The sequence below is a fragment of the Brassica napus genome, unplaced genomic scaffold (genome assembly GCF_020379485.1).
Source record: "Brassica napus cultivar Da-Ae unplaced genomic scaffold, Da-Ae ScsIHWf_2746;HRSCAF=3513, whole genome shotgun sequence".
NCBI classification, from domain to species: Eukaryota; Viridiplantae; Streptophyta; class Magnoliopsida; order Brassicales; family Brassicaceae; genus Brassica; species Brassica napus.
In genome coordinates this window covers 7,092-63,978 of record NW_026016023.1, presented here as the reverse complement: position 1 = coordinate 63,978, position 56,887 = coordinate 7,092, and the positions used below count along the sequence as shown (strand labels likewise).

General features: G+C 33.0%; 5 protein-coding genes across 7 annotated transcripts; 1 reads left to right on the top strand and 4 right to left on the bottom strand.

The window, feature by feature from the left end:
* Window positions 1-16,068: 16,068 nt before the first annotated feature.
* Window positions 16,069-18,270, bottom strand: LOC106366401 (cytochrome P450 71B34-like). Its single transcript, XM_013806005.3, has 3 exons — window positions 17,932-18,270; window positions 17,253-17,833; window positions 16,069-16,759 (listed from the first exon to the last, which is right to left on the bottom strand). The coding sequence occupies exons 1-3, from the start codon at window positions 18,236-18,238 to the stop codon at window positions 16,139-16,141; spliced, it is 1,509 nt and encodes a 502-aa protein (XP_013661459.1). The 5' UTR covers window positions 18,239-18,270; the 3' UTR covers window positions 16,069-16,138.
* Window positions 18,271-18,294: 24 nt separating this feature from the next.
* On the top strand, window positions 18,295-23,172 carry LOC125602119. 3 transcript variants are annotated; one of them, XR_007334628.1, is made up of 7 exons: window positions 18,295-19,219; window positions 19,614-19,706; window positions 20,125-20,349; window positions 20,454-20,546; window positions 20,644-20,744; window positions 20,847-21,008; window positions 21,090-23,172. XR_007334628.1 is itself a non-coding variant. In XM_048773962.1 (6 exons), the coding sequence occupies exons 1-6, from the start codon at window positions 19,190-19,192 to the stop codon at window positions 20,947-20,949; spliced, it is 645 nt and encodes a 214-aa protein (XP_048629919.1). In that variant the 5' UTR covers window positions 18,295-19,189; the 3' UTR covers window positions 20,950-23,172. The 3 variants fall into 3 exon arrangements, 2 of the variants coding, with proteins under 2 accessions (XP_048629919.1, XP_048629920.1); XM_048773962.1 differs by having other exon boundaries at window positions 20,847-23,172; XM_048773963.1 differs by having other exon boundaries at window positions 18,296-19,219; window positions 20,828-23,172.
* A 7,880-nt stretch (window positions 23,173-31,052) lies between these two features.
* On the bottom strand, window positions 31,053-32,900 carry LOC125602117 (cytochrome P450 71B37-like). Its single transcript, XM_048773959.1, has 3 exons — window positions 32,509-32,900; window positions 31,860-32,440; window positions 31,053-31,746 (listed from the first exon to the last, which is right to left on the bottom strand). The coding sequence occupies exons 1-3, from the start codon at window positions 32,804-32,806 to the stop codon at window positions 31,132-31,134; spliced, it is 1,494 nt and encodes a 497-aa protein (XP_048629916.1). The 5' UTR covers window positions 32,807-32,900; the 3' UTR covers window positions 31,053-31,131.
* Window positions 32,901-45,168: 12,268 nt separating this feature from the next.
* Window positions 45,169-47,564, bottom strand: LOC125602115. The gene is made up of 4 exons (XM_048773956.1): window positions 47,439-47,564; window positions 47,194-47,365; window positions 46,195-46,329; window positions 45,169-46,076 (listed from the first exon to the last, which is right to left on the bottom strand). Exons 1-4 carry the CDS (start codon window positions 47,562-47,564, stop codon window positions 45,613-45,615), a joined length of 897 nt encoding a protein of 298 aa, XP_048629913.1. The 3' UTR covers window positions 45,169-45,612.
* Window positions 47,565-49,662: 2,098 nt separating this feature from the next.
* On the bottom strand, window positions 49,663-50,646 carry LOC125602114 (cytochrome P450 71B37-like). The gene is made up of 2 exons (XM_048773954.1): window positions 50,255-50,646; window positions 49,663-50,186 (listed from the first exon to the last, which is right to left on the bottom strand). Exons 1-2 carry the CDS (start codon window positions 50,550-50,552, stop codon window positions 49,663-49,665), a joined length of 822 nt encoding a protein of 273 aa, XP_048629911.1. The 5' UTR covers window positions 50,553-50,646.
* Window positions 50,647-56,887: the final 6,241 nt, after the last annotated feature.

Genomic DNA, 56,887 nt, shown 5'->3' with positions numbered 1-56,887 from the left:
CCTGAGTGCCAAATATGATAATGTCTCGAGCCATATGAGGCAGATGGATATTCAGATTGCTCAGACTGCTGAGAGTGTGAAGAGACAGCAAGGCACTCTTCCTGGAAAAACAGATAAAAATCCCAAGGAGTGTAATGCAGTCGCGCTTAGGAGTGGGAAGCAGTTAACTGATCTGGCACCCAAGAGATTCACAACAGCTGAAAAGGGGAAGCAGAAAGAATCAGAACAGCCACCTGTAACCGCACCAGCAGACGAGGAAGAAGCAGAGCTTCCTGTTAAACATACTCCGACCACTACAGAGCAGCCTACTGTGGTTGTTCGCCCAGCGGCAGAACCTGTTCCCACCCGTGACTATGTGCCAAAGGTTCCGTACCCTGTTCCTGCTAAGGCCACACGCAAGGACAAGGAGGAGATGAAATGTAGGAAGATGCTGGAAGACTTAACAGTCAGACTCCCTCTCATGAGTGCAATCCAGATGATGCCATCCATGAGTAGCTTTGTGAAAGGACTAATTTCTGGAAAGATAACCGATGACAGTGAGTTCATGGTAGTCTCTAAAGAGTGCAGCGCTGTTCTCCAGAACAAAAGGATCAAGAAGCTAGGTGATCCTGGAAAATTTGTCCTTTCCATCCAAATAGGGAGAACAGTCTTCTCGTGTTCGCTAGTCGATCTGGGATCAAGCATCAACCTCATGCCGTACTCTGTGGCTAAGCGCCTAGGATTCACAGATTTCAAACCTACCAGGATGTCCCTAGTGTTTGCTGATCGATCAGTGAAATCTCCAGTCGGAATTATCGAGGATATCCAGGTTCTGGTTGGGAACACACTTGTCCCTGCCGATTTCGTTGTTCTGGAACTTGAGGAAGAATCAAAGGATCCTCTGATCCTAGGCAGACCATTCCTATGCACTGTCGGAGCTATCATAGATGTGCGACAGGGAAAAATCGATCTCCACCTAGGAGACATTGTGATGAGGTTCGAGATGAATCAGATGCTCAAGAAACCTATGCTAGATGGACAAACCTTCACTGTCCAAGAGGAGGGTGATCCGCTGGAACCGAGTGATCAGATGATTGAGGAGATCCTAATAGATGATCCGCTGGAACTAGCTCTGACTAGAGCTGAAGCAGAACAGAATGTCCAGAACATCGACGCTGATGGGTACGCCAAGATGTTGGACTCCGCCAGAACCATGGAAAGATTAGTGGCATATCTTAGTCTGGGGGAGAACAATGCCTCAGACTCATCGAGCTCGCCTGTTCCACCAAGTAGGAACAATGACCCGTGGAGTGAATCCAAAGCTCCAAAAGTCGAGCTCAAAACACTCCCTAAGGGGCTCAGGTACGCATTTCTTGGACCAAATTCTACATACCCAGTAATCGTAAATGCTGACCTGAACAATGCTGAAACTGCTCTTCTCTTATGCGAACTTAGGAAATATCGAAAAGCATTAGGATATTCCCTAGCTGATATACCTGGCATTTCACCTGATCTGTGCATGCATAGAATACACCTAGAAGATGAATCAATGACTTCTGTAGAACATCAGAGGAGGTTAAACCCAAATCTGAAAGATGTTGTAAAGAAGGAGATAATGAAACTTCTAGAAGCTGGTGTAATTTATGCGATTTCTGATAGTAAGTGGGTTAGTCCTGTTCATGTAGTGCCTAAGAAAGGAGGGATCACTGTTATAACAAATGAAAAGAATGAATTAATCCCTACTAGAACAGTAACTGGTCATCGCATGTGCATTGATTTCCGTAAATTGAATGCTGCGACTCGCAAGGATCACTTTCCACTTCCCTTCATTGATCAAATGCTTGAAAGATTGGCTAACCACCCTTACTATTGCTTTTTAGATGGTTATTCAGGTTTCTTTCAGATTCCCATCCACCCAGACGATCAAGAAAAGACGACGTTCACATGTCCTTATGGAACATACGCCTACAGGAGAATGCCTTTCGGGCTGTGCAATGCTCCAGCGACCTTTCAACGCTGCATGATGTCAATTTTCACTGATCTAATTGAAGACGTAATGGAAGTTTTCATGGACGATTTCAGTGTCTATGGGAGCTCCTTTAGTGTCTGTTTGTCAAACTTGTGCAGGGTTCTGAAGCGATGCGAGGAGAAGCATCTCGTGCTGAATTGGGAAAAATGCCATTTCATGGTCAGAGATGGGATTGTTCTAGGACATAAGATTTCAGAAAAAGGCATCGAAGTGGACAAGGCAAAGATCGATATCATGATGAGTCTGCAACCCCCAACTTCAGTGAGGGGAATAAAAAGCTTTTTGGGACATGCTGGTTTTTACAGAAGATTCATCCAGGACTTCTCGAGAATCGCAAGACCACTCACTAGACTGCTCTGCAAGGAAACAAAGTTCGATTTCGACAACGAGTGCTTAGCTTCATTTCACACGATCAAAGGAGCTCTTGTCAGTGCACCGGTTGTCCAACCCCCAGACTGGGACCTCCCTTTCGAGATCATGACGGACGCGAGTGACTTTGCAGTGGGAGCAGTGCTTGGACAGCGGAAGGATAAGAAGCTCCATGTGATCTACTACGCGAGCAAGACACTGGATGAAGCTCAATGTAGGTATGCCACCACAGAGAAGGAACTCCTGGCCATCGTCTATGCTTTTGAGAAGTTCCGATCATATCTGGTTGGGTCTAAAGTGATAGTCCACACGGATCATGCAGCTCTCAAGTACCTGCTCACGAAAAAAGATGCCAAACCGCGGCTCCTGAGATGGATCCTCCTCCTTCAGGAATTTGACCTGGAAATAAGAGACAAGAAAGGGGTAGAAAATGGAGTAGCGGACCACCTTTCCAGAATGAAAATAAACGATGATACAGTGATTGACGAAGAACAACCAGTGGAACACGTCAGTGCGATTGGTCTTTGCTACACGGAACCACCAATGCGCATAGAAACAGCTTGTTCTACGCAACTAGAGCAGTTTGTGGCAACGATCCAGAAGCAATATCCTGACCTACCGTGGTTTGCTGAGATTGCAAATTTCTTAGCTGCTGAAAAGGAGCCTCAGAAGTTCACGGGGAACGAGAAGAGGAAATTCTTAAGAGAGGCAAGGCACTACTTCTGGGATGAGCCTTATCTATACCGACAATGCAAGGATGGGATCTTCAGACGATGTGTTCCGGAGGCTGAAATTCCAGGGATCCTACACCACTGCCACGGATCTTCCTACGCTGGACATTTCGCCACATTCAAAACAGTCTCCAAAATTCTCCAAGCGGGATTCTGGTGGCCAACAATGTTCAGAGATGCTCACGCTTTCATATCCAGATGCAATGCATGCCAGCGAATGGGCAGTATCAGCAAAAGGAATGAGATGCCCCAGAACTACATATTGGAAGTTGAGGTGTTCGATTGCTGGGGGATAGATTTTATGGGACCTTTCCCACCTTCTCACAAAAACGAGTACATCCTGGTTGCAGTCGACTATGTCTCCAAGTGGGTAGAAGCAATTGCTAGTCCGACCAACGACGCACGAGTTGTAACCAAGATGTTCACCTCCATCATCTTTCCAAGATTTGGAGTACCTAGAGTGGTTATCAGCGATGGTGGAACTCACTTCATCAACAGAGTGTTCCAAGGATTACTGATCAAGAACGGCGTGAAACACAAGGTTGCAACCGCCTATCATCCTCAAACGAGTGGCCAAGTGGAAATTTCCAACAGAGAGATCAAGAACATTCTGCAGAAAACAGTCAATACCACGCGTAAGGACTGGTCCATCAAGCTTGACGACGCTCTCTGGGCCTACAGAACAGCCTATAAGACCCCATTAGGGACCACTCCCTATCATCTGGTCTATGACAAGGCATGTCACCTACCTGTGGAGCTAGAGTATAAGGCAGCTTGGGCTGTTAAGCTGCTTAACTTCGATATCAAACCTGCTAAGGAGAGGCGAACAATTCAGATCCATGAGTTGGAAGAGATTAGGCATCTGGCCTATGAGAGCTCCAAAATCTACAAAGAAAAAACCAAGGCATTCCATGACAAACGGATCATCAGCAGAAGCTTTGCTCCGAATGATCAGGTCTTACTATTCAACTCAAGGATTAAGCTGTTCCCTGGAAAGCTAAAATCCAGATGGTCAGGACCTTTCACCATCAAGGAGGTTCGCCCCTATGGAGCTGTCGTGTTGCTGGACACAAGAGGAGGAGAATTTGTTGTTAATGAGCAGCGCCTCAAGCCTTACCTTGCTGATACAACAATCGCTGAAGGTGTAGAAATACCCTTAAGTGATCCCCTTCAAGCCTAATCGGCTCACAAAAGTCAAGCTAGTGACTGAAAAGAAGCGTTTGGTGGGAGGCAACCCACTGGTGAGTGTAAATATTTCTTTTATTTCTAAAAAAAAAAAAAAACTAACTTGCAGGAAGAAAATCGAGCACTTCTCAGCAGAACACTCCGGCGTTTGTTCCACTGATTGTTCCCAGGTAAGTGCTCGAACAAAAAAAAAGAGGAAAAGGGAAATGGCCTATTTAAGGCCCACTAACTTTACCACCCCCCTTATATCTAGAGCCGCAAACCAACCTCACCGAACCCTAAATCGAAAACTCTCATTTCATATTCTTCTTCATCGATTTTGCTCTAATCTCTTGGATCCTCTAGAGATCGGTTTGGTTTTGCAGGAACAACAATCCAATCAAGGTAACCGCTCAGATCCCCTTCCCCTTCGTGCATCCAAAACGCGGTTTGGAAGTGTCTCCTTGAATCCTCCTTACCTATTGCTTAGCGATTGGTTCTTAGATTGTAGCTATATCTTTTGCGTTCTTGAGTAATTGCGATTGTGTTGGGAATTGATGGAAGTTGTAGGTTGTTAGAAATTGATGGACTTGGGCAAAATTGAGAGATTGGAATGTCCCATCGTTTCTGAACAACCGTTGAGCATGGCTAATTTGGAAATTGACTTTGTTTTGCAGATGCCTCCAAGAACAAGGAACCCTAAAGCACTCAAGGCCTCTCGCGGAGCAGCCACGCCTTCTCACTCCGCGAACGTCCCTTCCTCCTACCCATGGCCGAACAAGGCTGAGGGTCAACCGATCAACATCAATGACCCACTACTCCTTGACTACAATTGTGAGGGGTGGGACAAGGAGTCCGCAGCAAGATACAACAGGCTTCTCGCAGCAGAGATCCTGCCCACACGATTTGCTCACGCGGAGACCTTAGCTGCTCTTGGTCTCGAGTCTGATGTGTTCGAGACGCTCGATGTCATGGGCCTCGCTCCTCTCTGCTACCAAGCCCAAGTTCTCTATCCAGATTTGGTTCGGCAATTGCTCGCAACAGCTCAGATTACTTACCAGAACCCAACTGCGCCAACATACGAGAACTGCTACTTCTCCTTCATGGCTGACGGCAAGTTCTGCTCCATCTCTCTCCACGATCTAAACGAACTACTCGAGATCGCAGACACGCCAAGAGAGGTCTCAGTTGACAAAAAGTTCGCGCCAGCAAACGCCTTTTGGGATCTCATTGCGACAGGGAAGTTCACTTCTCGCAAGGCTTATCAGTCACAAATCCGAAACCCCACTCTGCGTATCATTGCCAAGATCGTCTCGAACATCCTATTCGCAAAGGAACACACCTCCAAGGTCACAAACGGAGAGCTGCAGGTTCTATACACCGGCCTCGAGGATGAGATCCGTAGAGACAGAGTCATACCGATACAGACTGTGAAAACAAACCCTGGATTCCTTCTCATCACGATGCTCTCTGACCGCAAGGATTCCATGGTCCGAACGGAAGACAAGAAAGATCGTTGCGGCAGTGTTCTCACACCCTTGTTCAAACGCTTCAACATCGACCTGGATTCCTACACGGTTGTTCCTGAGCTTGAGTACATTGACACCGCCTATTTGATCACGTGCCACATCCTGCGCGACGAAAGCACATACAAGTTCACAGACAAGGACGGGATCACTCTCTACTGCAAGCTCCCTCTTCCAGGGTTAACAGATTTCACAACCTTGGATAACATAGTGTTCTTGCCAAACGCAGAACACTTGTGCGTCGACCCCCGAGCGCCAATTCCAGATGACAATGCGGCAGGGGATGATGCGGAGGACATAACTCCCCCTGCTGATGGTGCTTACGACCTAGAGGACCTCACGGATGTTACAGATGACCACGCCTACAGACGTTGGATGGTGGACTCCCAGAAGAAAAACAACAGCCTCATGAAGAGGATCCTCAGAGCACTCACTGGAGGCTGCATCAGAAGTCAGGATGAGCAGACGACGCAAGGAACAAGGCGCCCAGGCAAAGAACCAGCGGGCACTTCAGCTAGAGAAGAGAGACTTCCGAGGAACCGGAGAACAGCCGGCCACTCCAGCAGCGGCGATTCAGACTGAGTCCGAACGGACTATTCCTATTCCCTTGTTTTATCCATCTGAACTATTTATTTCCCTGCTATTTGTTTTTGGTTTGGTGTGTTTTAGCCTCCTCCGATTTATTTTCACAACCAGGGATGGTGTGAAGTAAGTCTGGGGGAGAAACTCTGTACGATTTCCATGTTCTTATTGAGTCAGTCCCTAGGATCGAGTCAGTCCAGTCAAACTTATTGTGGTAATCAGGACCTTATTTTGTGATGATTTCTTAACCACCTCGTGCTTTAACCTTCTTATTCAGTGACCTTAGCAGTGATGAAAGACCCACACATGGACCTGGAACACCCTGACTTATCTCATTTGACACTCCAGAAGTTCTCCACCGATCAGGTTACACTGGGTAGACTCAACTCCACTATATCTGAACCTAATCTGGACTTTAATTCTTCTTGTTATGGGTACTAGATCAGGGAAACGAGACCTATACTCAGGACTTCTTATCCTTTTTATCCATCTTGCTGTTCCTGAGTAGCTAGCTCATCTTTAGCTAGTTCCCACCTTGTACCTTAGCCTTCGTTCCAACTTCAGGCATTTGTTTCTCAGTGTTATATGTGCAGATATGTGCAAAAAGGTTGGAGAGGAAAGGATCAACGCAGCCTTTACTCGTTACTGCTGCAGAAATTCAATCAGAAAGGAGAACAAGCAGATCAAGGGACCAACTGCTCCATGACCAATGGATCGTGCAAGTATAGCAGAATGATGCGAATCAGATCCACCAGTGGCCTTCTCAAAATCACATGCTACCTCCTTCTTCGTCACCTCATCTCTACTTTCATGCCATTTGAAAAAAAAAAAAAAAAAAAAAAAAAAAAAATTAATTACCTTTCGTTTTTGGCATTTGACGATGGAGAAGGAGATGAGTTCGAGGGAACATGAGCCACTGGGAAAGCCAAGAAGGAGTTCAGGCTAATTTTCGGAGAACATAGAAGGGGGCAAGCAGAGCAGTCTGATGACTGTTCCAGAACAGAGAGCAACCGTTCGAAAGAGAGCAAAAACGAGTAGAGGCTGTGGACATCAATGGATCCGTTCTCTCTTGCCATTTTGTGCGATATCCTGCATCCTCTAAGAAATCGGTAACCCCTAAACACTCTCAACTCCACCATTAAAAAGCTTGTTCCATACCTAGACCGTCCACCCTGAGTAGCGCCCATGACAAGAAGCTCACGAAAATTCTAATTGAACAAATGGAGTTTGGTCTCGAAAGTGTCGCTTTTTCAGGTCAAGATGTAGAGTAAGGAGCCGATCTGTGAACAGCGATCAGGGGTTTCCAGTAAGTGTGTGTGGTTCTAATCTACTGCTTGTATGGTTCAGAGATTTGTGGTAAGAGTATGGTTGCTGAGAATAAGCGAGTTCCCACACTTTCAAACTTTTCTCCTGTTCTTGATACTTGCCTTGTTCGAGGACAAACAAGGATCTAAGTCTGGGGGAATTGATATATGGTGTTTTTCACATCATTGTATAGGTGTTTTTGTATTGATTCGAGTCCATAATCCGAGTCAGTCTAGTCCTTTTTGATCTTTTACAGGTCTGGAGTTGGTAGAAGAATGAAGAGAGCATGTTTGAAGAGAAGCTGTCCTTTTGGAGCATTTTGCGGAGAACACTCAAGACGAACAGTCCCGAGACTGTTCTCAAGCAGAACAAGCAGACGGAGTGATCCCGAGGTTGTTCCCGACAAATAAGGAAGCTTCTATTTTCGGGAATTAAGGCCTTGTTGCCCTAATTTCTTTTCTACCTATTGGCGCCTCCATATAAAGACGCCATCTATCCTATTTTATGATTTACGCTAGTTTTTACAAGAGAACTATTAGCTTTTGCGATCTGCAACTTGTAAGGGAGAAGAATCCATTCTCTCATAGAGAAGACCTTCTGAACCCTTGTTTACTACTCTATTTATTATGCAATTTCATTCAGTAGCTATGTGTTTGATTGCTTGCATCATGATTGAGTAGTGATCCAGCTCGCCTAGGGTTTTTAGGGTGTTGAAATATGAGCTAAACATAGATAAGCTATTCTTGATTATTCTTCATCCATACTATTCTTAAGGCTTCCATTAATCTGATCATTTGATGTTAGATCCTAAGTTTATCACCTAGCTAGCCGCTTAGGAGATAGCTTGACATGTATTGAATGAGCTTAGTATCCCTAATCAGCGAAAGTAGATATTAGGGTAGTAAGTGAACTGATCGGACCTGACCTCTAAGGCTTGCAGTCGTTTCTCATCTCAACGACAGTTAGATGATGGGATCGACCAGCAAAGAGATCACCACCACGACAGTGGGGTGTTCCAGCTGAGTGATCCGAGTTCTAGAAAGCACTGCACCGCGCTTGAATAATTGTTTGGCTCTCGCTCAGCACCCAATGAAATACCCTAGGCTAGCCGCTTGTTAAATTGAATCAATCTCTAGTTTACTTGTTTTCCGCGTCACCAATTGAATTAAAAACCATTTTCTTCTTAGCTTGATATTGAAATTTATAAGAGTAAAGTGTAGACTGGTCCTCTGGATTGAATCTAAAGTACTATAATCACAACTGTTAACTTGGCAGTAGCAAGGATTCATATTTAGTGTATCAACTCGTAAGAGTTAATTTATATGTTTGTAATCTGATTTGTACTATGTATAATGATGTTTGATCTTAATTTGTATATTTTATTATTTTTATTATTTTTATTATAGATTATGTTTATTTTAATATTAAAAATGAATGGATTCTAATTTCGTGGTTATACGTTTTTTTCAATGAATTTATTTTCCAATGAGCGAATATTATACATACAACTATTTTGGTCTAAATACTTCAAATTAAAATTATAATACAAAGTTTATAATTATATATGTAATTCAGAACATAAAGTTACAATTAAATACATTGCTAATATTTATTTGTTGTTTATTTTGTAAGTTGTAAAATTACGACCACTTCCGCTTTTACTTTTTTTTTTTTAAGAAGCTTGTTTCCTATATGCTATGTAATTCACTTATGACTACTTTTTTAAAAAAAAATATTTGATATGGTTTTATTTAAATTATGAGAAATTTGTATCTTAAACATGTGTTGATTTTGTCCAATTTTTTTAAAATGTGAATATATTTGATATGCTTTTGTAAGTTTACTCTTAGTTATTTCTGACTGTGTGTGATGTTTATCTGTGGATTTTTTGCTATGTTTATTGGTGGATTTTCATTTTGTGTTTGTATTTATGTGTAACGTGATGTTTATACGTTGTTAGTTCATTATGATATATATATATATATATATATAGCTTTATTATGGGTTCGAAGATTCATATTTCATTGAACGCCTGCCTGTTTATAACAATTGGTTGTTAAAATGTTAGGTTGTCATATGTATCCTAACTTCGAAGATGATATAAATAGTGAAAGTGGTTGCTTAAACTATTATTTTGGAGCTGGAATGGATATTAAGGTACACATCTCTTTTAATTTCCATTTGGGTTTTATGCAATTTCAATTGTATTGTTGATTCTTATATATAGTCTTCTGAATTTATGCTCAGACTTCAAAATTTTTTCTTTCTTGTAACAAAGATTTATGGAATTTATTTTTTCCATGAAAAAATAAAACAATCTTCGGCGAGGAATTACTTAACATAATTAATTAAAGCTCATTAGATCCCCAAACTTACAACTTCACAAAATACTAAAAATCACAACAATACAGAATTATCATAACATGATTAAAACAATTCTGACAACAAAACGGAAGAAAAAAAAGCAGATAATGTAAAGAAAAAAAACGCATGGTTTGATAGATATCCTCTTTTACGTCTGTCTCCATGTTCCTTCCCCTTAACCCTAGTACCCATTGGCTTGCATTCCAAGCAAAGCTTATCCACCATTTTATCGTCTTGCTCCTCACCATCTCCTCCAACACCTCAACCTCTGTCTTCATCACCACATATTCCTCCTCTTTTACATTCTCTTTCAGCCACTCCTTCATCCCCATATTTTTAGGTTCGAGGCTCATCTCATTGTTACCGTTTCAATCTTGTACATCTCAAACTTCAGATTCCTTGTTGCGTAATTGTTAAGAAACCATCCTGTTACAATACTTCCTTTTCCAGTACCCACATCGATGAATACTTTCTTTTAGTAGCTCGCAATGTTCAAGAAAACCAAAAATCAGAAAAGTAGACTGGGATTTCAAAAGTGATACCGGTTAGGGATTATGCACTCTCTCTCTTGAGCTCTCTTCAGCTGCGAACTGCTTTGTCGTCCTCTGATAATTATAAGGGTAATAACAAACATTTTAAAGATATAACATTCCAATCTTAAGACTTAGGAGATGTAAAGAAGGATGTACCGGGGTTGATAAAAGAGTTGATCGGAGCCGCTGCTGCAGTGTAAACCGAAGAAAAGTCAACTGATGCAGTATTAATATTACTCGCGGTCACGGCGTTTGTTGTGGCGACTGAAGAGGCTGAGGCCAAGAGGTTAAGATGGTGTTGAGAGGATTCAGCGGCTATGGCGGCAGGGTTGAGCTGTAGCGGTGATCATCTGATGGACCTTGGTCGTAGAGAATGCCATTGACACGTGACCTCCAATGTTCTTCATCTTCATCGTTGATTGAGCTGACTATCATACACCGGAAAACCGTGGGTAAACTTAATATCCATCCACACTTACACTTGACAAAAAACTATAAACCTGTAGCCCACAAAAATTATGACCTAAGCAGCAAAGGAGATGGAAACTCAGTTTTGGTAATAGATAAGAACATCAATTTAACATGAGTAAAATTTTAAAAAATATCCCAATTTACTCTAGATTTTATGTCACGTCTTAAATTATTAAACCGAGAATTAAAAATCAAAGAATCCCATGATTATCTGCAAAATAGACAAAAACCTTCTATCGATTGAAAAATCTGACGAACCGTAGAACATCTAAATCTGTAAGAGCTATCACCCTCAACTCAACTCCATCTCCTCACATAGCCACGTAATGCTCCTCTATTTAAGCAATAAACTGCAGAAAATTATCTTTTTTGGCATCAAAAACACATATGGATATATAAACACTAAATCTCTCTCAAACAGAGCTACAAAACAATATTGATTTTGTGGTTAAACGCAAACAATCCAAGACCTAAATTTTCTATGTTAAAATAGACAAAACAATAAGACTTACAGACCAATAAGCAATATTCAGAACGTCAAGGATACAATTTCATTTCGTAGACGAACTAAAACTCCACAATACGTAATCCAATATCAAAGTTCAATTTCAAAGCTGATTCAAATCATAAGATGGAGAAGAGAGAGTGACCATGATGAGTGTGATCTCGGGAGGAGGAATGAGAGGCACATAATCGGAGATCTCTGTGACTCCTTCGTCCGTAAGGCTGGTTCGAACCGATGAGGACTCCATTCATCGCAGCTTCTTGTGTCGCAGCTCGAGAAGCCATTAAAGAAGAGGAATTAGTGAGTTAGCCGTTCATAGAATAAATGAACTTTGGTGCTATCACAGATTGAGAGGATGGTGTTTAAGGAAAGAGGGCTTACAGAGAGACCGACTTGCAGAGGGATAAGATGCATCAATCTCAGATCGTGCTTGATGTGGGTTGATGGTATTAAGAGGTTTGTTAAAGCAATGAATTAATAACCTCTAACGTTTCGAAGGATTAGAAAGAAAGGCGTAAAGACGCAATCGAAGCTTCTTATAGAATTCTTCAAGACCATTTAACTCATGCATCCTCCTGAAACTCCATTGTTGGTGAAGATCATCAAAGAATAAGATGAACCCTAGATTTCGTTGTCGACTGTGGCGTAGAAATCAACGCTTTCAGAACTCAAATTGTGCGTCGACCTCGAATAGCGGAGATGAAAAGGTGGCCAACTCTATCATCAGAACGGTGCGTTGCCGTAATGGGCTGGTAAAGTGTGAAAAAATAAGGCCCGAAAAAATACGAAGCCCACATGGATGCAGAATAATTTAAATGAAACGCAGCGTTTGCTTTAGGTGGACAGGTGTCGACTCCAGGAAACTCGAATTTGTGACATGGCATCCTAGCTGGACACTCTAGGAGGGATACAAAGCCTTCTTTATATATAAAGATATGATTTTTACAAGAATTGATTATAAAATAAGCTTGATCATTTGTAACTATATATCCTATTAATTTAGAGTCAATATTTAAAAATATCATTAACTTGGCATATGTGATTATTTTAATTAACCTTATAATTAGGATAAATAATATAAATACTATTAAAATTCTTTGTATTAGTCGGTTATATACTTATATTATAAACTCATAAATTATTATATTACTAGCTCATATAACAGGGTGATTGATGGGAATGTAACAAGTGTCTTTAACTTTAATTTTTATGAGATAATTACAATATAAAACATTTTAAGAACATTTTCATAACACAAAAATGCAGTTTCCAACTCAAAGGCACTTTCTTCCGCTTTATGTCTATAGAAAATTCGATTGTATTCTTATGTTATTATTTTTAGTTGTAAACTAATTATTGTCTAACTATAGAACAACTTTAAAATATTTTAGTTATATACAAAATTAAATTTATTTTATAAATTAAAACACTAGAATCATAACTATACATCATGCTTTTTAGTTTTTAAAGCTAAATCCAAAAAAATAAAGAAATGATAGTAGGAGTTATGTTTTTTAAAGCATAAAATATTGTTATAGGAATATCTTTATTTTTATTTTTTTTCTCATTTAATTTTTACAGCTATATTAGATAAAGATATATCAAAAAAATACACAGACTAAATTTTACATTTAATTTCTACAGTTACAATTTTAGCTATTGTGTACATTTTGATCCATCAAATTTACAAGATATTTAGATTCATGGTCTATTTACCAATTCTCTAGACATTTCTTTGACACTTGTATAATTTCCAATGTATTTCGTTGTTTTTTTATTAACAGGAAGAACTTAATAATAATAGATGTGAAAACTATTTCAGTGTCTTTTTGTTAAAAAGAATTTCCTTAAATATATATTTTTAAATTTTTTTTTATTTTTAGATAAAAAAAATAATTTTTAGAAATTTAAATGAATTGAAATAAATATTTTAGAATATTATAATTGTTTTGACAGATTTTTAAATATTAGTATAATAAAAGTAAATATAAAGATGAGTTGGAGATCTCTTAATCCCCTATATATTATTTGAGAAGCATTGCAACATTTTTTTGTAGCCACGTGTCATCACTAGAATGATTCTTAGAATCCTTAGAGAAATATGTTGGTCCATCTAAAAATATAATAAGCTTTTTATTAAATCATAATAAATACATTATTAATGTGTTTTATTATTTCTTTAAATAAGATTACGGAATTTCCTAATGTGACTAAAGTATATATGACAATTAATGATTTTGAATAATAAAGATTTGATAAAAATAAGTGTGTATTATAATTATACTCCCTATGTTTCAATATAGATGATGTTTTAGAAAGACTAATTTGTTTCAATTTACATGAAGTTTTGAGATTTTAAGGTTGCTTTTAACTTTATTGGAAATTGTTCAACCAATTAAATTTTACTGTCTCTTTTATAATTGGTTGACTGATTTTATAATTATATTTTTAAAATACTTTTTTAGAGAACTGTAATTTTCTTAATCTTTGTGCACTACTACAAAACATCAAGTATTATGAAACATATGGAGTATTTGTTTAATTTTAAGCTATTAAAATAAATTAAACAATCATAGTAACCATATAATAAAAATTAAAAAAATTATTTATATACTATATTTTGAATTTTTAAAAACGAGTATAAATTACTAAAACTATTAAAAGTTTCACAATAAAATTTTGTGATCTATGATTTAAAACTTTTGCTATGACATGATACAAATAATTAAAAAATAATATAAGTTGAAAGTCTCATTTAATAAGTATCAAAAATAAAAGATATATAAATATATGTATCATTTTAAATTAAACTATATGCCATATAAAAATATAAAAATATCTTAATTTTGAAATTTACTTTGAACATTTTTTTGATAAAAAATTTGAAAAAATATTGACAACTTAATTTTTTAAAATATTATAAATTACTTAAACTATTAATTCCACAGTGAAAATTTTGTTATCACTAATTTAGACTTTTTGCTATAACAGATACAAATGATAAAAAAATATGAGCAAGAAGCATCATCTAATAAATATTAATATTAAAATATACTATATATATGTTACTATCATTTAAATTTAATTATATATCATATCAAATAGAAAAAATATTTTTTCGATTTATAAAATTTATTTATATGTTCGCACCAATTTAATTATATAAATAGTAGATAATGACTTTTTAATTATTCAATATCTATTTATTATTTCATAATATGTTAAAAACATATAATCCCCTATATATTATTTGAGAAGCATTGCAACATTTTTTTGTAGCCACGTGTCATCACTAGAATGATTCTTAGAATCCTTAGAGAAATATGTTGGTCCATCTAAAAATATAATAAGCTTTTTATTATATCATAATAAATACATTATTAATGTGTTTTATTATTTCTTTAAATAAGATTACGAAATTTCCTAATGTGACTAAAGTATATATGACAATTAATGATTTTGAATAATAAAGATTTGATAAAAATAAGTGTGTATTATAATTATATTCCCTATGTTTCAATATAGATGATGTTTTAGAAAGACTAATTTGTTTCAATTTACATGAAGTTTTGAGATTTTAAGGTTGCTTTTAACTTTATTGGAAATTGTTCAACCAATTAAATTTTACTGTCTCTTTTATAATTGGTTGACTGATTTTATAATTATATTTTAAAAATACTTTTTTAGAGAACTGTAATTTTCTTAATCTTTGTGCACTACTACAAAACATCAAGTATTATGAAACATATGGAGTATTTGTTTAATTTTAAGCTATTAAAATAAATTAAACAATCATAGTAACCATATAATAAAAATTAAAAAAATTATTTATATACTATATTTTGAATTTTTAAAAACGAGTATAAATTACTAAAACTATTAAAAGTTTCACAATAAAATTTTGTGATCTATGATTTAAAACTTTTGCTATGACATGATACAAATAATTAAAAAATAGTATAAGTTGAAAGTTTCATTTAATAAGTATCAAAAATAAAAGATATATAAATATATGTATCATTTTAAATTAAACTATATGCCATATAAAAATATAAAAATATCTTAATTTTCAAATTTACTTTGAATATTTTTTTGATAAAAAATTTGAAAAAATATAGACAACTTAATTTTTTTAAATATTATAAATTACTTAAACTATTAATTCTACAGTGAAAATTTTGTTATCACTAATTTAGATTTTTTGCTATAACAGATACAAATGATAAAAAAAATATGAGCAAGAAGCATCATCTAATAAATATTAATATTAAAATATACTATATATATGTTACTTTCATTTAAATTTAATTATATATCATATCAAATAGAAAAATATTTTTTTCGATTTATAAAATTTATTTATATGTTCGCACCAATTTAATTATATAAATAGTAGATAATGACTTTTTAATTATTCAATATCTATTTATTATTTCATAATATGTTAAAAACATATAATATATAAAAGAATTTATATATATAATGTTCATCCTTAACCTAGTTTCCCAAGTAAAGTAACATCAGTTTTATTTTATTTTTAAGCAAAACAAGCATAAACAGAGGAGCTTAGATTAACGAGACTAGTGATCTATATATTTCACAGCCACAGGCACAAGTAGAAGCTCGTTTTTCTTGTTGACAGTGAGACCCGGAGCTTCTTCGATGTCGATATCTTCGACCTTCATGCCTTCTGGTAACTCCCAGTCAAAACGATGCAACATATTAGCAAGACCAAACTCCACCATCGTTGTCCCCATGTAAATTGCAGGACAAATTCTCCTTCCACCCCCAAACGGTAATAGCTCAAAGTGCTGTCCTTTTGCATCGATGTCACTATCAACAAACCTCTCCGGGAGAAACACTTCAGGTTCTTTCCAAGTATCAGGATCACGCCCTATAGCCCAGACATTCACATGAAGCCTTGTCTTGACTGGAATAGTGTAACCGTTGATCTCAAACTCAGACATTACTTCTCTTGGGAGTAGTATTGGTGTTGTAGGATGTAGCCTCCAAGTTTCTTTGATAACCATTTTCAGGTACTTGAAGTGATCTGTGTCGTCTAAGGTGATCGTTGACCTGCTCCCCATGTGGTTTCTGATTTCAGATTGGACTTTCTTCATCACACGTGGGTTCCTAGCGAGCTCTGTCATTGCCCATGTCATGGTTATTGCAGAAGTATCTATCCCCGCTAGAAGAACGTTCTGTGACAAAGATTATAAAATCAGGTCAGATTCTCATGATATTACAAGACGTATCAAGTATGCAAAATACCAGAGAACCAAACCTGAATTGAACCAAAAAAACGAAAACTTAGAGAAACACTAACGGTCTCAATTTCTCTAAACCTAAAAAAAACATAACCGAACGAGAACCAATAACCAAATTGGTACCAGAATATTAAAATATAATTTATTTACCTGAAAATATTAATTATTTTTAGTTTTAAAATAACTATATATTTAAAATATAATTTATAAATCGAAAATTATTCAAGAAACTGAATTACTTAACATTTTTTGGATTTTTCGGGTTTAATAGGAAGTTTTAATTTTTTTGTGGGTTTTTTTGTTCAACCCCGAACCTATCCAAAAAGTTACCGGTTTCTAAATGGATCGAAAACACCCCAACCAAAATAAACCGATCCGACTCAAAAACCCGAATGTACAGGAGTAGTGCCAAGTGTTTTGTAATTACCATCAAGATTGCTTTGATATGGTTTCTTGTGAGCTTGTCATTTCCAAGAACAGCTTCTTCCTTCTCTAACTTCAGTAACAGATCCACGAAGTCTTCACTCCCTTGTTTCTTTTCCTGTTTGTGCAGATCAATCATTTGTTCATAGAAGGCATCGAGATCTCTCACGCTCTTCTCTCTACGCCCTTGCAGACCTGTGAACCAGTCGATGATCCGTCCGAAACACGGTATGAAGTCTGAGGCTGAAAAGCTTCCCAACATCTCAAGTGCCTCACGGACTAACTTATTGAAACTATCACTGTTGAGTACAGTTCCTTCAAAGCTCACACTAAATGCTGCCTTGCATATTACGCTCACAGTCAAAGCAAGACACGTCTTGTTCAAGTTGATAGGAGTTTTCAGAGAAGCTGATTCAGTGATTGAATCGATCAGCTTCTTGACCTCCTCTTCCTTTATGGGCTGGATCGAGTGAACTTGTTTAGTACTGAAAAGTTCCTGAGCAGCGAGCTTTCTTAGTTCTTTCCAGTAATCATCATAGGGAGAGAAAGCAATGTCCAGATAGTTGTAAGAGAGGTCTCTTGGCCCTAAAGAAAGATCAAGATTCAAGATTCAAGGGGTTTTGAGTAAATATTCAAGATTCAAGATTCATGGGTTTTGTTAAGAAAAGTCAACACTTGTGTACCTGCCAAGCCTGGGCGGCTACAACAGTGGAGGTCATGGATTTTCAGAGCTTGTCTTGCTGTTTCAGAGGTGGAAACTATGACTGTTGGGACTTTTCCAAGCTTCAGAAGCATGACAGGACCATACTTCTTTGAGAGCCTCCATAGAGACTGATGTGGTAACTCTCCAATCTGGTGCAAGTTACCTATGATAGGAAAGCCAGGAGGAGACGGTGGTCTCCGTTGATGTAGCCGCCGGTTCTTGTATTTGATGGCGGCGAGAAGAAGAAAGATGAGGAACAGAAGTGAGAGAAGCGAAATGTCAACCATTTTTCTGATTTGATGCGAGTTGAAACGTAACTCTCACCTCCTAGGTAAGGTAAACTATATACTAGCACGTTGCTGTCTTGTTTTCCTTTTTTTTTTATTTGAACAACCGCACGTTGCTGTCTATTGTCACTGGGGCTGGGCAAAAAACCTGAATCCGAAGAATCCAACCGAATCCGATCTGTATCGAACCCGAACCGAAATGATTAGATATCCGAACGGATTCAAAATTTTGGTATCCAGAGAACCGAAACCAAACTTGGTCCGAACCGAAGTATTTCGGGTACCCGAATGTATCCAAAATATAGATTTATATATCTAAATATATTAATTACTTTTAGATTTAATGTATATTAAAAACATTCAAAATATATAAGATACTTTTAAGTTATTTAAAAGACTTGAAAATATATATAAATAGCCAAAAGTAAAATTTTAAAATAGCTAAAATATATTCAAAACACCAAAAATAGTTGAAATATCTACTGATTTTCTATCAAAAAGTATTCAAACCAAACCAATTTATATCTTATATATTAAAACAGAAGTCTCAACCTTGATTCATGTGTGATTTTTTTTAAAAATGGACCTAATGGAGAAAGTCATCTTACATTTAATCTATAATCTTATCATTGGGGAAATTTTACTTTTACACTTTGTTGGATACTATTTTTCAATTTTACCATTAGTCTAAGGACATTTTCAGAAATACCACTTTCATTAATGAGCAAAAGGCAATAATACCCTTACCTTATCTTCTTCTCCACCATCGGTTTCTCTCCTTCTCCCCGAGTCACAATCGTCTCTCTCTCACCGTCGTCTCTCTCTCTCTCTCACCATCGATTTCCGGCGTCTCTCTCACCATCTAGTTTCGGCGTCTCTCTCACCGTCTAGTTCCGTCGACTTTCTCTCACCGTCGACTTCTGGCGACGAAATCGATTCAAAATCTCCAAGATGTCAACTCCTATATGTGATTCACAACTTGTATGTCTCTAATTTTTGTATTTTTACTTAATTCGATTTAGTGCTTTCTCTTATCGAACAATCAAACAAGGTTCTCTTAGATATCACATTTAAAGATGTCGATCTAAGAGAAACATATTTGATAGTGAAACATTGAGAGTGAAAACATTGAGTATTTGAAAACTTAAATCTGGTTTTGAAGTCATATTAAGATTGATCTGAATGGTTCCGGCTAAGAAAGAGATTTTTCGATAGTGAAAACTGCATATTAAGGAAGAGATAATTTCCGTTAGTGAAAACTGAATATTAAGGAATTATAACCCCCTTTAAATCTGGGTTTCATGAGATTGTTGATAAATACAAGTCAATGATTTATAAGGAATTATAACCCCTTATAAATCTGGGTTTCTGCCAGGAAACCTCTTCTGCAGATCCGTTATGTCTACGTAGGGACTCAACAAGGGCTCCGACAATTACTGAAGTGTTGGAGGTAGAGAAGAAAAATAATGTGAGTTTTTACTAAAGTTTATAAATTTATTCGTACTGTATTGTTTAGAAAGAGGTTTATAAACATAATCCTTGAAAAAGGGTTACAAGCAGGCGCCTTGGTAAAAAATATGAAGTGTTTAAACATTTTAGAATACTTTTCATTTTGTACTTTTTCTGTAACACGTTGCTTGCATCATTCACACACTAGCCCTTAACATTCACATTAGATTATTGAGAATGGTTGATATGTTTCTTCTTGGCTTGTGTTTTGTGTGTGAACTTGCATGTTTCACTTGTCTTAACACCTTGCTTGTGTCATGCCCTCATTAGCTCCTGCCATTCACATGAGATTACTAAGTTAACTATATTGTTTCATAATGGTTTATAAATAAGAGATTTACAGAGACTTATAAAATATTGTTTTATCCTTGTTAAAGGGTGTGGTTACTACAATGTTTGGATTCTCTGAGGAATTCAAACATTTGGTGAACCCAACACATCCTGATGATAAGGACTTTGACAGTGTTGTACAACTAGTTCAACAAGGATACAAAGTGAAGAAAAGCGATTGGGAACAAGGATTTGTGGATGTTTTCTTACAACAGAAGACATTGGTCGACAAAGCAGGACAGAAGACAAAGATGTACAGCAAAACCTCTAAGGTCATTGTGTTTTTGATGTTTTATAAGACTTTATCAAATTTGAAATTGCTAAGTTATTTTAATATTATAAGCATTTATAAATCTCTTATTTTTGTTTGAAATAGGAGCAAACACAAGATGAAGAAGAACAACAAGTGGAAGTTGGTGTTGAATTCGGCGACGGTGATAAAGAAAGAGAAACATCAAAAACCAATGAAGTAAGCTAATATATAAACCCTTATAAATTCGGACTATCATTTAAAAAAAATTATAAGCCATCCTAAATTTGTTATTTTTTTTTTCTCTTGGAAATAGGGGCAGACATTTGAGGAAGGAGAAAAAGAACAAATGGAAGCTGATACAGAAGTTGAGGAGCCCGTGCAAGTTGAAAGGCAGAATGAAGAAGAGGAAATAAGGTAAATAACTCTTTTTATAATGGTTTATAAATGTTATTTTCAGGTTGTGTTATCAAAACTGAATGATGAATATGTTTATATAGCCATCATAATACTGTTTAGGAACAAAAGCATAAGAAGAATAAAGAGAAAAGAAAAGATGAAGCGTATGAGAAAGCTAAGGAGAAATTTCAAGATGAAGATGGTTCCAAACTCGATAAGTTAATCCAAATGCTTTATGATTTGAATAAACGAGTAGAAGTAATCGAGAATGTCTTACAATTGGTAAGCAAATAACTTTACCAAGCACTTATAAATATTTTCACATGTTATTTTCTTTACCTATTATGACATGATTTCTTGAAGGCACCTGATGGTTATGAGAGTCCATGCAACTATGATGATACAAAAGGTGCACCAAATGATGAAAATGAAAAAGAAGAAAATTCTGGTGGTAAAAGAAATGCAACAGATGATGAAAATGATGAAGAAGAAATTTCTGATACACAACAACTGACGGAAGTGAATATTTTTAAGGAAAATGAGAATACAGAGAAAATCACTTCAGACGAAGATACTGAAAAAAGTGAAGAAAAAAGATGCATAAAACAAAAGTCACAGTTACAATTCTAAAAAAAGAATATAAATGTTTATAAATTTTTTGATATTAAGCTTAACTAATCTTATCTTTTGTAGATGACGTCATCTACTCCAACATTCACTACTCCAAACTTTGATATAATAGTATAAAATTTAATATATTTTATAAGGCTTTGTAAATTTTAATGTATAAAGCTTAAAATTACAGTTTCTAAATAATTTGTTTAAAGATTACATCGTCTATAAATAATTTTTCGCAAGAGATGATTAAAACATTTATAAGCATTATATATGGATTCATAAACAATAATGTATTAAAATTTATTAAAAATCACTTATAAACCTTCGTAAAACTCAGATATACTAGTTTATAAAGTATTATATAAACTCAGAGATGAAATTTAAACACAAAAAAATGATATGTAAAGGCTGATAAATAACTTATAACCCCTAATATATCTTATAATAAGATTTTAGAAAGCATTATAAAAATTAATGATAAAAAGTTTAAAAAGTAAAATCGGTGATATAAATACATGCTACTGTTACCGTTGACACAAGTGCTTGGTTCCATGCCTTTACTCGTTGAACTAGTCTAGTCCTTCAATCTCTCTGAAGGTGAAACTGCGAGGCCAAGTTCAGTGTTTTATGTTTTACCAAGCAAAAATTCCCTCATGTATCTTACGTTTTGTGGGACACACATTACAGAAACAATATTGGTAACCTTAGAAACTCATGTTTTCTCATCAACCGCTTTGTCATCTTCCATAGCGTTTCTTTTTCTTGTAAAATGATGATTAATATTTCATAAATAATGTGTGTTTTTCTAGATAAGTTATCAATTGGTTAATGTTATGAAATAATCAGGAAATGTCTGTTCTTCTTCCTAGAATCATCCTCTTGATGGCTCATGTGATGAAGATCAAGATATGTTTTGTTTTCATGTTAAAAGGAAGCATGTGAAGAACATTGGACATATAGTATAACATGGTTGCAACAGAGAGCCTAACAGATAAGTTATTTGGGACTTTTATCTTCATTACGGATAAGATCTTATTGTAACAAAACAGAACAAATCGACATGTTGTTTCCTTTCCAAGCCATCCAAAACACAACAAAACAGTAGGGACGCTCACTTCACTTCACTGTGGTTTCTTATACTATGATGGAAAACCAACAATCTCAACTTAAATGCAATAGCTAATTCTTTCCAGAGGTTTCCACACTTGTCTCTAGTCCTGCCTCACGTACCTATGATTACAAAAGTGGATATCTCTTTGGTAATATTAAGAAGCAAAAAGTAATTCAAAAATCAGTAATAATAGTTAACAAACTATTTCAAAGTCTATAAATCTATTTATAAAAGTCTATAAAGCCAGTTACAAAAGTTTATAAGAGTTCATAAAATCTTTTATAAATATACAAATGATTTTATAAGAGTTCATAAATCATTTTATAAGGTTAATTAATAAGAACTTATAAAGAGATTATAAACCTTTTATAAAGGTTTATAAATATTTGTAGAAGTTTATATAGGTTTCTAAATGTTAATTAAGGGTCTATAACAAAGATTTATAAAAAACAATTATAAAGATATAATTTATAAAAGTTTATAAAGATTTATAAAAAAATTTATTCATAGTTTATAAACCATTTATAAAGGGTTATAAAAAAATATAAAGGCTTTATAAGAATTTATAAAAGGTATATAAACGGTTTAGAGGCACTTCTAGAGCTGTTAGAAAAATATATATTCTGCTAGAAAAATATCAGAAGGGTTATAAATCGGTGTATAACACTTATAGAACAAAAATTAGTTAATAAAAATAATATATTATCTTAAAACCCCAAAAATCACCTTATAAACCATAAATCAGTTTATAAGACCTTATAAATCAATTTATAAAATTTTATAAGTATATATAAACTGATATGTCTTTTGTAAGAATTTAGAAGGTTTTGTGTATCATTTATAAACTCCTATAAACAAATGTGCCCATTAATAGAAGTTTATAATTATTTAAGTGTTTGTTAATTGGTTAAGAACAAATAATTTATAGAAACTATAAAAGAATATATTTTAAAATTAGTTTATAATTTTTTTAAAAAAATTCATAATTGGTATATCAGCTATTTATTTAAAAGAATTTATAAATAATCATTATAAGAGTTTTTTATATATCATTTATAAAAGTCTTTATTTCATTTATAAAATTATTTAAACAAATTATAAGGTTTATAAGGGTGTATAAGTCATTTATAAGTGTTTATAAATGGTTTATAAATAATTGGACATGTGTATGCATCAATCTTGTACCCTGAATTGATGATTAGCAATTGCTCTATGTGGTTTTGTAGAACAATAGTTGATTATGCGAAATCATATATAAATGAGTCATTTTGATAGTAAATCCCGATTATTAATTTTAAGTATTCATAAAATGGTTTATAAATTAATTTCTAAGGGTTTATAAATTAACTTATAAGGGATTTATAAACTGATTTATCAGAGTTTATAAACTGGTTTTTGATTATAAATGTTTATAACTTAATTTATAAGAGTTTATGAACTGGTTTGAACAATAGTTGATTATGCGAAATCATAAATGAGTCATTTTGATAGTAAATCCCTATTATTAATTTTAAGTATTCATAAGTGGTTTATAAATTAATTTCTAAGGTTTTATAAATTAACTTATAAGGGATTATAAACTGATTTATCAGAGTTTATAAACTGGTTTTTGATTATAAAGGTTTATAACTTAATTTATAAGAGTTTATGAACTGGTTTGTAAGGATTTCTAAGTTAATTTATTATAAATAATAATAAGTTGATTTATAGAATAAAGTTTTATAAGGGCTTATAAAATATTTATACATGCTTATAATAAGTTGTCTTTGTTCAACATCACACAGCTCTCCCTTCACAAATATTCAAACTCCACAGACAAATAAATATTTAGCAGGATCATGTTTACTTTTGGTGAAATTTTTTGACCTTCTGCCATTCATCTGTGATCTCCGCCAAAATCACATGTACACTAGCAACTTTGCAAACAGCTATAATCTCTTGTATATTATCTAGTATCTCCCATCCACGTTCAACTGCAAGATCACCTCTAACTATCATAACTCCTAAAGTATTTGAACACTTCATCTCCAAAGAAGAGGTTCATGTACATATCTTGCATTACTCTAAGAAATGATCTACTGCTGCGTCTTTTTATGGAAAACAGTTGTTTCCAATTTTGATGAGGCTTCATATTCTGCAGGAAAACAAAGCATATCTCAATTAGATACTCTCTAATGTCAGGAAGTCGAAAAATCTACAAACCAGACGGATACACGTGCCCATTCCAAGATTAGGCTCTGAGGCATCAGCATCTGAAGTCAATATTCCACACTCCAAAGCAATAGCCCTGGTAGTTTGTATGTTGTCACCAGTAACCATACGAACCTGAACATCAACAAACATCATGCAGCGTTATTAGCAGGCTAAGAAAGATAATTTGTGCAATGGGCCTTTTTGGTAAAATCGAACAAAAGAAGCACTTTGACACCAGCATTCTGAATCCACATTTGAAAATAATTTGATAAGACACACTACCAAAATACTGCAGCCCATGATATGTGGGTTATTGTTCTGAAATTAAACAAATACGATGTATACATTTGACTAATGTTAAGATAAAAGTAAAAATGAACATAAATAAACAAAACTAATCCTCACCTTTATGCCTACTATAGATCGTAAAATATGGTCGTTCTCTGGGAGAACCCAGTCTGAGAGTTCTTAGCCTGTTGGGACCTTTTCAAGCTCATAGGTTCTGAAGGCCAGTGCCACACATCGTAAGGTTCTTCCAGCCATCTCTTCGATACCAGTTTTGAAATATTGTGCCTGGAAATATCAAAGTAATTCATTGGCAAAGTGTCATGAAAACCTAAGGTTGAGTTGCAGAATCATACAGAACAATAAGATCTGGTGGCTATAGTCACCGACGAGCCGATCAGGATCGGGATCGTGGGATTGGATTACGTCGCGTTATGGATTTTCACGGAGGACGAGTTGCCGAAGTACAAGGTGACGGTGGAGGAGGGGATGAGGCTGGCGAAGGAGTACAGTCCCATTCCGAGAATACATAACACTATATTCCTCATAAATAAAAATTTATAAGGTTATAAATCTGAGATTTGAAAACTTCATGAAAAAAACTTCGTCTCCTTCCCAGAAACCGATCGATTTTGAGAAACCAAGCAAAAATTACAGAAAAGAGACGAAAATCACTATCTATTATCCTCTGACCTTTGTTACGTTCGTTAAGATAGATTGTTCTATTCGTTGAGCTTGTAGTCTTCGCCAAATCTCGTCGAACGTCAACATCTCCTGAATAATCAAATCTCACTGGGGAAATCGCCGAAGTCGTCGAATCTCTCGCCGAAGTTGTCGAATCTCTCGCCGGAATCGTCGAATCTCTCGCCGGAATCGTCGAGTCTCTCGCCGGAATCGTCGATCAATTTGGGGATTTTCTATTTGAAATTTTTTGTTGGAAAAGGCATATGTTTATGTTTGATTAAATAAGGGTATAATGGTACTTTAGCCATTAAAATTTTAAAGGTAAAGTTGAAAAGTGTAAAGTTGAAAAGTGGTATTAGGAAAGTGGTATTAGTGGCAATTCCCCCTTATCATTTAAATTTTGGGCCGACCAGAAATTTTATTGGACTATCAATAATTAGATTTAAACAATAGATGATCCATTGGATTTATAGATAGTATAAATTAAATAGATATAATTTAATGTTGTAATACTATACCTCCATATGTTAATTATTTAAATATTTGTTGATGTTAACTTTTAAAATTATAAAGATTTTTTTTAAATAAAAAAAATCATATTATCTAACAATGGTTAATCTTTACTACTTTAAACCAATGAAAACAAATTTTAAAAATTAAACAAAAACTAAATGTTTAATTATTTACTTGAAAATATAAATCTATGAAGCGAAAAGTTTAATTTTTAAAAACTTTCTAAATTTGTGAAATGTTACAATATCTTTTAATATGACAATAAAACAATATTTTACTAATCTTTATATATATAGTTATGATTTTAATAATGAAATAATAATCCAAAAATAAATATATTGAAGAAGATACAAATACATGTGAAAATTTGAAACAATCTATTCAATAAAAAAAATATAACGTAAACTTATTATGTTTTAAAAATTGATAGACATATATATATTATAATATATACCAATTTAGAATTGAAAACACAATGTTTATATATAATTAAATGAAAACAAAAACCCGCGCAACAAAAACCCGAGCGGTTGCGCGGATCGAAATCTAGTGTTAAGTTTAAGTATTCAGACATATGTTATTCAAATTTATATGTAATATAGTATTTTATTTACAGATTTTGAGAAATTTAAACTATATACTGAATTTTAAAAAAATTAAAATTATTTAAATGGGTTATCCGAACCCGAACCGAATCCCAACCGAAATTTAAAAATATCCGAATGACGCTGAAATCTTTAATCCCAAAAACCCAAAACATAAATAAACCTGAACCGAACCCGAATGGATACCCGAACGTCCCCCTATTTGTCACTGTCTTATGTCCTTTTTAAAGTTCTGCTTTTACGGTTTTATTTATAAGACATTTATGGGTTTTGTTTGGGCTTTTACATGTTGACGGTGACGAATCGACATAATGTCAACACAAGATCCCCAAACTCTAGAATTAGACACGATGATACCACAAAAGCAAAAGCGCCCGGTTCTGGTCACTGCGGCTCCTTTTGTGAAAGAAAACATGCGGCAGAGGTAAGAGATCTAAAATTAAATTTGGTACTTCAATTGAATGTTAAGATATTTTACGATAAAACCTTGAACTATAGAAGTGTTAATGCAATTAATTACATTCAAACAGTTGTATTCCACCTTTGGAAGCAAATATATATACAACTTGATTCATAATCAGACATCGATTCCAGCTGCAACTGTGTTTTATGGTATTGACAAAGAGTTGAGGAACATTATCTCAAGGTAAGAAAGTATTTCGGTTCTCTTATAGCTTTGTGGCTGAGAAGTTGTTTCTTGTAGGTTTAAAAATCAATGATCCATCTTGTTATTTATTTCTTTTTTATCAAGTTGGCTGAGACTTAAGATCTTAATTTATAAATCTTTCTATTCATTGATATGATGACAAATAAAAACTCAAAGCCCGAGATCCGAAAACCGCTCCAAAGATCCAAATTAGTATCTGAGTAAATATTCAAAACCTAAATGAATACTTCAAATAATTAATTCTAAAAAAAAATTAAGTATAGTTACAAAATATGTCTAACAACATAACATGAATATACCATGAATAGTTTATAACAGCAGAGGTGTATTTTCAGAGCTTGTTTTGCTGTTTTAGAAGAAGAAACTACAACCGTTGACAATCTTCCAAGCTTCAGAAACATCACAGGACCATACTTCTTGGAGAGTCTCCATAGGGATTGGTGTGGTAATTCTCCAAACTGGTGCAAGTTACCGATGATTGGAAAACCAGGAGGAGATGGTGGTCATTGTTGCTTCTTCTTGCTTTTGAAGGCGGTGAAAAGAAGAAATGTGAGAAAGAAAAGTGGTAGAAACCAAATCGTTGCCATTTTTTTTTTACTAGCATACGTCTTAAGTTTTCTTGAATGATGACGAAGGAAGCTTGTACTTTTATATATACAAATATACTGTTGTGAGTTTGCTCTGTTTTCTCATATCATCTTTTGGGTTTACTTTAAATTCTAACGATTAAAAAAACTTTTAAAAACTTGAGTAGAGAAAAGAATTCAACCTAGAACACCACGGCTGTTCTATACAGCATCGCAGACAAGCCATGTGTTTTAGAAACATTTTATATCATGTTATATTATATTGTATCATTTATATTTAAACAAAACATTTTTATATCATGTTTAAACAGATCAAAGCAAGAAAGACCAGAGAACACACTACACGCTAAAAGTGCAAATCAGACCAAAAGTACGTAGTAATCAGACTGCACGGAGATTACGGTATACTGCGGTTGGTTTCTTTGATCAGTAAATGACTTGAATGATGATAACGAGACAAAAAAAAATACACGCAGAGACAGTCAAAGGATAAAGTTGAAAACGATTTAGAAGTGGTAAGGTGGCTTCAATTGATCAAAGTGATTCTGGCGAATCTAGAGAAAAAAAATTGTGGGGGCATAAATAAATAAAAGGAAAGAAACAGTTCAGGAGGAGATTCGAAGAGTGATCTAGAGGGGGCAAACAGATGACTGGAACCAACTATGATATGGAAAACTTGTAGTTTCTAATGGAAATATATTTATTTTTAGATTTTTTGTGGGGGCAGCTGCCTCCTCCCCACATAACGTAGGTTCGCCACTGATTCTAGAGAGAAGGGGACAAAGTGGTTTTATTCAAAATCATGGTGTTGTCTTAGTTGTCAAAAAATTTCATGCACAAGAACACATTTCAAATGGCAGAGTAGGTTTTGTTCAGGACCATGGTGTTGACACACAAGTATCTTAGTTGCCAAACAACTTCATGCACAAAAACACATTACCAATTTACCAATGGCTGAGTAGGGTTGTCCCTAGATGAATTAGCTCCCTAATCAAATCTTAGGAAATTACATGTCCTCTCTTAAATGATAATTTTCATTAGTTGTATGTTATAACTTCTAAAGCCCATTAATGCAGAAATATTTTTGACACTCAAAATCAAACAAAATCATTTTCCATAGCCTTTATAAATCTATATGAAGATCTTCGAAAAGTTTATATATTTTACCAAATAAATGTTTTCTAAAATAACCGAAATTCATGAAAATTTTAGGTAAGACTTGGATTAAAAAGTTAACGTGATATATATATCTAAAACGATATTCTGACTATAGAGCTCTGACCACATATGTTTTGATTTACCAAATTTATATTTTCTGGATTAAATTGAATGTTGTAGATTAATTTTTTGTAACAGAAAGAATAATTATTTTTAATTAACATTAATCGTCTTGGACTCAGGAAGGAGTTTAGATTCTAATGCCACGAGTTTAATTTCTTCTAGAAACAGAATGATGTGTTCTGGTCAATGTTTTTAAACCCGACCCGGACACAGAACCGGACGACTTACCGGGTTACTGGGTCACTGGTTCGACCACGGGTGAACCGCGGGTTGATAGATGAATTAATTTTTTTATATAATAATATATCAGCTATATAAATAAAAATATAGAAACTAAAGTTTAATATTTTCTAAATATTTTTAAAACATAAAATAATAGTTTGGATATGTATATATTTTATGTTTAAAAACATTTAGAAAATAATTAACCTTAGTTTTTATATTTTTATTTTCATTTGACATACAAAATATCAAAAAAATAGTTTAAACTATTAAAATTTTCCCTAACAACGTAAGAGTTATGACATCTAAAATAAATCCAAACATAACATTTATAAATATTTAAATATTTAAATGCCTAATGTGAATAATAAATTAAACTACAAATAGAAAATAAACCAAAAGTAAAAGATCATTGTAATAAATTATCAATAACGGAAATAAACTAACACCAAATCACATCAATTAATTTTGGTTCTGTCTACCATCGTTCACTTTATTTTCTTTAGGTGACATAGTGAAATCTTCATCAAAATCTAAAAAACAAAAATATAAAACTGAAACTTAGAATATAAAACATAATCTAAAAACATAATTAAAAACTAAAAAAAAGAAGTAAAAAGTTATTTGTCAGTACCTAACTTCTTAATTGGAAACTTAGAATATAAAACATAATCTAAAAACATAATTAAAAACTAAAAAAGAAGAAGTAAAAAGTTATTTATTGGTTCGACCGATGGTTCAACCGGTACCGGGTTCCAGGTTTTACCGGGTTTTTGCGGATTTTTGCGGGTTTTTAAATATTGGGTTTTTCACAAAATCCAAACCGGATTTTTTCTGGGTCACCGGATTTACCGGTTCAACCGCGGGTCCGGATCGGGTTTCAAAACACTGGTTCTGGTAGATAAGACTTTGCTTGGTCCAAAATTAACTTGGTGGGGTGCCTCCTTCAGCTCATTCTTGAAGTAGTCGGTCTTGTCCGTGATATTGGATGGTTGTCAATAGTGACGTCGGATGATTGTGTAGTCTCAGTCCCTCGAATCTGGTACCCGGGCATCACATGGAGAGAGAGGCCCGGATGAGAGAGTGCAATAATTCGAGAAGTGCAATAATTGTGTGTGTGTACATCATTAAGAATTAAAGATCCAGATATTAAAAGTGTTTTTTGTCTTGAATTAATTTAATACAGTCATTCAAAAAAAAAAATCCAGATATTAAAAGCGAAAATATTTTGGTGGTGGGTTTAAAATCAACTTTTTATAAATAATTGACAATATTTTAGAAAAAGAAAACTAGTGTTCTGTTCAATCATACCATTATCATATATAGGATTTGGTGGAATAATTAGGTTCAGTGTACTGAGTGGAACCAAGATAAACGTGTTTACCCTTTCAAACGTTTGTCTTGGCAACGAATTAATTTAATATTATTTGAACAATTTCCAGTAAGATAAAAGTTTGGACTTGAAGATGTCAAATCACGTTACATTTTCTGTCTCTACATCCATTTTTTTTTTAATTTCCCTTTCATACAACATTGTTAGATTAGCAAGACAAGATACAATGGGACACAAGATGTAGTTTCATAGTACAATGGATGCAACAATTTATTGTAAAGTCATGAAAGACTTAGTTTAAAGTGATCAATTATATACATACTTCACAGGAACAAGTAAAAGTTCATTTTTCTTGCTCACATTTAGTCCAGGAGACTCTTCCATGTCGATATCTTCAACCTCCATGTCTTCTGGTAATTTCCAGTCAAAATGAAACAACATATTAGCAAGACCAAACTCCACCATTGATGTCCCCATGTATATTGCTGGACATAGTCTCCTGCCAGCCCCAAATGGCAATAACTCAAAACTCTGCCCTTTTGGGTCAATGTTGTTATCAATAAATCTTTCAGGGAGAAACATATCTGGATCTTTCCAGGTATCAGGATCACGCCCTATAGCCCAAACATTCACATAAAGCCGTGTCTTGGGTTGAATCTGGTAGCCATTGATCTCAAATTCAGACATTACTTCTCTTGGAACTATAAGAGGTGCTGGAGGGTGTAGCCTCCATGTTTCTTTGACTACCATTTTTAGGTAGTGGAGCTGCTCTATGTCATCCAAGGTGATCATTGACTTGTTCCCAATTTGATTTCTGATTTCTGATTGCAGTTTCTTCATTGCTCTTGGGCTTCTCATAAGTTCTGTCATTGCCCACGTCATTGTTATTGCAGAAGTGCCTATGCCCCCAATAAGATCATTCTGTAATCAGATATAAAAAATAAATGTTGGAATCCTCAGGTAAAATTCTTAGAGTTGCAAATATTTATTTATTTTTTTATTTGATCAACTCAAATATTTATATCTATAGTTACCATTAAGATTGCTTTGACATGGTTTCTTGTGAGCTTCCCATATCCAAGAACAGATTCTTCTTTCTGAAACCTCAAGAGCAGATCCACAAAATCTTCACTTCCCTTTTCTTTTTCCTCTCTATGTAGGTCAAACATCTGTTCATAGAAAGCATCAAGATCTCTCACACTCCTCTCTCTCCTCCCTTGTAAGCCGGTGAGCCGGTCGACGATCCAGCCGCCGTTTGGGAAAAAATCCGAGGCAGAGAAGCTCCCAAGAAACAAAAATGCCTCGTTGATGAACTTGTCGAATCTATCGCTGTTGAGTACAGTTTCATGGAAACTCACACCAAATGCTGCCCTGCAAATCACGCCAACGGTTAAAGAAAGAAACTTCTCGCTCAAGTTAACTGGTGTTTTCTCTTGAGCTGATTTGGTGACTATGTCTATCAGCTTCTTGACTTCCTCGTCCCTGATGGGTTGCATCGTGTGAACTCGTTTAGGACTAAAGACTTCTTGCACACACAGTTTCTTAACTTCTTTCCAGTAATCATCATAGGGAGCAAAAGCAATGTCCAGATAATTGTAAGAGAGCTCTCTTGGCCCTGAGAAATGATCCTATATGTGAATAAAGAAAATTTTTGTAGTATGTGTTGAGTGAGTGTCATGGTACCTGCTAAGCTTGGACGGCTACAACAATGGAGGTCATGAATTTTCAGAGCTTGTTTAGCTGTTTCAGAGGAAGATAGTACTACAGTTGGGATGCTTCCAAGCTTCAGAAACATAACAGGACCATACTCTTTGGAGAGTTTCCACAGGGATTGATGCGGTAACTCCCCGAGCTGGTGTAAGTTTCCGATGATCGGTAAACCAGGAGGAGATGGTGGTCGTCGTTGCTGCTTCTTGCGTTTAAAGGCGGCGAGAAGAAGGATAGTGACGAAGAGAAGTGATAGAAACCAAATAGTAGCCATTTAGTTTTCCTAAAAATGATGATGATAATGATGAAGGAGACTTGTGATTTATATATACACATTTTTAGCATTGTGGTCATTTCTCTGCTTTCAACTTTGTTTTCCTTCACTTTCAACCCTTTAAAAGAAACTAATATAGTTGAAACTTGAGAATACATTATAAATTCTAATTTTTACCAAAAAAACTAATACTCTCTTCAATTCCAAGTTATACTAATTTGAAATATAAGACAAGACGTTAATATAATATTTTGAAGTCTTAAGTTATTAACTAATATAATTAAAGTTTATATAAAAATAAATAAAAATATTAGATTAATTATTTTCAGTATAAAAATTATCTCTGTTTCTATCACTTCAAAATATTCTGTTTTATCAAAACATGTATATTCTAAAATACGTAAGTGTCCCAATACAACAAAAACACCAAATAATCTAATACAAAATAGATCAAAAATTAATTCTATGAAGTCTAATTTATATGTAGAATTGTATGAATACAACTTAAATAAATTATCAATTAAAAATATGAATCTAAAAGAAAATTATTTTTGACAAAAAAAAAATTTAAATTATTAACTGCATAGATTAAATATAATAGTTTCAATATCATTAATTTGTAAAACAAATTTTGTATACACAAAAGAGAAAAACAAGGCGCCTTCTGAATTGCAAACCTTCATTAGTATTAGTATATGTTTATTGGTTATAACTAATTAACTTACATAAATATGAATCCAAATATACGACGCCGACGATGAAAAGAATAGAAATTGATGAGCAGAGGACAAGGCCAAAAAACACATGAATCACGTGCGACAAAGTTAGCTGAGCTAAACTACCTTTTCATAGTAGGATTTAGTCGAATGGCTTGATCAGAGGTCAATAAGTGAAGAGTTTGGAATTCTATTACTTTTTTTGTCATCTAGTAGATTATATTAAAACATAAAATGAAGTATAATAATTAGCAAAAACATCAGTCTTTCCAAAGCCAAGAGCCATCAAAATTCCTTCGGAGCCATGAGTGAGAAAAGAGCATACTCCTTCCAAAATACAACAAGAGATAAACAAACTAATTGGACAAAACACTAGAGCCTAAAATACACAGAAATTAAGTAAGCGAATACTCAAATTTCCGACGAGTCTTAGATTCGTGAACCCGAAACTATGATTGCAACTTGAAAGAAAGACCTAAAAAATCTCCAACTTAAAAGATATGGAACCATACCATTAGCTCCAAGGCAGGCCTGAAGATCATCTATCCACTGAAACATAAAGCAAGTTGGTGAAGACCTTGAAATGGCTCAGCGGCACGCAGAACCTACACCCGTTCCAACCGAAGCAGAACACTATTAGCACCATAATCTAAAACTTAAAACTAAAATAGATGCAATAAAATCAATCAGTTTTAAACCTAATTAGAACAAAAACTAATTGTGGTTTATTTTAGACGAATATGTAAAACTCAATGTACCCAAACAATGGGTAAGTGAATCGATCAAGGTTCTTATATTCAAAATCAGAGGCCTAACTAATCATAGATTTATTATTATTAGAATAGTCTTCTATTTATTTGTATGCATGTAATTACAAACGATTAAAAACTAACACAAAGTGGAAAAAATATTAATAAATTATTACGATTTTTTTTTATAACGCTGATTTATTAGGACATTACATTTATGAGAAACATTACATAGATGATTCGACAACCGACAATACTACAGGTTTTATGAAGATCTACGCGTAACTGCATCATCTGAGCCATCCTATGAAGATTTCTTCTGTCGTCTTCATTAATAAATCGCTCTCTCCGAGACTTGAAAACTAGATTTCCTGTAATCTGCAAGAAATTGCATAGTCCTGGATGTAGAAGTCTTTAAACCTTAACCAGTAGACTACGGTGCTTCCACAATTATTACGATTTAGTTTGGTCAAAAATATTTCTATACATGCATAAATTTTCAAAAGATTACCGATTATGTTCACTTGTGCAACTCCAAACCGACAACACCTTTCTAATTATTTCCCAAAATGACATATATCAAATTATACGTAATTTTACAAAAATAAATATATATTATGAATTCAAAACAATTAACTAAATTAAATGCAAAAAAAAAGTTAATCTAGTTTTAAAATATTTAGATACATGAAACTTTGATGGTTTAATTGAGATGAACAAAGCCAGTTTCATATAACCCAAAAGGTATTTGTTATGTTTGTATATAAAGCAAAAATCATATGTTTGTTATAAAAATTCATATTTTCCATACATATAAATTGTAAAATAATTTAAAACCTATAAAAATAAAATAAAAATATGAGTTAATTAATTATTATAAATTATATATTTGAAGATACATATATTATGCATCCAGGACCGGCTTAGGTACTAGGGCAAGGGGGGCGTGGGCCCAGGGGGCGTGGGCCCAGGGCCCAATTTGGTTTTTGCATAATTAGTGTTAAAATGGGGCTCGATTTTAAAGAAAAAAAATTAAAAAAAGAGGTTCAAAAATTTTAAATTATCCATAAAGTATATGTAATTTTTTTTTTGAAATTTCTTTTTGTCCAAGGGCCCATAAATTACTTGAGCCGGCCCTGTATGCATCAACACGGAAAAAATCATTTAGTACACTATATAGAACTAACAAAACTCTCGAAGACATGGTGATATAACCAGTCTTAAAAAAATCATGATCAGAGTCATTAACAAACAGACTTGTACAAAGCTGCTCATAATGAAATATAAGCGATATATTGATAGTTTCGGACATGAGTGCAAACCATAACTTAGAGAGTCTTTTTAACACTTTTTCATTAAAAAGATTGGGGAATTACAAGAACAGAGGACCATACAATAATAGAACAGAGAAAAGGATCAGCTCTAATCTAGACATATCACATAGATCTTAAGGCTACAAAAAGAGATGCTTTAACCAAGATAGATATCCTGCAGCAATGTAAGATTGAAACCGGTCCTCTTGAATTACACTATCAGCAATAAGAAAAGCAACTTTGATATCACAGCATTTCAGAAATTGAACCCTCCAATCCAAAAAATCATTAAGCTGAAGACAGATCCTATCTGGATAGAATTTGAGAGAGGGCCAAGCAGAAGGTTTAGTAACTGCAGTAATTAGATCATGGTCTTCACTTGCAAAAGTAATCGAATAAAAATGGAGACTTTTGTGGCTTTCAATTGCCCATAACCAACTTTCAAAAGAAGCATCCATACGGCTGATAATCCCCGAGAAAGATCTTCTACTATGCAATAGAACCTTCCCCTCATTGTTCATGAGGACCCAAGAGGCACCACTTTCATTTTGTACTTGTTCCAAGCATAACCAGTGTCGTATTTGAGCAAATCTAAAAGGGTAGGTTTCCAACTAAATATGATTCTCTTCTTTCTTTCAAGATCAATAGATTTTTCTTCTTTTCTATTGACTTAATAATAAACCAGTGATTAACCTCCTCTTTAACTTTGCTAAGAAGGTTTGGTGCTCTTGTTACACTCCCTTCGAAGAAATAGGAGTTTCTGTTCTTCCAAATACTCCAGATGATCTAAGGGCCAGCTCTTCTTATGTTCAAAGGGATAGAGAGGGTTTCTCTTGCTTTCAGAACATAGAAGATGTTGTAGTAAACCGAGGAAGACGAGAAACCTAAAAGATGCATAGGAAAGTTATTGGTAGCCCAATATTGCCTAGCCAAAGTGCAAGTGAATAGCAGATGATTTATAGACTCTCTTTCCAAACCGCAGATCTGACATCTTGTATCAATCACAGAAAGAGCTCCACTAACTGCTTCCCAAACAAATATTTTGATCTTATTTGTTTATTATTTCGAAAGCTTTAAATAGATATATTTTTGAGTTTTTTTATATTTAATTCAAAAAATAAATGTTTTAATAATTTGTTATGAGATTTTAAAATCTAGTCCTGTTCGTTTGTACATCTAGATGTCTTATCCAGATGCTTCATCTGAATGCAGCTCTGTTCGTTTTTTTAACTTGTATCTGCATCTAGGTGGACTTGTTAATAAAATGACTAAAATATATTTTTTTATGTTTCGACGAAAAAAAGGCATTTTTACGGTTTTGGCGAAAATACGTTTTTATGGGTGTGGCGGAAAATACGTTTCTCGGTTTGTCGTAAAAGTACGTTTTGCGGTTTTGGCGGAAAATGTGTTTTTGACGAAAAAATGCGTTTTGCGGGTTTGACGGGAAAAGTTTTTTTTCGCGATTTTGGCAGGAAAATGCAATTTGCGGTTTTGGCGGGAAATGTGCATTTTTGCGTTTTTACGGTAAAAGTGTATTATTGCATTTTTGGCGGAAAATATTTTTTTGCGGTTTCGGTGGGCAAATGCGTTTTCCGGTTTTGGCGGAAAAAATATGTTTCTCGGTTTTGGCGGGAAAATACGTTTTTCCGATTCTGGTGGGAAAATGCGTTTTTTTCCGGTTTTGGCGGAAAAATACGTTTTTCTGATTTTGGTGGAAAATATGTTTTCCGGTTTTGACGGGAAAATACGTTTTTTGGTTTTGGCGGAAAAATGTTTTTTCCGGTTTTGTCGGGAAAATAAGTTATTCAATTTTTGGCGGAAAAATACATTTTTTCCGGTTTTGGTGGAAATGCGTTTTTCCGGTTTTGGCGGAATATTCGTTTTTCTGTTTTGGCGGGAAAATGCTTTTTCCAGTTTTGGCAGGAAAATACGTTTTTTCGGTTTTGGCGGGAATATACGTTTTTCAGTTTTGGCGGGAAAATGCGTTTTTCCAGTTTCGGTGGAAAAATTGTGTGTTTTCCGATTTCGGCGGAAAAATGTATTTTTCCAGTTTTGGCGAGAAAATGCAAAAAGTTAGAATTTACGGTTTGAAAATAATATTTTGACTTTAAAAGGTTATTTTTGTCATTTATCATTGTGGACTGAATTAGATGCATTTCTTTCAGATGCACCATCAAAATTCATCTACATTTAGGTGAAAATTTAAGATGGATTTTTAAAAATTCTGAATATAGCATTATAATATACAAAATGAACATTGATTTGCGTCTTCGCCCACATGGCAAACGAACAACACATCTTTACGAAAGTGAAAGTAAAGAGAACAGAGGCCGAGGCCCAAAGGTTTTAAGCATCAGCCCAAAAGTTCAATACTAAAATAAACCCGCATTAAGGGCCAATGTGCCAGTACAAATCATATCATGTATATAATGAGAGAGTTTTCTATTTTCAACATCAGCGGCTTCTAAAATAATATGGGCCCACCAAGAATGATAAACGAAGACTTCATCGATCATCCCTGGATTTATATTTGCGAAATAATTTTACCACATATCTTTTTTACAATCAATTTCACAAAACAAATATGACAGGCTATTAAAATTGATGACATAGCTTCTAGAAAAATATAACATGGATACTTTCATTTAATGTTAATTTATATTTATGGCAAACTTATTAGAATATGATAATAATTCATATATTACATTCAATATTGATATTTCTTTTGGTAAACTTTTTAAAATATCGTAATAGCTCATACATCATCTATAAAATAAATATATTCATATATAACATTTCAAATTTCGAAATATTATTATTTTTGTATAATTATACAATTTGTATTACTAAAGCTTTGAAAATTTTCTACAGTTTTTTGAAAATTTAAATATCTAATCGTAAGATCATTAGTTTCTTATATATCTACAAATTTTATATATATTGTTTAGACTAAATTTTTGATAATTATACAATTTTATATTATTTTTATTAATTTTATGCAAATTGATTTAATATATATCAAATCTATATTAAATATTAGTAAGAAAATAGTAAAATTTATAAAATTTAATAAAATTTATTTTTAAATATAAGTTAGATTTAAAAAAATTCTTAAAACACCTAGATCTCTTCAATTCAGAAGTTCAACCATCTATCTCCCCTCTTAAATTCGTTTAGCCGTCATCTATTGCATCTCCTCGATACGAACCCATCAATGCTTACTATTAAGTTTGACTCTTCCAGTTTAACTAATTCACTTCAGATTCTCTCTTTGGATGTTTTAAGATCCGTCTCCCAACTATTATAAAGATATGGAAAACCTCATCCGCAACCCTAACCACAAATCGTCAAAGCAACATGCAAAATACAAATATCAATTTCCCTTCTGCCATGCTACTATTTATTTTGTCGCCATTCCACGCTTGAGATTTTATGGGCTTTCTCTTCTTTCGAACTTGATGGATTGTCACAATAGCCGGTGCCCAGTGGCGGATACGTTTCCGACAGGATGCCACTATACATTTGCTCTGTTTTCCCTTGTCCACTGTGTCTTCAGGCCATCATCAATTTTAACTTTTGTTTTGCCTATTTTGTATCTTTTTTGGGTCAAGACTATATATTCTGTATTTAAATATAAACTATCATAAGGTTTTACTTACAGTAAAAACATCGGTGGTTGGGTGTGAAGTTGGAAGGGGCACCCTAAAATGGAAGATGAAAATTGTGTTGGCATGATACTATAAACATGGTGGTCACTAATTCTCTGCAGGCTCTTTTTCATGTAATATATTATCACTTTGTTCATCTGTGTTGTTGGTGAGTTATAATTTCTGCTACTAGGTGCTTTAGAAAGTTTTTTGGGGCTATCATCATTCAAGGCTAGCTCCACACGGTACATGTAATATGTGGATATATGTGGTCTTGAGTGATTCTTACAGGTAGTAGGTTAAGTGTTTCTGGGTTTTGTTTACGGTACCTGACGATGTTGACGAAGTGGTCGCACAACTTTGAACTCACCAATGCTGACGTTGTGTCCCTCTTCTAACAGATGCCAATAGTGCATGCTTCGAGAGAGTGGGATGAAACCATGAATCATGGAACCTTTTGAGAATAATAAGATGTGATATTAGGAGTGTTAGGAGGGTGCCATTAATAGTAGAAGTTAAAGTTTGAGAAAGAGAAACTTTTACCCAGAGAAGAAGGACGATCCCAGGAATTCCATCAAACACAAACACAAACACAAACACATACGTAGAGATGATATCCACGAATTTGCAGTCATAACAAGTTGTTTCAAATCCATGTATTAAGTTTAAGATCACGCCTCCAAAATAAGGGAAAAATGTAAGGATTCCATGCTATATCTCACGTGCGACTTCACCAAGTGGTCTAGAAATCATTGACAGCTAGAGAAAGGATGAATGGAAGACCGAAGACTTATCTTTCAAAGAGGATTTCAGAAATCTACCATCACAAAAGGTAGAAATTACATTTACCCGGGGCAAAATTTTAATATTGGTGTATAATTTTGAATATCAACAGGGGCAGTATAAAAAATGGTACACAATTACATGAAATTTTCAAATACCATAGGGGGCAACTGCCCCACCCAAAATAGGCATTGTACTAATTCCTACTCTTATTACAATACATATGAAACGGGAAACACACACACACAAATTATATGTTGGTGAGAATGATGGGTACTGCTGTCTGTATGTGAGAAATCAAGCAAAATGGACACTGAACAGTTTATATTCTAACTGAAAAATATTAAATGCATGGGATGAGGAAGAAAAAGATGAAATGAACTGGAAAATGGAGGTTCGCATAAGAAGAGTACTGAAAGAATGATGTTTTTTTCACAATATTTGATTATGCAGGCAGTGTAACAATAATTAAACCATTGCAAACGTTTAGAAATTTGAAAAAAAATATTAAAAACAAACAGCACGCATGAAACAAACCAATGTAGAAAAACGACTCGGGCAACCGTCGAACATTGCAAAACATCAAATAGGTGGAAAATGATACAAGAAGAAATTTAGTAAAACCATTTGATATGACTACTCCACCTGTACAGTCAAAACAAAACTTAACATAAGCATGAGTTCGAAACATGGAATATGGTGTGATTGTGTGAAGACAAAATGAGGAGATAACATTGGGAAATATGACAATGCTAAACAAAAAAAAACGTAGAAGACTAAAGACGAAAGTCCATGAGTGAAAATAATAAGATCAAATGTCTAGAGATACAAGGAAATGAACTGTGGTGGTCGGAGGTCAAAATAACTACACAAATAGAAATAGCACAACTAAAACAATATGCCCCAGAATATAGAAGCCACCTAGTTGGTTTAACTCAAGACAACTTTTTGTAGTCTCTTTGATAATACTCTTTTTGTTTCATAAAGAATATGATTTTGCCTTTTTTTCTAGTCACACAAAAAATATATAATTAGAATTTTAATGTAATTTTTATTTATTTTTAAGTTTAATGTTAATTATAAAATAATAATTTTATTTGTCTCAAATACTATTTGTTGAATATATATAATTAATAAAAAAATATAAGGTGCATTAAAATTATTTTCTTAATACATGGGAAAATGTCAAAATAATACTTTTTTCCGTAACGAAGAGAATATATATTTGATTGTAAAGTTGTAGTTTAACAAGGGAGTAAATGAATATTGTTTAGGCAATCTATTCTCATCATTCAAATTGTCAAAATAGCGGTTAAATTATTCAAGTCGAATCAACTAGCACATTTTATATTTTCACAATTTATATGGAAACGTATATCATTATTTTTGAAAAAAACGTGTACACTATATTAGTGATTGATAAAGAAGCCAATTATCTATTTTAATGACTCTAAAGGTAAAATATACAACTTCAAGGACTAATTTTTCATCATATTTGAAACGAAACTTAAATCCAGTGGAACACACGTTAATCACAGAACTTAACCACAAGGATAAAGGAAATTTAATGACATAAATTTGTATTGGTGTTTTATTTTCGGCCTGCAAAGTTCATGATATGATATTTTCAATTGGGACGCATGAAGCCATTAAATTTTCTTTTGTTTCCAAACATAGCAATCACGCTCCCAACCAAATAATTATGAAATAATTCAAGAAAGTATAGAAGACAATCACTTTGAACGACTTCTCATCTAGTCATTATCTACAGTCTTTTTAAAAACAACTATCTAAAGTTGAAAATGTGCATTTCAAATGATAACTGTTTTGTTTTTGTACTCCAAATATTTTATTTATCACAATGAGTTTATTTTCCACAGGTTAATCATATTAATAAAGAGTCAAATTAGCTGAGTTGTCACTTGCTTTAATTGGCAACTAGACCTTGATCCACGCAACCGCGCGGGATTTACTATCATTTTTATATACATAAAAATCTTATTTTCACATTATTAAGTAAATATTTTAACACTAACTATATTTTCAGACATTTATGGCTTTTCATATTTATCAACAAAGTAATTGTTTGAAACAGTAACATGTATTTATAACTTACTATTATATATTTATTTTATTGAATATGTGTTTGAATATTAGACGACTTCGTATATTGAAAGATTAACTGATTTATTTGAATTAATTTGTATTTAACTCATATATTATTTAAATATCATATCAAAAACCTGAATTCAAAAAACTGAAGCGATTCCGATTCAAAAGGTAGTACCAAATCCGAATCGTAATTGGTTAAATATTCGAACATATTTAAAATTTTGGTATGTAGAGAACCGAAACCGAATCTGAACCGAACTGAAATATTTAGAGTATCCGAATGTATCATATATAGATTTATATATGCATAAATATATTAATTATTTTTAGAGTTAATATATAAAAATATCAAATTTATATAAGATATTTAAATTTTCAAAAATACTTGAATATATATAAAACAGTCAAAAGTAAATGTCTAAAATACCTAAACAATACCCAAAACACCAAAAATACTTAAAATATTTAAATATTCAAGTTAAACCAATTTATATGTTAAGTTTAGATATTTTGGCTACACTATTCAAATTTGTATGTAATATCTTATTTTATTTTTATATTTTGTGGAATTTAAAGTGTATGATGATTTTTTAGAAAATAGTTTAAGTATGCTATCTGAATCCAAACCGAATCCAGACTGAACCTTAACAAAAATTTATAAATATCCGAATGGTACTGAAAAATTTAATTGTAAAATTCAAATAGACCCGAACTAAACTCGATTGGATACTCGAACGCCTACCAACACCTACCACTAATAGAAAATATTGCCTAAATCACTTTACAGTTACGAAGAATATTCTGTATTTCATTCAAACGAATTTTCAGTTTATGGTTATTTGTGGACATAATTAATTCAAATATTTGATGATATATATTTATGGTGATTTTTTTTGAAATAGGGAGGATATAGATATATTGGCCGCTTATATAGGAGGATAAATTCATATTAATTGATCTCTGAACTATTTCCTATATAAGTTCTTTTTTTTTAACTTATAACGAAAGTTCTTAAAGAGTAACAAATAATAATCATTTAAAGATATGTTTTGTATTTGATATTAGGACCAAATTTGGAGTATGATTGCTTAAAAAAATATTACGTACCACAATGAACGTTTCCACCAAACACAAAATATGATTGTTTCAACCGCAAAGTTATTAAGTACCATAATGAATAATCTTAGTTAAATTAATTTGTGTGTCTGGAGGAAAGTTATATTAAATGCAAAGTATCCGCAAGAGTTATTTCGTTATATTAATGCTTAAATTATTTTAGGAAATTATTAAATACTTAGAAAAGACAAGTATTTCTTAAAAATAGGTTCATTTAATTATTCAGTGGCATTAGATTGTAAATATTTTGCAAGTTTACGGGTTAATTTTAAAGTGTACTTCTGTTTTAATAAGATAGACTAGTGAAGCGACTTTTGTAAAAGAATAAAATAAATTTTGGTCCTTTCTATATCAGGTTATGTGGAGTCTATATTAATATAAGACTAATATTGGACTCATAATTTTCGTTCAATTATTTGACCATACGTATATATATTGAGAACGTCTACAAATCAATATGCGATGAGGACAAAATACATTAACCAATGAGCCGATCTGTTGAATATAAACTTTAATAAGAAAAAACAGTCGTTTTCTTAATCTCTTCATATACATTTTGGTTTTACTTTTAATTAGTTTAAAGTTTGATCTAATTTTTTTTTAAATTCAAACAATTACATTTTAATTTATGTTTTATTTTTAAAGAATAATATATTAATTAAAGGTAGAATATTAATTTGTTGTGTAAAGAAAAAAAAACTAAAACATCAATCTTTTGTATAGAGAAAGTGTATCAAAAAGAAAGTTGGGTTTTAATCCTTGAACGAAAAAATCACTTTGAATAGCCCGGGACCAGGGGAGCTATATTTTTCTGCTCGACGAGATAATAATGGCTTGACCTATTTAATTTATGTAAACTAATTAGGTTGGTTGTCAAAAAGTAACTAATTAGGTTTACAATGAAATTAAGAATTTAGAACCGAAATTTTAAGATATAATTCATCATTTCATAAATACACACATATATATATATATATGTGTATATGCAAAGCTTATGATATACACTTAATTACACTCTACAATCACTTTTAAAAAACAAAAATTAAAGGTCGACCAAGATTCGGGGGTTACTCGACAATCACTTGAATTTTCATTAACAACCTTCCATATGATATATTAACTGTTTTCGCACATCATATAAACTGCACGAGTCAGCTTACGCATCACTCAGATAACATACAAATAACTAGATTAATGTAGAGAAAAACTCATAACAAGTTAACAGAGATATATATATATATATAGAGGGTTAGATCTTCTGGGTTAATAATAATATGTAAAAATAAATTGTATACACAATGTTTATTACGTGCAAGCTGCAAGTCTTAATCTAGTTAATGAATATATTTGATGAATTATTGTCGTTATAATGAATATTTTTGATACATTGCTACTCTCTCCGTTTTTTTTTAAACATCTCTGTAATCTTTAATATCTATTTCACTATAAATTTTGTTTTATATATTTAATGCATATGTTTGATAGTTTTTTTCACTTCTATACCTATCTTTCAGTTTATTAATTAACAAAAATCAAGTAAAATAGTGTATTAATTAGGTGAATAGTACAAATTTAATAATTTTTAATATGAGTGAAACAATTTTAAACGACATATAAAATAAAACGGAAGGAGTATCATTGATGCTTTTAACCCTTAAGGCCTCAAAGCATTTTCATTACACCACTTTCAGATCTAAAACTCAGAGAAATTATTTGCCGAAAAAATTTAATCAAGATCTGTAATATTTAAAATAAGGATTAGTTTACCACTAAAATCATATATCATACTATTTACGATGTGCTTTTCTGTTACCTGTTTAATCCAATATTGCACTAATAACATAATTCTTCGTCATTCTTTAAGTAGGGGTTATTGGTTCTACTATTTTAAGAGCACATGCAACGCAAGTCCGTAGGTGAAATCCTTAAAAAAAAAAAATTAAAATATTGATTTTGTTGGTTTCTGTGCCGGATCGAGATCGAAAAGTCCGAACCTAAGGATTGATCCAAGTGGAGTATTGTTACTGTGTCGCGGGCCCCACGATACATGGCGGCCCACAATTAGTTTATTTTTTTTAATTTTTTTTTTTAATTAGAAGAAAAAAGAAAAAAACTAATAAAAAAAATAAAAAATCACATAGGAAATCGAGCCATACCAGACTCACCGTTGCGGTTGGTGTAATGGATTTGAGAATTTTTCTAGGATTTAAGAAATCCGTTGATTCTTAAATCAGACATATAGATTTTAAAATCAAACATACGGAATTCAGAATCAAAATAAATGGATTATTAAAATCAATCAAATGGCTTTGCAATAAATTCAGCTTTATAATAAAACAAATTATATAAAAAGTAAAACACATTCATATATCATACGTTTATAAAATCTCTCCACATATCTGTTGCTATTGTGGCTCTCACTTGATTGGCATGTTCTCTTTGCTGATCTTGAGTTACAAGAATTTCTTCATCATTGTTATTAACTTCTTCAACATCTTCTACATCCTCAGAGTCTTTTTCTTCAGGAAAATTATATGTTCTACAGAACTTCCGAAGAAAATTATGTAACCCAACACACGCAAGTACGATCTCTGTTTGTGTCTTGTAAGGAAAAGGGGGTGCAGATTTAAAAATTAGAAACCGAGATTTGAATATACCAAAAATTCTCTCGATAACATTCCTCAAGGAAGCATGACGATGATTAAACAACTCTTTATCATTCTGAGGAGTAGAATCCTGACCAGAAAACTCTTGTAGATGGTATCGAACACCTCGATATGGAGCTAAGAAGTTCCGACGATTTGCAAAACCGCAGTCAACTAGATAAAATTTTCCTGAAATTAAACAATAAAGTAGTTAATTATCTGGAAAAAATATGTATGATTTACAATATATATATATATATATATATATGTGTACCTTCTGGAACTAGTAGTCGATTAATGTTCCTTGTTAAAACATCATTTAATATCTTTGAATCATGAGCTGAACCTTCCCATCCACTAAGTACGTATATGAATTCAAGATCAAAATTACATGCAGCCAATACATTTTGAGATATATCACCTTTTCTGTTGCGGAAAGGAGCTGCATTCAATAAAAAGTAAAAAAAAAATGTAAATATTGATGTGTTAAATATAAAAAAGTTTACTTTTTAATGGTATGTAAATTTTACATAAATATAAAATGACAATTGTGCAATCGAAGAAACTGATTTTTTTACATATTTACATATACTTTACATTCAATTAAAAAGTAAAAAAAGAATATGTTTGTGCTTAGTGCATCGTGCTAAGTGCATCATAATATTAGTTACATGTGCTTAGTGCATCTAATATGTTTGTATGAAAGACACATGTGCTTAGTCATGTTTCAAACTAAAACAAAGGATAGCAACACTAATTTTATTATAAAAAACCATGTAATCAAATGCAAAAACCAGTATATAAAATCCAATATCAGTAAATAATAAAATAAATAAAAACCACACATAATAATAGCTCAAATCAAAATCCTATCACGTTATGCTTAATCCATCCGTAACGTTCATCAACAGACATGCTAATGAATACGTCTTTCATTCCTAATTGATTGATCAGCTTAACGGCATCAAAACATACATGTTCATCCAAATCAGAAATTTCTTTGACTGCTTCCCATAGATTATTTTTCTTTTTCTCTGCTTCTCTTTGCTCAGCTTCTTGTTTATGTCTTGTCTCTCTTTCTTCTATCAAATTGAAGAGTTTCTGAGTGATGGTTGTCAAAGTATTCAGCTCGTCAGCTTCTTCTACACTTTCTTTTTGAGTGAACAGATCATCACCTTTGTTAAGAGGACTAGTTTTTTTGTCTCTTTCTTAAAGGAAGCTTTTCCAAAATATCGTCTGAAGGACTGCAAAAAAAAAGATGATTGCGATTCATAGTTTTGTTGGACATCAAAAGAAAACTCTTCACCACAATTTGCTTGCTCCTTTTCTGTTTCTGCAACTCTAACTGTTTGTGCATCAGTAGTCTCACCTAAACCAATAGCATTCGTACCCGTTGCTATATTCTTGTCAAATATAATTTTGAGATCATCAAATTCTTCAAATGTTTCATCACGAAACTTTTTGAACTTTGGATGTGCCTAAAAAAAAATTTAAAAAAAATTAACATAATGAAAAAAATAATAATAATAATACAGCCTTATGTTTATTTACCTTTAGATATTCAGCCCAAACTTCTTTTGAAGCTGTAAACCTTTTTGTGGTTGAATCCCATCCAAATCCAGAACTAAAACGAAGAAGTTCAGCCGCGTTTAGATATTTTGTTTTCAAGATCTTCATTCTGTTTGAGTAGTGTTGATGGGTTTTATTGCATCCATGCATTCGATTGAGAGTAGATAGAATTCGTCTCTCCACCATAAATTTGCTGAATGTGCCATTACTGTCACGCAAACCCGAAGCAACAGCATCTAAAAGTAAATTGATCAAAGTTTTATTTTCTTCAGGACTCCATTGAATATATGAACCTTTTTCTCGTTCTTGCGATGGGTCTTGTGTTTCTTGATGTGATTCTCCCATTGATGCTTCTGGTTTTAGGTTTTATGTGTTTGTGTGTTTATAAAATTATGTGTGTATAATGAAGATTATATAGAAACCATGACACATGTATTATGGAAAACGGAAAATCAATATAGAAATAATAGAAAATAAAAAAAATCAGAAAATATAACTTTTTGTTCAAAAGAAACGACATACTCCTACCAAAAAAAAAGATGACATATTCTACTGAAAAATGGAAGTTGGTGTTAATAATAGAATATTGCATGATGAAAGTGCCATGGCTTATTTGAAATTTTTGTTGTATACGTGAGATATTGGACATTTTTTGTTAGAGAAAAATTTGTAAGACAAATCCATTCAAAATAACAAGCTATAACTCAATATTTGTTTCTTTGTATTTTACTCTCTAAAACACTTATAAATCTATTCAAATCCAAATTCAAATCAAATGCTTAATCAAATCCTTACTATTGAATAACACCTAATTTTGAAATCTATTTTAAAATCATATAACCAATAACAATGAATTTGAATACAGATTTTAAAATCATAGAACCAATAACACTAGATTTTGCTTGGATTTTCAAATCCATTGAAATCATAGAACCAATAACACCCCCTAAACTAGGGACATTACCCCCGCACAAACGCGGAGTTGTGGATAGAGTTCTTGTATCATCTTAATATTTGTTAGGATTATTGTAGTTGTGAATTTTGCGTTTTAAGTTCTTTTTCAAGTCTTTTTATTGTTATAGGGTTAGAGTTGTGATGATGAACTGTGTATGCATTGTTCTCCACTTATCAATGACTAAACTGTGTTAATAATGTGATTGATATAGTTCGTGTTGTTGTTTGTTGTGTCATTGAGACTTATTGTTTGTTTGCCTTTTTAATTTGTTTCTTGTAGTGTTGAGAGTACATAAATTATATTGCTATTTTCGGAAAATTTTCATTTTATAGATAAATATTGTAGATTTAGGTTTGTGATTTAAAAATTAAGATAACTAGACTATTTGTGGACAGATCAATACTCTTTAAGAATTTTTCATCAATATGTTGTATTTTTAAATAATTTTCTTAAAAACTGCTATTTTTGGAAAGTTTTCATTTTTTAGAGAAATATTGTAGATTTGGGTTTGTGAATCAAAAATTAGGATAAGAAGAATATTTGTGGATAGATGAGTATTATTTAAGAATTTTTCATCAATGTGTTGTATTTTTAAGTAATTTTCTTAAAAACTGCTATTTTTGGAAAGTTTTCATTTTATTGATAAATGTTGTAGATTTGGTGTTGTGATTTAAAAATTAGGATAAAAAGAATATTTGTGGATAGATGAGTATTATTTAAGAATTTTTCGTCAACGTGTTGTATTTTTAAATAATTTTCTTAAAAACTGCTATTTTTGGAAAATTTTCATTTTATAGATAAATATTGTAGATTTAGGTTTGTGATTTAAAAATTAGGATAACTAGACTATTTGTGGACAGATCAATACTCTTTAAAATTTTTTTATCAATATGTTGTATTTTTAAATAATTTTTCTAAAAACTGCAATTTTTGGAAAGTTTTTATTTTTTAGAGAAATATTGTAGATTTGGGTTTGTGATTTAAAAATTAGGATAACAAGAATATTTTTGGATAGATGAATATTATGTAAGATTTTTTCATCAATGTATTGTATTTTTAAATAATTTTCTTAAAAACTGCTATTTTTGGAAAGTTTTCATTTTTTAGAAACATATTGTAGATTTGGTTTTGTGATTTAAAAATTAGGATAACAAGAATATTTGTGGATAGATGATTATTATTTAAGAATTTTTCATCAACGTGTTGTATTTTTAAGTAATTTTCTTAAAAAATGCTATTTTTGGAAAGTTTTCATTTTATTGATAATTGTTGCAGATCCACAAAATCTTCACTTCCCTTTTCTTTTTCCTCTCTATGTAGGTCAAACATCTGTTCATAGAAAGCATCAAGATCTCTCACACTCCTCTCTCTCCTCCCTTGTAAGCCGGTGAGCCGGTCGACGATCCAGCCGCCGTTTGGGAAAAAATCCGAGGCAGAGAAGCTCCCAAGAAACAAAAATGCCTCGTTGATGAACTTGTCGAATCTATCGCTGTTGAGTACAGTTTCATGGAAACTCACACCAAATGCTGCCCTGCAAATCACGCCAACGGTTAAAGAAAGAAACTTCTCGCTCAAGTTAACTGGTGTTTTCTCTTGAGCTGATTTGGTGACTATGTCTATCAGCTTCTTGACTTCCTCGTCCCTGATGGGTTGCATCGTGTGAACTCGTTTAGGACTAAAGACTTCTTGCACACACAGTTTCTTAACTTCTTTCCAGTAATCATCATAGGGAGCAAAAGCAATGTCCAGATAATTGTAAGAGAGCTCTCTTGGCCCTGAGAAATGATCCTATATGTGAATAAAGAAAATTTTTGTAGTATGTGTTGAGTGAGTGTCATGGTACCTGCTAAGCTTGGACGGCTACAACAATGGAGGTCATGAATTTTCAGAGCTTGTTTAGCTGTTTCAGAGGAAGATAGTACTACAGTTGGGATGCTTCCAAGCTTCAGAAACATAACAGGACCATACTCTTTGGAGAGTTTCCACAGGGATTGATGCGGTAACTCCCCGAGCTGGTGTAAGTTTCCGATGATCGGTAAACCAGGAGGAGATGGTGGTCGTCGTTGCTGCTTCTTGCGTTTAAAGGCGGCGAGAAGAAGGATAGTGACGAAGAGAAGTGATAGAAACCAAATAGTAGCCATTTAGTTTTCCTAAAAATGATGATGATAATGATGAAGGAGACTTGTGATTTATATATACACATTTTTAGCATTGTGGTCATTTCTCTGCTTTCAACTTTGTTTTCCTTCACTTTCAACCCTTTAAAAGAAACTAATATAGTTGAAACTTGAGAATACATTATAAATTCTAATTTTTACCAAAAAAACTAATACTCTCTTCAATTCCAAGTTATACTAATTTGAAATATAAGACAAGACGTTAATATAATATTTTGAAGTCTTAAGTTATTAACTAATATAATTAAAGTTTATATAAAAATAAATAAAAATATTAGATTAATTATTTTCAGTATAAAAATTATCTCTGTTTCTATCACTTCAAAATATTCTGTTTTATCAAAACATGTATATTCTAAAATACGTAAGTGTCCCAATACAACAAAAACACCAAATAATCTAATACAAAATAGATCAAAAATTAATTCTATGAAGTCTAATTTATATGTAGAATTGTATGAATACAACTTAAATAAATTATCAATTAAAAATATGAATCTAAAAGAAAATTATTTTTGACAAAAAAAAAATTTAAATTATTAACTGCATAGATTAAATATAATAGTTTCAATATCATTAATTTGTAAAACAAATTTTGTATACACAAAAGAGAAAAACAAGGCGCCTTCTGAATTGCAAACCTTCATTAGTATTAGTATATGTTTATTGGTTATAACTAATTAACTTACATAAATATGAATCCAAATATACGACGCCGACGATGAAAAGAATAGAAATTGATGAGCAGAGGACAAGGCCAAAAAACACATGAATCACGTGCGACAAAGTTAGCTGAGCTAAACTACCTTTTCATAGTAGGATTTAGTCGAATGGCTTGATCAGAGGTCAATAAGTGAAGAGTTTGGAATTCTATTACTTTTTTTGTCATCTAGTAGATTATATTAAAACATAAAATGAAGTATAATAATTAGCAAAAACATCAGTCTTTCCAAAGCCAAGAGCCATCAAAATTCCTTCGGAGCCATGAGTGAGAAAAGAGCATACTCCTTCCAAAATACAACAAGAGATAAACAAACTAATTGGACAAAACACTAGAGCCTAAAATACACAGAAATTAAGTAAGCGAATACTCAAATTTCCGACGAGTCTTAGATTCGTGAACCCGAAACTATGATTGCAACTTGAAAGAAAGACCTAAAAAATCTCCAACTTAAAAGATATGGAACCATACCATTAGCTCCAAGGCAGGCCTGAAGATCATCTATCCACTGAAACATAAAGCAAGTTGGTGAAGACCTTGAAATGGCTCAGCGGCACGCAGAACCTACACCCGTTCCAACCGAAGCAGAACACTATTAGCACCATAATCTAAAACTTAAAACTAAAATAGATGCAATAAAATCAATCAGTTTTAAACCTAATTAGAACAAAAACTAATTGTGGTTTATTTTAGACGAATATGTAAAACTCAATGTACCCAAACAATGGGTAAGTGAATCGATCAAGGTTCTTATATTCAAAATCAGAGGCCTAACTAATCGTAGATTTATTATTATTAGAATAGTCTTCTATTTATTTGTATGCATGTAATTACAAACGATTAAAAACTAACACAAAGTGGAAAAAATATTAATAAATTATTACGATTTTTTTTTATAACGCTGATTTATTAGGACATTACATTTATGAGAAACATTACATAGATGATTCGACAACCGACAATACTACAGGTTTTATGAAGATCTACGCGTAACTGCATCATCTGAGCCATCCTATGAAGATTTCTTCTGTCGTCTTCATTAATAAATCGCTCTCTCCGAGACTTGAAAACTAGATTTCCTGTAATCTGCAAGAAATTGCATAGTCCTGGATGTAGAAGTCTTTAAACCTTAACCAGTAGACTACGGTGCTTCCACAATTATTACGATTTAGTTTGGTCAAAAATATTTCTATACATGCATAAATTTTCAAAAGATTACCGATTATGTTCACTTGTGCAACTCCAAACCGACAACACCTTTCTAATTATTTCCCAAAATGACATATATCAAATTATACGTAATTTTACAAAAATAAATATATATTATGAATTCAAAACAATTAACTAAATTAAATGCAAAAAAAAAGTTAATCTAGTTTTAAAATATTTAGATACATGAAACTTTGATGGTTTAATTGAGATGAACAAAGCCAGTTTCATATAACCCAAAAGGTATTTGTTATGTTTGTATATAAAGCAAAAATCATATGTTTGTTATAAAAATTCATATTTTCCATACATATAAATTGTAAAATAATTTAAAACCTATAAAAATAAAATAAAAATATGAGTTAATTAATTATTATAAATTATATATTTGAAGATACATATATTATGCATCCAGGACCGGCTTAGGTACTAGGGCAAGGGGGGCGTGGGCCCAGGGGGCGTGGGCCCAGGGCCCAATTTGGTTTTTGCATAATTAGTGTTAAAATGGGGCTCGATTTTAAAGAAAAAAAATTAAAAAAAGAGGTTCAAAAATTTTAAATTATCCATAAAGTATATGTAATTTTTTTTTTGAAATTTCTTTTTGTCCAAGGGCCCATAAATTACTTGAGCCGGCCCTGTATGCATCAACACGGAAAAAATCATTTAGTACACTATATAGAACTAACAAAACTCTCGAAGACATGGTGATATAACCAGTCTTAAAAAAATCATGATCAGAGTCATTAACAAACAGACTTGTACAAAGCTGCTCATAATGAAATATAAGCGATATATTGATAGTTTCGGACATGACTGCAAACCATAACTTAGAGAGTCTTTTTAACACTTTTTCATTAAAAAGATTGGGGAATTACAAGAACAGAGGACCATACAATAATAGAACAGAGAAAAGGATCAGCTCTAATCTAGACATATCACATAGATCTTAAGGCTACAAAAAGAGATGCTTTAACCAAGATAGATATCCTGCAGCAATGTAAGATTGAAACCGGTCCTCTTGAATTACACTATCAGCAATAAGAAAAGCAACTTTGATATCACAGCATTTCAGAAATTGAACCCGCCAATCCAAAAAATCATTAAGCTGAAGACAGATCCTATCTGGATAGAATTTGAGAGAGGGCCAAGCAGAAGGTTTAGTAACTGCAGTAATTAGATCATGGTCTTCACTTGCAAAAGTAATCGAATAAAAATGGAGACTTTTGTGGCTTTCAATTGCCCATAACCAACTTTCAAAAGAAGCATCCATACGGCTGATAATCCCCGAGAAAGATCTTCTACTATGCAATAGAACCTTCCCCTCATTGTTCATGAGGACCCAAGAGGCACCACTTTCATTTTGTACTTGTTCCAAGCATAACCAGTGTCGTATTTGAGCAAATCTAAAAGGGTAGGTTTCCAACTAAATATGATTCTCTTCTTTCTTTCAAGATCAATAGATTTTTCTTCTTTTCTATTGACTTAATAATAAACCAGTGATTAACCTCCTCTTTAACTTTGCTAAGAAGGTTTGGTGCTCTTGTTACACTCCCTTCGAAGAAATAGGAGTTTCTGTTCTTCCAAATACTCCAGATGATCTAAGGGCCAGCTCTTCTTATGTTCAAAGGGATAGAGAGGGTTTCTCTTGCTTTCAGAACATAGAAGATGTTGTAGTAAACCGAGGAAGACGAGAAACCTAAAAGATGCATAGGAAAGTTATTGGTAGCCCAATATTGCCTAGCCAAAGTGCAAGTGAATAGCAGATGATTTATAGACTCTCTTTCCAAACCGCAGATCTGACATCTTGTATCAATCACAGAAAGAGCTCCACTAACTGCTTCCCAAACAAATATTTTGATCTTATTTGTTTATTATTTCGAAAGCTTTAAATAGATATATTTTTGAGTTTTTTTATATTTAATTCAAAAAATAAATGTTTTAATAATTTGTTATGAGATTTTAAAATCTAGTCCTGTTCGTTTGTACATCTAGATGTCTTATCCAGATGCTTCATCTGAATGCAGCTCTGTTCGTTTTTTTAACTTGTATCTGCATCTAGGTGGACTTGTTAATAAAATGACTAAAATATATTTTTTATGTTTCGACGAAAAAAGGCATTTTTACGGTTTTGGCGAAAATACGTTTTTATGGGTGTGGCGGAAAATACGTTTCTCGGTTTGTCGTAAAAGTACGTTTTGCGGTTTTGGCGGAAAATGTGTTTTTGACGAAAAAATGCGTTTTGCGGGTTTGACGGGAAAAGTTTTTTTTCGCGATTTTGGCAGGAAAATGCAATTTGCGGTTTTGGCGGGAAATGTGCATTTTTGCGTTTTTACGGTAAAAGTGTATTATTGCATTTTTGGCGGAAAATATTTTTTTGCGGTTTCGGTGGGCAAATGCGTTTTCCGGTTTTGGCGGAAAAAATATGTTTCTCGGTTTTGGCGGGAAAATACGTTTTTCCGATTCTGGTGGGAAAATGCGTTTTTTTCCGGTTTTGGCGGAAAAATACGTTTTTCTGATTTTGGTGGAAAATATGTTTTCCGGTTTTGACGGGAAAATACGTTTTTTGGTTTTGGCGGAAAAATGTTTTTTCCGGTTTTGTCGGGAAAATAAGTTATTCAATTTTTGGCGGAAAAATACATTTTTTCCGGTTTTGGTGGAAATGCGTTTTTCCGGTTTTGGCGGAATATTCGTTTTTCTGTTTTGGCGGGAAAATGCTTTTTCCAGTTTTGGCAGGAAAATACGTTTTTTCGGTTTTGGCGGGAATATACGTTTTTCAGTTTTGGCGGGAAAATGCGTTTTTCCAGTTTCGGTGGAAAAATTGTGTGTTTTCCGATTTCGGCGGAAAAATGTATTTTTCCAGTTTTGGCGAGAAAATGCAAAAAGTTAGAATTTACGGTTTGAAAATAATATTTTGACTTTAAAAGGTTATTTTTGTCATTTATCATTGTGGACTGAATTAGATGCATTTCTTTCAGATGCACCATCAAAATTCATCTACATTTAGGTGAAAATTTAAGATGGATTTTTAAAAATTCTGAATATAGCATTATAATATACAAAATGAACATTGATTTGCGTCTTCGCCCACATGGCAAACGAACAACACATCTTTACGAAAGTGAAAGTAAAGAGAACAGAGGCCGAGGCCCAAAGGTTTTAAGCATCAGCCCAAAAGTTCAATACTAAAATAAACCCGCATTAAGGGCCAATGTGCCAGTACAAATCATATCATGTATATAATGAGAGAGTTTTCTATTTTCAACATCAGCGGCTTCTAAAATAATATGGGCCCACCAAGAATGATAAACGAAGACTTCATCGATCATCCCTGGATTTATATTTGCGAAATAATTTTACCACATATCCTTTTTACAATCAATTTCACAAAACAAATATGACAGGCTATTAAAATTGATGACATAGCTTCTAGAAAAATATAACATGGATACTTTCATTTAATGTTAATTTATATTTATGGCAAACTTATTAGAATATGATAATAATTCATATATTACATTCAATATTGATATTTCTTTTGGTAAACTTTTTAAAATATCGTAATAGCTCATACATCATCTATAAAATAAATATATTCATATATAACATTTCAAATTTCGAAATATTATTATTTTTGTATAATTATACAATTTGTATTACTAAAGCTTTGAAAATTTTCTACAGTTTTTTAAAAATTTAAATATCTAATCGTAAGATCATTAGTTTCTTATATATCTACAAATTTTATATATATTGTTTAGACTAAATTTTTGATAATTATACAATTTTATATTATTTTTATTAATTTTATGCAAATTGATTTAATATATATCAAATCTATATTAAATATTAGTAAGAAATAGTAAAATTTATAAAATTTAAAAAATTTATTTTTAAATATAAGTTAGATTTAAAAAATTCTTAAAACACCTAGATCTCTTCAATTCAGAAGTTCAACCATCTATCTCCCCTCTTAAATTCGTTTAGCCGTCATCTATTGCATCTCCTCGATACGAACCCATCAATGCTTACTATTAAGTTTGACTCTTCCAGTTTAACTAATTCACTTCAGATTCTCTCTTTGGATGTTTTAAGATCCGTCTCCCAACTATTATAAAGATATGGAAAACCTCATCCGCAACCCTAACCACAAATCGTCAAAGCAACATGCAAAATACAAATATCAATTTCCCTTCTGCCATGCTACTATTTATTTTGTCGCCATTCCACGCTTGAGATTTTATGGGCTTTCTCTTCTTTCGAACTTGATGGATTGTCACAATAGCCGGTGCCCAGTGGCGGATACGTTTCCGACAGGATGCCACTATACATTTGCTCTGTTTTCCCTTGTCCACTGTGTCTTCAGGCCATC

What these genes read in the sequence shown, in the direction of transcription:
- LOC106366401 (XM_013806005.3), bottom strand. Translation starts at nt 18,238, where the DNA reads ATGGTTGACATTTCGCTTCTCTCACTTCTGTTCCTCATCTTTCTTCTT. An exon ending in TAGCCGCCCAGGCTTGGCAG is followed by an intron (nt 17,834 to 17,931) that starts GTACACAAGTGT and finishes ATCTTTCTTTAG; the next exon opens with GGCCAAGAGACCTCTCTTAC. An exon ending in ATATCAAAGCAATCTTGATG is followed by an intron (nt 16,760 to 17,252) that starts GTAATTACAAAA and finishes TCTTTGTCACAG; the next exon opens with AACGTTCTTCTAGCGGGGAT.
- LOC125602119 (XM_048773962.1), top strand. Translation starts at nt 19,190, where the DNA reads ATGTCAACTCCTATATGTGATTCACAACTT. An exon ending in AGGTAGAGAAGAAAAATAAT is followed by an intron (nt 19,707 to 20,124) that starts GTGAGTTTTTAC and finishes TCCTTGTTAAAG; the next exon opens with GGTGTGGTTACTACAATGTT. An exon ending in AATGAAGAAGAGGAAATAAG is followed by an intron (nt 20,745 to 20,846) that starts GTAAATAACTCT and finishes AATACTGTTTAG; the next exon opens with GAACAAAAGCATAAGAAGAA.
- LOC125602117 (XM_048773959.1), bottom strand. Translation starts at nt 32,806, where the DNA reads ATGGCTACTATTTGGTTTCTATCACTTCTCTTCGTCACTATCCTTCTT. An exon ending in TAGCCGTCCAAGCTTAGCAG is followed by an intron (nt 32,441 to 32,508) that starts GTACCATGACAC and finishes ATCATTTCTCAG; the next exon opens with GGCCAAGAGAGCTCTCTTAC. An exon ending in ATGTCAAAGCAATCTTAATG is followed by an intron (nt 31,747 to 31,859) that starts GTAACTATAGAT and finishes ATCTGATTACAG; the next exon opens with AATGATCTTATTGGGGGCAT.
- LOC125602115 (XM_048773956.1), bottom strand. Translation starts at nt 47,564, where the DNA reads ATGAAGATCTTGAAAACAAAATATCTAAACGCGGCTGAACTTCTTCGT. An exon ending in TTTGGGCTGAATATCTAAAG is followed by an intron (nt 47,366 to 47,438) that starts GTAAATAAACAT and finishes ATTTTTTTTTAG; the next exon opens with GCACATCCAAAGTTCAAAAA. An exon ending in GATATTAAATGATGTTTTAA is followed by an intron (nt 46,077 to 46,194) that starts CAAGGAACATTA and finishes GTTTAATTTCAG; the next exon opens with GAAAATTTTATCTAGTTGAC.
- LOC125602114 (XM_048773954.1), bottom strand. Translation starts at nt 50,552, where the DNA reads ATGGCTACTATTTGGTTTCTATCACTTCTCTTCGTCACTATCCTTCTT. An exon ending in TAGCCGTCCAAGCTTAGCAG is followed by an intron (nt 50,187 to 50,254) that starts GTACCATGACAC and finishes ATCATTTCTCAG; the next exon opens with GGCCAAGAGAGCTCTCTTAC.